Below are 71403 nucleotides of genomic sequence, written 5' to 3' on the forward strand. Positions count from 1 at the left end.
ATTATTTAGATTTATGTTTTGAATTATAAATTATTGAATCACGATTTCTTAGTTAATTAGATATTTATATTGTTAAGGAAATAAATAATAATAATGATATTGGAAGAATAAGGAAAGAAAAGATGATAATATGTTATATTGAGGATATGCCATAAATATCTGATAATTGTATGTCTTTAGAAATTATAATTATATGTGATTTATATGATTTATAGATTTTTGTACCATTTAGGAGTCTTACAAAAGAATTTAGATGTTTATCATTTGCAAAAGCCCATGATTTAAATAATTATTTTTTTATGTTATAAGCATCTATTGATTTATGTTATCTAATTCGTATAAAAATATCTATTCAACCATTATATTTGAAATGCATTAAAAAATAATTATTATTAGTTTTGAAATGGTGTATTAGTTTTAAAATGATATGCAAAAATAAGATTTGCTAAAACTATTAATTTTGTAAGAAAGTAATTGATATGTTATCTTTTATGATAATTGTCTAGTTAGTCATGACAAAGGAGATATATATTATCTACACGAAAGGAGTTAAACATAATTGTGAGCCAACGAAGAATTTGTGCTCCTCCCGTGTGTACGTACACAAGCTTTTCCCAGCTCGCTATTGGTTACATAACACATTAATATCTATTTTTTAATAAATTATACATATCTTTAGGGGTTGATCTATGTTTTGATAGGATACACCTTCCATATCAACCATTAAATTATTATATCACAAGTCTCAGAAAAAATAGAAAATAGAAAATTGATCGGTCTATATTTAACCGCCGCATTGTAAGGACGCCACATGGTGAGCTTGGAAGATTAAGTTTCGAAGTTGAATTCCCATCCAAACTGTACTGTGAGAAAGTAAGTTGGTCGGATATGCATGCATATCTCATGTAATGTAAAATTAGTATATCCAACCATGTTACCGAATCCTACCTCGCATGACATAATCTGCTCATCTCGATCTGTGGGACGCGGAGCCTCAATTGTTTTCGGAAGTGCCATGTCCACATGCAAAACGGCAAGGAGAAGTCGAGGTTTGAGGCTCGAGATGCGCAGCATGTGGAGGTTCGAGGTCGCCCTCTCAGGCAATGGAAAGAGATAAGGTTGTCTGTACGATGCACCGGCTCTCTTCGCAGTCCTCGTAACTTGTTTCCGCTTGTTTCACGTTTCATATAGGAGAAGACGTAATCTTTGCTACACAAAAAGTTTCACGTTTCATGCATGGGAGAGGAAGATTTTAGATTATATGTTTTGCTGTAGTAAGGGGGCTGAGAACATTTCAGATGGTACATTAAAGGTGTTAATTTTGGCATGTGATAATTCAAGATGGAGATCATTCTAGTTCAAGACGAAGTTGATTTGGCACTACAAGAGGCTGAGAACATTTCAGATGGTACGTCAAAGGAAGATTTTACGGGTATGAATAAGAAGCCCCGATCAAGCATTATTCTAAATCTCTCTGACGAGGTTTTACGGGAGGTAGCTACGGAGACTACGACTAAGAATATGTGGGACAAGCTTAAAGCCTTGTATATGAAGAGGACAGTGGAGAATCGTCTCTAGTTGAAGCAGAGTTTGTATATATGCTTCGGATGACTGAAGGTACATCTATACTCTCATATCTTGATAAATTTGATTCCTTGGTTATGGATTTGGAGAATATATATGCAAAAATTGATGATGAGGATAAGGCCTTGTTACTTTTGTGTTCTCTTCCCCAATCTTTTAAACATTTCTGTGATACTATGATTTATGGAAAAGAAACAATTTCGTATCAGGAAATTAAATCTGCACTAAAATCTAAGGAGTAGATAGACAGGATATCATTGAGGAAAGTAGAGGGAATCAGACTGAGGGTCTGGTTGTCAGGGGTAGAATGGATAAAAGAGAATTTGATAGTAGTAGATCTAAATCTATATCTAAATCCAGACATAAAAAATTTGGAATGTAGATATTGTCATAAAATAGGACATATTAAGGCTGATTGCTTTAAATTGAAAAATAAATTAAAGCAAAAAGAAAAAATTGTTGAGAAAACTACTGAGTCCGCTGAAACTAGTGTAGCAGCTGATGAGAATGTTGAAAATATTTTCTCTACTATTGATGACAGGACGAGGTCTAAAAATGAGTGGATTTTAGATTCGGGTTATTCTTATCACATGTGTCCTCATAGATATTTGTTTTCTACGTATGAATCTTGTAATGGTGGAATTGTTTTGATGGGCAATAATGCCACGTATGATGTTGTTGGTAGAGGCACAATCCGAATTAAAATGCATGATGATATTATGAGAATACTCACTAATGTTAGATATGTTCATGATTTAAAAACGAATCTCATCTCTTTAGACACCCTAGAGGCTCTTGGGTGTAAATACGCAGCTGAAGGTGGAGTTATGAAAATTTCTAGAAGTGCCCTTGTTGTTATGAAAGTTTGTAGGTCTAGTAGCTTATATATTTTGCAAGGAACTACTATCACAGGCTCAATTGCAGTCTCATCATTATTATTGTCTGATTCTGATATCACCAAGGCATATACGTTTGGATCATATGGAGTGAAAATGGTTTGAGCTAATATTGAGCAAAAGGAGTCTTTTTTGCGGACAGAGTACTGGGCCACTGGATTTTTGTGAACACTATATTTTTAGAAAGCAAAAAAGAGTCAGCTTCAATTCTTTGGCAGTTCACAAAACGAAAGGTACTCTTGACTATATTCATTCAGACCTTTGGGGTCCTACTCGTGTTCAGTCTAAGGGTGGTGCTAGGTATATGTTGACTTTCATTGACGATTATTCCAGGAAAGTTTGGGTTTATTTTCTAAAGCATAAAAATGATGTTTTTCTAACCTGAATTTTGTGAAAGTGACTTTGATGAATTCTGCAAAAATGAAGGAATTGTTCGGCATCGCATTGTTAGGATGACGCCTCGGCAAAATAGTGTGGCTGAACGTATGAACAGAACACTCTTGGAGAGAGCAAGGTGTATGATCTCAAATGCAGGGTTGACAAAAGGACTTTTGGGCATAGGCGATTAATATGGCCTGATACGTTGTCAACCGCGCTCCGTCTGCAGCACTTAACTTTAAAACTCCAAAGGAAGTTTGGTTAGGTACTCTTGCTGATTACTCTGATTTAAAGATTTTTGGGTGTCCAGCATACATGCTTGTAAATGAAGGAAAATTAGAGCCTCGAGCGAAAAAGTATATTTTCCTAGGGTATGCTTCTGGGGTGAAAGGATATAGATTATGGTGTTCTGATCTCAAATCCCCAAAATTTATAATCAATAGAGATGTTACTTTTGATGAATTGTCTATGTTATCTTCCAAAGAGGAATCTACTAGTTGTACAAATTTATAGTGCGTAGAAGCAGGTGGAGCTTGAGATTGGTAGTTCAGATTCTTTTAAGTTGAACTCTTCTACTCAAAGAATGCCAGTAGATGGTCCCGAATCTACTAACAAAGATGATCTAGAGGAAGAGCAATATTCCATAGCCAAGAATAGACCACAGAGAGATATTCGACCACCACAAAGATATGCAAATTTGGTTGCATATGCTTTGTCTGTTGCAGAAGAAACAAGTGAAGTTGGTGAGCCTACTACCTACTCAGATGTAGTTTCTTGTGATAATTCTGCTAAGTGGTTGATTGCGATGAATGAAGAAATAGAATCTCTCCATCAGAATAGAACTTGAGATCTTATGAAACCGCCTTCGGATAAGAAAATTGTTGGATGCAAATGGGATACTATTGCTGAGGGAAATGTCCTTATTCAGAAAATTCATACGAAGGACAATCCAATTGATATGCTTATGAAGCCTCTTCCGGTTTACAAGTTAAGCAGTGCTTGGACTTGGTTGGTATTCATGGTATTCATTATTGGTGATTACCCATTGGGGCTTTTATGAAGAAGGTGGAGTATATTTTGTTGGGACATGCCAAAATAGAGATTTATTAGTTTGGCAAGTCCCATATTCCTACATCGGAAAAACCAGGCTTATTATCTCCTATTGGAACTATAAATAAGGGTCTGGGCTTTGAAATCAGATGCATCACAAGAAAAACCTAAGTGTTTGCTTTGGAATTAAGTCCACACTTAGTTAAATAGTTTTGGGCTTATAGTTTAAATTTTTCTTGTTTAATAAATTCGGATGTTTTATGACTTAGGAACATCTTCCTAATTATTTATAATAATTTTTCTTTTATAATAATGATTTGCTCATCTTTCATCCACGAAGTCATCATCCACGAATGTAGGTCAATTGATCCACATCTTCCTAAGGTATTTATAATAATTCCATCATTGCAAAGGAGGTGACGGCGAAAAGACTCATCGTCACTCCACATCTTTCACTTGAGCCTTCTGTATTGAACTCAAAGAGTGCAGCACAAAGCTAAACACAGGTAGGGGAAGCTTCTTGTCCAAGAGCAGCCGAACCCTTGGAGATCTTCTCGGAGGAGGCAAGGTAGGAATGCACGAAGTCGTCGAACCCGCCGTTGCTCTCGCCGGCGTCGTATTCCTCCGGGGGTCCGGCCAATGGCGGCACCTCCGCGGCGTCTCCACCATCGAGGTAACGCACCACCTCCCTCGTGCCTGGCCTGGCCACTGCTGAGGGGTGGGAGCACCAAAGCCCCACCTTTATAGCCACCACCGCCTCTTCGCGGTCGTAGTCGTCGCCCAGCCGGTGGTCCACCACGTCCGCCCACCGCCCCGCAGTCCACCGCTCCCATACCCAGTCCACCAGCACCAGCTCCTCCAGCAACGCCTTCGGCTCGACAGGCCGCCGCCCGCACACCACCTCAAGCACCAGGGCGCCGAATGCGTACACGTCGGAGCTGGTGGTGGCTTTGCCGGTGCGGGTGAGCTCGGGCGCGAGGTAGCCCAGGGTGCCCACCGCGCGGGTGGTGCTGGGGTTAGCGCCGTGGTCGTGGAGCTTGGCCAGCCCGAAGTCGCCAAGGCGGGGGTTGAACTCGGCGTCGAGGAGGACGTTGCTGGCCTTGACGTCTCGGTGGATCACGACGTGCTCCCACTCCTCGTGAAGGTAGAGGAGCGCGGAGGCGACGCCGCGGAGGATCCTGAAGCGCTGTGGCCACGAAAGGACCGGCCTTAGCCGCTGGCCGAGAGAGTCGTCGCGAAACAGGAACTTGTCGAGGCTGCCGTTGGGCATGTAATCGTACACCAAGAACAGGTCTCCGTGGCGGCGGCACCAGCCCCGGAGCTGGACCAGGTTCCGGTGGCGGAGCCGCCCCACGCTGGCTATCTCCGCCAAGAACTCGCGGATCCCCTGCCTTGACTCGTGGGACACTCGCTTCACCGCCACCTCCACCCGCGAGCCCGGAAGGGTCCCCTTGTAGACCTTTCCGAACCCGCCGAAGCCCAGGAGCTGTTGGTCTCGAAACCCCTCGGTGGCTCGCTTCAGCTCCTCGTAGGAGAAGCGATGCGGGCCGCAGGCGAGCTCCCACGCCTCGATCACATCGGCATTCTTGATCCAGTAGAAGAGGTAGGCTGTGGCGGCGGCGGCAGCGATCAGTAGAACAAAGGTCGTGACAGAGATAACGACAGTCAAGGTGACATTTTTCTTCTTCGGTTGAGGCAGCGACGGCAGGGAGGAGAGTTCGAGGGATCGACAGGCGCCCTTCATTTTAAAACTCCATCCGAAGAGGTAATGGGTGCTCGCGAGCAGTCCAGTTGACGCCGAGAAGCCCACGAACATGTCGTCGAGGAGGACGGGGGACAAATCCACCTGAAACGATAGCAGCGGAGTACTCGGCTTCGTGGAGAAAGGGGAAAGGGTGACGTTGAGGACCTTCTCGGCTCCGTCGTAGTCTACCCAAGCCTGGATTGTGTAACCACCCTTGAGATTGAGGTCCTTCTTGACGCCATCGTCGCCATAATAAGCGGCGGAAGCTGTCGGGTTAGAGACCAAGCTGTTAACGTCGACGCCGACGTGGTTATCGTTGACGTCGTCGAACTCGAAGTCCTGGACGGTGTCGAACTCCACGGCGAATAAGTGGTTGGTGGCGTTTCCGACGTCGGAAGCATTCATGAGGCCGAGATACTGGCTGGGCAGGGCCCCCGGGAGCTCTTTGGTCGGCGCAATGGTGAAGGCGAGGCCATGGCCACCGAGCTTGGTGTACTCGGGCACGATGGCGAACGCGAAGGTGGTGGAGAAGGAAAAGGCTACGCCAGTCGTCTCGTTCGTCAGCCGCAGGATCCCTCTGTTCTCGATCTCCGCCACGCCGTTCAAGCTCATGTTGCTTCCGCCGCCATCTGCATCGCCGGAGAAGCCTATGTAGACAAATTCGTCTTGCTGGGCGGCAGCCGAGAGGAAAAGAGAGAGGAGAAGAGTGAAAAAGATTGGACTTTTAGGCATCGCAGAGAGAGAGAGAGAGAGAGAGAGGATCTGGAAAGCTCCTGTGAGGAGCTTATGTAGCGACTTGGAAGGAGGAGCCACTGTCGTGATGTGGAGATGATGGTGCCCTGTAGTGTAGCCACTGTCGTGTTGTAGAGATGACTTTTCGACTGTTGGATTATCACAGGATATTAGAGCAACGGCCAAGATCACAGGAACGACACGAACCGGACGATGCCAAGGAATATTTCTGCAGTCAAAAGCTGTAGAACAGTGTCGGGGCTCACGTGATCCCTTTTGATGCCCGCTCTCTTACTCATCGAGTCCGAATTCACCGACAGCGGGACGGTCGACTCCCGAGTGTTGGGAAAAAAAAATATGGAAAGCAAAATATTCTTTTCCGTATATAAAATAAGTTTCTCATCAAAATATCAACTTAATATCTAAATAAAAATATCAATTAATATAATATAAATAATAGAGTAAAAAATAAATCACATAGTGAGATCAAATCTTTTAACGTGAAAAACCTAATGTGAGAAAAATCATAGGACCGTAGTCTATCTCAAACTTTCACTATCAATAGTAATGATAATAGGTTTACAATAGGCCTTCTCTAGAATAACTAGAGGATCATAATAACATCAAGATCATAGATCTTAGCTCAAGAATAGCATATCTTCATCATGGTGGATCTTCTCGTAAGAGAATTTTAAGTCTAACAAAGTGGATATAGCAAGAAAGTACCTTAAAGAGGGTAAACTGTAGATCAACACTGTTAGGATTGTAGAGTTTGCTGCAAGGATTCTCCACATAAAATTTGGGCCAAAACTGACAAGGTTTGGCCACTGATCGTCAAGCAAAAAACTCAAAAACCTAATCTTTCTCTCTCTTACCGTGTGCTGTCGTCATTCACACCACGTTAAAACTTTTCTCTCTCGTGTTTTGCCCTATCTCACATCTTTCTCTTTTAATTACTGATTTGGGCTCAATAGGCCCAATTGTCCAAGCCCATATATGGGTTGGATCCAACAATTCTCTCCCTCCAGCTCATATGGTGGGTTGTACCAAGCCTGCTCTTCGTCTACATGCTTCAAGTTTTTCCTTAGGCAAAGACTTTGTCAATATATCTGACCCATTCTCATTAGTATGTACTTTTTCCAACTGTAATTCTTTCATCTTAAGCACATCACGAATCCAGTGATATCTCATATCAATATGCTTGGATCTAGAATGGTATGTTGAATTCTTGGAGAGGTGAATGGCACTCTGACTGTCACAGTAAACAGTATATCCTCCTTGTTTCAAACCCAATTCCTGTAGAAAATTTTTCATCTATAAAGCTTCCTTGTAGGCTTCAATAATTGCTATGTATTCTGCTTCTATGGTTGATAGAGCAACACAATTCTATAACTTTAATTGCCAAGAGACTGCTCCCCCTGCAAATGCCATCAAGAATCCCGAAGTGGACTTTCTAGAATCAGTATCACATGCCATGTCTCCATCTGTGTACTCTTCTAACACAAGTTCATCATTACAAAAACATAAACATAACCTGGAAGTACCTCTTAGATATCTTAATATCCATTTTACTACTGCCCAATGTTCCTTTCTAGGATTAGAGAGAAATCGGCTGACAACTCCAACTACATGAGTTATATTTGGCCTAGTACAAACCATAGCATATATCAAACTACCTACTGTAGATGAGTAAGGCACTCTGGACATTTTTTCTTTTTCTTTCTCACTTGTAGGATATTGTTTCGAACTAAGCTTGAAATGACCTACAAGTGGAGAACAAATTGTTTTGGCTTTACTCATGTTGAATCTTTCAAGAACCTTTTCAATGTAAGTCTCTTGAGATAGTCAAATCTTCCTTTTCTTCCTATCACGAAGAATGTTCATGTCAAGTATTTGTTTCACCGATCCCAAGTCTTTTATGGCAAAAGACTTACTTAGCTCTCTTTTAAGCTTTCTAATTTTTCCAACATTATAGCCAACAATTAGCATATCATCAACATATAGCAGTAAAATAATAAAATCATCATCTGAAAATTTCTTCATAAACACACAATGATCAGATGTAGTTCTATCATACCCTTAGCTCATCATAAAGAAATTAAACTTCTTATACCACTTTCTAGGTGCCTGTTTGAGTCTATATAAGCTTTTCTTAAGCTTACACACCATATTTTCTTTTCCCTTGACTTTGAAACCTTATGGTTGCTCCATGTAAATTTCTTCTTCTAAGTCACCATGAAGAAATGCTATTTTTACATCAAGTTGCTCAACTTCTAAATTCAAGCGGGTAGCCAAACCAAGAATAACTCGGATAGAGGACATTTTCATAATTGGAGAAAATATTTCTTCAAAGTCAATACCTTTCTTCTGACTGAATCCTTTCACAACTAGTCGTGCATTGTATCTTTGTTATGAGCTATTGTTTTCGGTCTTCAATTTGTAAACCCACTTATTCTTGAGAGCTTTCTTTTCTTTAGGCAATTTTACTAAATCATAAGTGTGATTCTCAAGCAAGGATCTCATCTCTTCTTACATGGTTTTAACCCACTTATTCTTATTCTCATATAGAATAGCTTCTTTGTAAGTTTCTGGCTCTCCCCCGTTAGTAAGCATAACATACTCATGTGGAGGATATCTGGTAGATGGTTGTCGCTCTCTAGTGGATCTTCTCAATGGAATCTCAACTAGTGGTGGAGGTGTCTGTTCAATTGGTTCAGCATCATCAACTGTAGGTGTATCATCACTCGTATTCTCACCACAATCTTCTTGTTCATCTCCCCCATAATCATCATGAACTACAGGTAAAGGAATTGGACCCAAACTGCAAGGAATATAAATAGAGGTTTCTGGCTTCTCAATATTATCACCATCATCAAACAATTGGCCTTCAAGAAACACAACATCTCTACTTCTAATAATCTTCTTGTTCACTAGATCTCATAATCTGTACTCAAACTCTTCATGACCATATCCCAAGAAGATACATGCTTTTGCTTTACTATCAAGCTTGGACCTCTCATCTTTGGGAATATGAACAAATGCTTTACATCCAAAGATTCTTAAGTGATTATAAGATATATCTTTTCCTCTTCATACTCTCTCTCGAACATCACCTTTCAGAGGAACTAATGGAGAAAGATTTATTAGATCAACTGTAGTTCTCATAGCCTCCCCCCCAAAATGACTTTGGTAACTTGGCGTGGGAAAACATACACCTAATCCTTTCTTCAATGGTTTTATTCATCCTTTCTGCCACACCATTCTGTTGAGGAGTTTTAGGAACTATTTTCTCAAGCCTGATACCATGGAACTTGCAATAATTCTCAAAAGGACCTCTGTACTCGTCACCATTATATGATCGAATACACTTTAGTTTTCTGCCAGTTTCTCTTTCAACACTGACATGAAACTCCTTGAAAACATCGAGTACCTGGTCTTTAGATTTCAAAGCAAAAGCCCACACTTTTCTAGAATGGTCATCAATAAAAGTAACAAAATAAAGAGCACCTCCAAGAGTTCTAGTTTGCATAGTACAAACATTAGTATGAACTAAATCAATAATATCTGATTTTCTAGATGATGGATATGTCTGAAATGCAACTCTATGTGTTTTTCCAACTAAGCAATGATCACAAGATTTAAGAGATGTATCTTGCAACTCTAGTAAGAACTGCTTTCTAGCAAGATTTTGAAGTCCCTTCTCGCTGATATGTCCAAGCTTCTTATGCCAAAGATCTATACTTTCACCTTTTTGAATTGCATTAATCTCTCCTTTGTGTAGCTTAGCTTCCATGACATAAAAAGAGTTAAGTTTCTTTCCTCTTGCCACAATATGAGAACCTTTAGTGAGTTTTCATTTACTTTCACCAAAATAGTGTGCAAAGCCCTCATCATCAAGTCTACCTGTAGATATCAAGTTAAAACGAATATCTGGAACATGCCTTATATCTTTGAGTATCAATTTGCTCACAATACTGGTCTCCAAGCAAATATCTCCAATACCCATAATCTTAGATGTACCACTGTTTCCCATTCTAACATTACCAAAATCACTAGCAGTGTAAGATCTAAAGAAATCACCATTAGAAGTAACATGAAATGAAGCATTAGAGTCAATTATCCAATTACTGTCCTGAGCTATAAGACTAACACAACATTCATCACAAACAATAGTGATATTACCTACGGTAGTAACTGTATTGGTCTCTTTCTCATTTTTCTTCATTTCATTCTGTTCTCGCTTCCAAAACCTACACTCTTTCTTCACGTGACCTGGCCTGTTATAGTGAAAACATTTGATATCTCTTCTAGACTTAGATCTTCCTCTATATCCATGTGGGTTTCTGCTATAACAAATGCACTAGAAAAAGATTCATCATATTCTTTCCTTCTGGCATCTTCATTTAGCAAATTGTATTTAACCATATCTATAGTTAGAGTTCCCTTTGGCGTCGAGTTGCAAATAGTCACCACATATGTTTCCCAACTTTCTGGTAAAGAGCTGAGAAGTAATAATCATTGCATCTCATCATCTATATTCATTTTCATAGTAACCAACTTGTTTGTAAGACTCTGAAGTAGGCTTATGTGCTCAACAATATTACCACCATTTTTATACTTCAAATTTACAAGTCTTCTGAGGAGAGAAATTCTATTTCCTATTATCTTTTTCGCAAAGAGGTTTTCTAACCTTTGCCAAACAACATCAGCTCTGGTTTCATCTGAAATATGCTCATGCAAGTTTATATCTATCCATCTTCTAATATAGGCAATAGTTTTTCTATGTTGAACTTCTCATTCTTCATCGTCCATAGTAGAAGGTTTATCTTTAACCTTGATGGGCTTATACAAATCTTTGCAATAAAGCAAATCTTCCATCAAACGCCTCCAAGTGGAATAATTTGATGAGTTCAATTTAATCATATCATTTGACTCCATTTCAATCACATAAGAAAAACTAGCACCAAATAACATGTTACTCTGATATCACTTGTTGGGAAAAAACCTATTAAAACGGAATATTCTTTTCCCTCTTTGTGTATCAAAATGGGTTCCTCATCAAAATACCAACTTGATATTCAAATGAAAATATCAATCAACACAACATAAACAATAGAGTAAAAAATCAATCACACAGTGAGACCAAATCTTTTAACGTGAAAAACCCAATGTGGGAAAAATCACGGGACCGTAATCCACCTCAAATTTCCACTATCAATAGTAATGATAACAGGTTAACTAGATGATCACAATAACATCAAGATCATAGATCTTGGCTCAAGAATTGCATATCTTCATCACATAGGGTGGATCTCCTCGTAAGAGAATTCTATATCTCACAAAGTGGATATAGCAATAAAGTACCTTAGAGAGGGTAAACTGTGGATCAACACCGTTAGAATTGTAGAGTTTACTGCAAGGATTCTCCACATAAAATTTGAACCAAAACTGATAATATTTGACCACCGATCGTCAAACAGAAAATCTAGAAACCTTTTTTTTTTTTTCTCACTCTTCTTCTCTCTCGTGCCGTGTGCTGTCGTCGTTCACACCACGTACGAAAAAACTTTTCTCTCATGTGTTTTGCCCTATCTCATATCTTTCTCTTGGGCCGGAGTTGCGGGAATCAATTCCTCAGGTGGTGGGCCACGAATAAGTTGGAAGGGCATCAAAAGGTCAACGTCTGGGCTAACTGGTCAGAAGTCATCATCCATATATCCGTTGACCACAGAATACTGCCACAGTCTCCACGTTGATGCGTGTTTTCATGTTCATTAAGCTTGCTCAGTTGACCTATGTTCTTATATGGCTAATGTATAGCTTGCCATCCGTGTGTTAGACAAGGATATGCATAGATATAATGATCCAGCTTAAGGCTTATAGGGAGGATTATGGACTTTGCCCTCTCAGTGATTGCTTGAGCCATCAGCTCATCTTCCGATTGTTCGTGCCCTGATGCTGGCTGTAGCTATCATGCAAGTACATGTTGCACATGTTTCACAAGATTGTGGTGGCAATCCCAATTCCAAGACACATGCAAACGGATTACGTTGATCAGACTGCTGAAAACTATGACACCACTTCACCAATCGACCTAAATGCTTGTGGCAGCAAAGTTTGACTTCCTGTCACCGAGTTTTCTTTAGCATATCGGGAACAGAATTCATGAACACAAAGCAAGAGAACTTTTACGCCATTAGTATGGCACAGAATGTGCTGCTGCTAATCCATCGCATGCATCAAACACTCGAACAGATGCTGCAGGCTTAACCATAGAAGGATCCAGTTTTGATGGCATCCGCATTGGCGTCGCCGAGTGCAGCCTCGCTCAAGTACTTGTCCGCCAACTGCACCCTCTTCACGTTCTCCTGCTCCCTCACCAGCATGTTCCCATACTCCGTCAGCTTGTCGAGCGTCATCTTGGGTTGCTCAAACGTCGGCGGCCCTTCGAGCGAATTGACGAGCTTCTTACCCACCTTCTCGACTCCAATCTCCGCCACCCATTTCCTCACCTCGTCATCGTAGACCCTGGCTCTGAGGGCACCGAAGAAATCTGCATGTTTCGAGCACAACACAGATAGTCAGATGTCTTGTCTTTTGTTGACAGTCGTCCAAATCTGCATGAAGGCTTACCGATCGACTGGCCTGGGAAGGCATCAACGAGCTTGACGATGTCCTCCATGGGGACGTTGTCGGTCCTGAAGATACCTAAGCAGACACCGATCCGGTCCTCCCTGGTCGGTGCCCAGTAGAACTTCTCCATGCGACCGTCGCGAATGAGAGGAGCATACAGCGTGGAGAAGTCATTGCCGGTGACTATGATCGGGACGCGGGCGTTCTCCTGCTTGTTGTACATCCCCGGGAGCTGCACGTTGGTCGGGTTGTCGGCGATGTTCATCAGGGTGGCGTTCACCATCTGGTTGTTGACGGTGTACTGGGTGGTGCCGCCCAGCCTCCCGGCACCTGCGTCGAGATCGTTGATGAAGAGGCAGCACATCTTTCCCTTCTTGATGATGTCTGCCGCCTCTCGATACCGTTGCCTGATCAACTTTGCCGGCTCTCCCGCGTTCCCACTCTCCAGTTCTCCGGCACTCATCACGATAGGACTGCAAGCAAACGTCGAAAGGGTAGTAAGAGATGTGAAGAGGTAGAACATAAGCAAGCAGGAAACACTTACTTGATCCCCATCTTGGCAAAGACGAGCTCGCACTGGAACGATTTCCCCTGACCTTTGCCACCCCATATACCCAAAATGAGCGGAACCTGTTCGACGTTAAACCAGTCATCATCTCATGGCAGGAAAGAAGCATCAAAGAGAGGACGAGCTGGAATGCTGGACTGCTGACCTTGATGTTAGGCAAGTTCATGAAGTTCTTGGCGATGTGCACGACAAGCTTGTCCATGAAAGCTGGTGCGATGTAGTATCCGTCCATGGTGTTGTCGAAGTTGTACCTGTCACATATCATCACCACGTACAGTCAAGATTATTAGCTGTCCTAAGAACAGAATACGTTGGTGTTTTGGTTCTTCTTACTGGCGGAGACCCTGGCTGATGTACTCGTAAGAGCTCATAACGGGGATGTGGGTTCCGTCGCCCATGGGAGCTTGGAAGAGAGTGTCGACCAGCCCCTTCCCTCTTGTGATATCCTGCTGGTCATCGGATACATCGGACGCGAGGCCTGCCCATCTGTCGCTGCTCGTCTGCTTCGACTCGTCGAGATCGGCAGCCAAGACCTTGAAGCTAGCAGTCGAGACCCGTCCATGGCTCAGGCCGGAGTTTGCTTTCTTCAGAGCGCTCCCGAAGAAAGCCGAGCTGGGGACAGAAGCACCTGAGCTTGACCCATGCAGGCTTAACTACACGTAACAAAAGTGCGAGCATCAAACAAGAAGAACTCTACTCCTTCATAAACAAAGCAAGATGTGAAGCCTAGTGCTGTTTGGTACCGGCACTCGGTTGACAGCCCCAACGGTGGAGACGGCGGCGGCCATCTGACAACCAAAGGATCAAACGGTGAGGGAGAGCTGTTCGGGATGCACCAAGGATGTTGGAAACGGGAGCTTATATAAGGCAGGAGATGGAAGAAGCGATGTTTCCCGTGCTTGGTATCTTGTGGTTTTGGTTCACAGGCTTGGACGGCCACAAACTCGGGATTGGTGTGGATTAACGTGGCGCCATGGCGGCCGGCTGATGGATCTCGGAGAAGCTGTGCCCTCGATGTCGTTTCTTCCCTTCCATTCCTTGTCCTTGTCTACGTTTCCTCACCATCAGTTCCTGAAGAAAGACTCGCGCGTTCTCAGTGTCGGAATCATCCTGTTCACTTGTGCCAAGTTACCAGCTCTTTCTCTTTTGTTTGTTTCGCTCTCTGGTTGTTTCCGGGCCGTTCTAAGAAGGACTCGGCGTCCTTTTGCATTAATCTCTGAGATCATTTCACAGGCATGCACGCATTGATCATAAAACCATATGCCTTCGAAGCAACTTCTTCAGCGCGGCTCTTTGCATCATCGATCTGTTGATTCCATTGCTTTGCTCTTAATAGTTACAGATGACCAACTTTATCTGTGAATTCATCTTTTTCTTTCACGTTCATAAAAGGTTGGAAAATGAGAAGCATAACAACACCTCCTGTAGCAGTTGACACCTTCAGGTTGGAAAAGGTTCTACAAAAAGAACCAAGTAGTTTCTTAGCAGAGCCTATAGGAAAGTAGTACATGCTAGATGGCAGGATCAATATCCTAAATGAATCATAATAGGGAAGCTTCTCTTTTTTTTAGGTTTTCTCAAGAAGCACCTCATTTCCAGAATTCTCAAATACAGTTTTCTTTTCTAATACCTAAAATATCCTCACTCACCAAATCTTTTTTTCATTTTTTTTTCTTCTTATGGATTAGTCCACAGGGTAAACTAGTCTAATTACAATATTTATATACTGCATTACAGTGTTTTCAATAATATCTAAAAGTATTTTAACATTGTATTACAGTGTTTTTCTAGTATTATTGAAAATACTGTAATGTAATGTAAAAACACTATAAAATATAATATTTTATAAAATTGTATAAAAATATTATGTTATAATATTTTTATATTATTTTTTTATATTACTGAAAACACAATAATAACACAATATTTTCTTCTTTTTTCTTTCTTATGGACTAGTCCATAGGAAAAACTAGTCTAATTACAATATTTATATACTGCATTACAGTGTTTTCAATAATATCAGAAAAGTATTTTAACATTGTATTACAGCATTTTTATTTCATGTTACAATATTTTTTAGAATTATTGAAAATAAAAATATTATGTTATAGTATTTTTTTTAACTCTGTTACAATGTTTTTCTAGTATTATTGAAAATACTGTAATGTAATGTAACAACACTATAAATATAATATTTTTTATAAAATTTGTATAAAAATATTATGTTATAATATTTTTACATTATATTTTTTATATTACTAATAATATCTTTTTTTTCTTATGGACTAGTCCATAGGAAAAACTAGTCAAAATACAGTATTTATACACCACATTATAGTATTTTTAATAATATCATAAAAAGTACTTTCACATTGTATTACAGTATTTTTTGTTGAAAACAAAAATACTATGTTATAATATTTATAACTATGTTACAATGTTTTTCCAGTATTATTCAAAATACTGTAATGTCATGTAAAAACACTATAAATATAATATTTTTATATTATATTTTCAGATCTTTGAGCCAAAAAACACAAAAGTTTTTTCTGAGATATAAGAAGAAAATTCTTTAGAAAACAACCCATGGTTTCCAAGCACAGTGATCAATACATCTGCATGCTGGAAGGAAGACGTTTGTTTATGTGCAGGAGGTCTGAATCCGAGATTGCTCACCTGTTCCGGTTTCTGCAATACAGGAAGATGAGCAATAAACAAGAAGCATACAGTCAAAATAGTTTCAAGAATAAGCTTCAAAATACCTCATCTAATATCTCTAAAAACCCACAAAACACTGCATCTCGTAAGCTGTTATCGAATTTATTTAGTTTCAATTAATTCATGAAACCCGTCGGAATTAACTGAGGCGTGCATCTTCTATATGCATATCATCAGCTCCAAGTCAATCACCAAGAACAGAAAGAAATATTGACGATTAGAGGAGGGTGAGGTCAATTATATGCATGTTTTATTGTGTTATGGTATGTATGTCACAGTGATATATTCATAATAATTATAGTATTTTTTATAATATATTCATATCATTTATTATTTCATTAAACTAGTTTTATCAATGGTGTCATCTTAGCACTATAAACTTTTTATGTAATTATTTTAAGGATCCTAAAATGCAAAAAGAACGATTAGAATTACCAAACTGATTTGTAGAGGATTAGAGGAATAATTAATCACAATATTTCGATACAATTGTTCTTCTTTTCTCTTCAGATGCGAGATCTAATATAGAAAATGGATTTACCGGTACAGGATACGCTTGCCGTCGATCTGGTCGTCGTGCGTAGAAGACACCTGCAAAAGGATTTTGATTGGGAGTCGCATCTCATCTCATTGAAGCTAAGGGAAAGGGAATGTATCTGATCAACGCTGCTGCATATGAGATGTCAATGGTCATGTATTATATGCCAGCGACCGGGTCGGAGTGCCGGCCTTCAATCATAATTAACGGTGACCTACAATGCCACGTTTTGCTTTAAGATTCAAAGAGATTGCCGGCGTCGGCTCTTAAATTAACTCATTGTGGGCCAAGAAAGAAAAGCCCACATAGGCCCAACCCTAAGAATAGATTTCAGTGGGAAAAGAAGATTTACTCCAGTGAGTGGGGGTTATCCAAGTGAACCACATACTTGTTATTTTTCTCCTTATTTTTTGGATCCTATAGTTTGTTGGATTAGTGTCAGGCTTAAGTTGTTAAGCAAGAGCTCAGTGTATATTAAACTTTAACATACCCTCTCATCACTGACAAATTAGATGTAGTTTGACATGTGAATTAAATATAAGTGAGAGAAAGATATTGTATAACTATCAATTAATCATGGATAAAATGGATATTATATAATTATTAAACGATGAGTTAAATATAGAATTCAGACGATGAGTTATACCATTATAAATATTTTGATTTGATTCGTCACAAATCCCAAAAGTATTGAGTGGTTGAGAAAGGGCTCAATTAATTACTTAATTTTCTTCTGGATGAAAAATTGATAAAATTTGGTATCAATCATGAATGAAATAAACAAAGCTAATAATGACACATCAGAGTCAACTTTGCATCGATTAGCAGCCATTTATTTCCACTGCAAATTTATGGCTATGATTTCTTGATCCATTGGAAGGAGGAGACACCAAGTCCACTAAGGTTCTTCAAATGTATATCCCAACTACTGCTTGACCTTTTCCAAACAAAGCATTTCCTTGTCATAGAACTTAACTACATAAATTGTTGTGGCTCAATTGTCTCTTCGGAACTGTTCTCTCTCTCTCTCTCTCTATCCCTCTTCTCTACACTTTTTATAATTTTCTTGTAAAATGACTTACATGTCTTCTTCTTAGATTAGCTTAACACAATTCTTTGCTTTCATAAATTGTATTAGTTCGCTTGATTGTTAATTCAAATTACGAAGATAATCCGATATAGAATTACGCAACACTTTAATAATTAATTTAACAATATAAATCTTGAGGAGGAACTATATGGATAGAAAAATTCTCCGAGGGGGTATCCAATGTTTGTGCCTCCATAAATGACAAAAAAATAAATTTTAAATAATCTCTTGTTGGATAAAAAGAATTTTTTATTAAAATTTGATGTGGCTACCTAACATATATAGACATCCAAACATGGAGTCTTAATTGGAGGGTGAATGAATATTGACTTTGTACAACAATCAAAATGTGAAACAAAATATTGTGAGAATGAGACATGAGTCTCTATTCACACACTTAATTCTAGTCTCGAGTCTTTTTGACTCGACGTAATAGCTTTGTTTTCCACAAAAGTAGATCTGCTGCTGCTGCCAGCCATAAAAATTGAGAGGCTCACAATGGAGTGGTTGTGCTTTTAAAAAGAATAACAATAAAGAAGACGACAACAATCGTATATTATTCAACACAGTTGCTTTCAACGGTTTCGGTGGGCAGTAACTGCTGCTGATCGACTCCATCCACATACACACTTGCTTTCTCCACCCTCCCCCACCCACACTCGCTGCAAAGAGATTGGCAGAGTAAAGTAGGTAGGAAGGACGAGGAGAAAGCGACGCTAATGCTGTCTTCTCTCCTCGACTTCGTCTCTCCCGTGATATCATGCGTCGCTCAGCTTGATATCACAATGACTTCAGGTATTTCTCGCTAACTGTATATGATTAAGAGATGATTGTTTTTTATCATATTCAACGTATTATGAACATTTCGAATTATAATGATCCGATTCGATATATGTTCGACGCATATTTTATCGATTGTAAAAGAAATTATTTAATATAAATATGGATTATTAAGAAAAGTATATATATATATATATATATATATATATATATATATATATATATATACATAGGTACGACTCCACCAAGATCCAGTTGAAGAGCGGTGAGATCGAAGTGAAAGGACAAGTGCGACGCTGGGAACCAACCCCAATCCATTCTTTCTTTATTCGCACCTCCATGCCTCGTTCTTCATGCGCGTGGGGGGATTGGGATCGAAGAACGAACCCCGATCGACGTTTCCTGTCACATCCCGAATTTATAAAAAGAATAATAAATCAAAAATTTATTATCCATAATTTATATAATAAACTCCCTCTTTTTCTTTTCATTCGTCTTTGATTTCAAATCATTGTCTTTACAGTAGTAGATATTCTATTATACTACATTCTATTATATAGAAAAATGACATCTTCTTCACAGAGTCACAAGTCTCTTTCACCCAAGCTTCAGATCTATTACATAATAGTAGATTACTTTGAAAATAAATATAAAATAAAAACACATCAGCAACCACACATGCTGGTTGGAACCTCAGAAAAATCATAAAAATAATCTTCAATATTCATGAAATATAAACAAATATCAATAATTCAATATGAAAATATATCTATTCATCATAAAACTTATGCATCAGAAAAATGATGATAATTTCTTGCATAATAAACAAAATCATGCATCAGCCACATGCAACACATACATAATAACAAAGGCGTACATCACCCAATGGTGCGCTCTCCCAACAGCGGATGGAGAGGCATATTCCACGGGATGGATTCCTCCCAACAGCGGATGGAGGAACCGTCTAACCATCACGTCTGACGGCCCGCTAATCCCCGAAGGGAATCGCCATACCTGCCCTTGGTAGGGATACATAAACATTCATGATCATTCATTTACACTCATTCAATCACTCATGCATACATCAAGAAATCAATATGATTAAATATTATGAGAGACTATACTTGATGTAAATCTACTAGACTATGTTCATTGGTGGCTCCGCACTATGATGGGCCCGTAGCTCCTTTCACAAGTTGCACTCCCAATGTGAACTACTAGTCTAGTCACATCTACTACATGATACTTATCATATCAATATCATAAACATAGAAAACCAATAATCATTTTCAAATGACATCTTCAGATAAAACCTTTAAATTCATCATATCATAAAAGTATTAAATATCAATATCTCAATAGTCCTCAATCAATCAAAACCCTAATTGGAATAGCTCAATTGACTTAAACCAAACTCAATTCGATTATGATCTAACGGAACCAATACCAAATCCTTATGGAACCAGTCTGGAATCACCCTAAACCGGTCTAATTTAGATTTGATTGATCTCGATTAGGTCAAATATGTTTGAACTAGTTAAGTTAGTTTGGAATCACCCTAAATTAGCTTTAACTGATCAAACTTGTTTGATTTCGTCAATTAATGAGCTCAAACCAATAGAGAAGGAGATTGGACTATGTCGTATAGTACTAACCCAAACCGAACCAACCCACCTGAGTCTTGGGCGGGTCATATACATTGCATATACCTGTTCCAAATACTAGGTTGAGTTGAGGTACGACAGGCTGGAGCGACGATATGTCTAATACCAATCGTGTAACTGGGTAGGCTTAACTTCATGGACTAGACTAAGCCTCACTTATAAGTTGGGCTGGGCCTTACCATTGAACTAGGTCCTGCTTGGCTCACGAATTGATCATAGACATATGAGTTGGGGTCGTATCTGACCACTTAGACTGAGTTGTACCTAGCCACATAAGCTGGCTCTTGCTTAGCCACATGGTTGGGTCGTACCTTACCATATGAGTTGGGTTATACATGACCACATGGACTGGATTGTATCTAGCCACATGAGCTGGTCCATGCTTAACCACATGGTTGTGTCGTACCTTACTGCATGGGCTGGGTCATACATGGCCATATGGATTAGATCGTACCTAGCCACATGGGTTGGGTCATGCTTGACCACATGAGCTAGGTTGTACTTAGTCACATAAGCTAGGTTACACATGATCACATGGTCTGAGTCAATTCGATCTTTAAATTGACTCCTCTTATCAATTTGACTCAAGTCAGACCCCAATTAGACTCCTCTTATCAAATTAGATTTTAATATTTAAAATTATTAAAGAATTATTTAAATATATTAATTAAATCTTTAAATTCATGATCTAAAATTTAAAACTAATTACATTACAGAAATTCATACATAATTCTTGAAATATAGATATAACTAATTAAATAAATTAGAACTATTATACTAAATAAAAATTTTAATAATTAAATTAATATTAAAATTCACTTAAGCTTAAAAGATCAATACAAATCAAATAATCAGTCTAACATCATAAATCAATTATTATTATTCAAAAATCATGAAATTTCGAAATTAAAACATCATTATTCATTATAAAATTGTAACAATCTCAATGTCAAGATTTCAAAACACAAATCAAAGCTAATTAAAAAGAAAGGATCCTATCTCTTTTTGATTATCCCTTCCTTGATATCATCTCCCTAGAGATCTCCCCGAAAGGTAAGTAATAATTTAATTTTTATTTTTAATTTATTTTACATTCGCTTTCACACATAAAAAGTAATATAATATTTATTTATAATAGTTCACACATAAAAATGGAAGGTAAACTATTTACTTCCTAAATATCAAATCACTCGTTAGGAAATAAATCGATTAATAAGTTAATTGATTAGTAGAATTCCTAACTTATCCAAATGATTAAGGAAACCAAATTTAATCATTTCCTTAACTATAATACACAAATATAGAGATTAATAATAAAGTAATATATTATTTATAGTAATTAATTTATGTTAAAGGAAAAATTATCGGTGATTACATTTACTTCTGTGACCGAACTGATGCAATAATTGATCTACTCCCGAGTGGTCGGCATGATGTGGGGAAGACACCGAGGCAGGAGAGCCACCCAACGCTCACCAACTCCCTCCCCCACAAATGGGTGATCTTTTCTCTGTTCATGTCACATCGTTCGTGAGTCTATAAGACGACCAGTCTGGTGCCCGTCTCTGCGTGTCTTACGCAAGAAGAATCTAGTCTCCTTCGACAAGAAAGAGAAGACAACCATGGCGGGTGTGCAGAACGGCAATTGCAGCAGCTTCGCCGACAGATGGTCTCTGGTTGGAGCCACGGCTTTGGTCACCGGAGGCACAAAAGGAATCGGGTACTCCCTCCTTCCTATCTCAGCCTTCGTATTCTCTGTCTCCAACCCAAGATGAGCCTCGATGACATTCTTCTTCTTCTCCCAGGTTCTGCATAGTCGAGGAATTGGCTGGATTTGGGGCAGCCGTGCACACCTGCTCCAGGAACGAAGCGGAGCTGAACAAGTGCTTGCAGGAATGGAAGAAGAAGAATTTTAAGGTCACGGGCACCGTCTGCGACGTCTCCTCTCCGGCCGACAGAGAGAGGTTGATCGAGGAGGTGAAGACCGTCTTCGATGGCAAGCTGAACATCCTCGTAAGCCCGCGACCACATCTTCTGTTCGACGAAATGACGATGCGGAAGGATTGATTTACCGAGTCCTCGTTTGTGCAGGTTAATAATGCGGGAACGGGGTATCCGAAGCCGGTCACGCAGTGCACGCCCGGAGACTACAAGTTCATGACCACCACCAACGTGGAGTCAGCCTTCGCTATGTGCCAATTGGCTCACCCGCTCCTCAAGGCGTCGGGAAGAGGCAGCATCGTGTTCAATTCCTCCATCTCCGGCATCATGGCTTTGGAGTTTCTATCCATCTATGGGATCACCAAAGGTAATACATAGTAGCGGTGGACGTGAGATGTATGTGGATTTGTCTCTATGGCCGTCGTCCTCAGCTTCTGCTTGGGCTTCTTCCAGGAGCACTGAACCAGCTCGCCAGGAGCCTCGCGTGTGAGTGGGCCAAGGACAACATCCGCGTCAACAGCGTCGCCCCCGGTGCCGTCGACACCCCGCTCATGAAGCCCGTAAGCCCTCCCTCGATTCTTAGCCGCACACTAGTTGCAGTTCCCCATCCGAAACAGCTATCGATTTCTTCTTCTCCTTCTTCTGCAACAGGCGTTCGAGAACAAGGAGTTCGTGACAAGGGAGTCGCACAACGTGCCGCTCGGTCGCCTTGGCGTGCCGGAGGACGTGGCACCGGTGGTGGCCTTCCTCTGCCTCCCCGCCGCTTCCTACATCACCGGCCAAGTCGTCGTCATCGATGGAGGTCGCACTGTGAATGGTTACTACTAGAAATGCCCAAACAGTGTGTGGAGTTAATTACATGTTTGCTGAGTTCAACCACGGACTATAATAAGCAGATCACATCGTCTTGCAACTTCCATTTATCTATGCAGACTCCATGGTTTTGTAACCTTATGTTCTTGATTCCATTTCCTGTGTTCTAATTACAAAATGATGGTGTCATTTGCTGGTCTCTCATTCGAATGTTGTCTTAATCAGATAGGCATTGTGGTGGTGAGTTCTTTTTCGTTTTCTATCAAAAGAAAGATGAGAGGTGTGAGATCCACCTGCCTAATTATATAATAGTAGAATGGATTTGCTCCACCGACCAGTATCTAATCCTATAATGATGGAGTGAATTCCATCTTCTCTGAGTCTCAACACTCCAAGTTTCCAATAAGAATCTTAATTTGGAATCATTATAATCATCGAGTCAGAAATGAATCATCCTAAACCTAGTGGATTGATATCCGAATTAAATATGATTTAAAATTCATGTATAAATCATCATTTTCAAATGGATAACTAATGTTTGTCCCAAAAACTTGGGACTATTAGAAGTGGATCTCTGAATGGAGAGAGGAAAGATCTTGTAGATGAATCGAATCACCCTCATGTCATGTCATGTCATGTCATCATCTCCCACTCACCAACTTGATGAGCAAGTCAAACACAGATCAATCCAACAAAATTGATGGGATGTTAAAACATTATCTAAAAGAATAAGTCACGCTTCAAAACATTGGGTATGATTGTAGGTTGGTGAACCAACTTACATCCATGCTCATGGCGTTAGGTATACTATCACTTTTGTCTGGGGACAATGATAGAAGCAATATCATCATTAATTTATTTTCTAAATAAGAGATTTAAATAGGTTGGTCCATGATTGCACGATTGATTAATCGTAATAATTGATGTAATAGTTTCTTTTATTTTTTTTTAAAGATACTTTGATCCATATCGCAGTAGCTTATCAACAACACATTGTACGTATTCTTATAATTGAAAAAAAGCATACATTACTACTATATATTCTTATATATATATATATCCACTTTCAAACATGATTAATATTATTGTTTTTGTTTTAAAAATATAAATATGTGAAATATGAAAAACTTAATTTTTTAGTCCTCGATATGTGGTATATGTTTAATTTGACATATACCTCGATATGGATGCTATGTTCTTATTATATGATGCGATGAGTCCCATCTTCCCTTATTCTATTGTGATGACTGACAGTGAAATCGATCAAGACAATGTGCCATACATCCACCATCAATCAATTGATTCCGGGAACTAATGAGATCTTATTAATACAAATCTAAGTCGATTTTTTTGTATGTAAATTTCTTAAGCTTGAACTCATTAAAATTTTTGGGTCAAACATTAGCCCCTCCTAATTTTGACCAAACTTCGAAATATGAATATGTCGCGTTCAAACTTGGATCCACGGCGGTGATGCGTCCTCACCAACCCTAACAACGATGCGTCCACAGCAGTGCTCCAGATTTGTTCGGTGGGCGGTCGCAGCTTTCGGTGGCTTTCCTCCAACCACCGAGAGCAACACCAGCCAATGTCCGACACTTGCAGCAAAGCGATTGCCTCTGATCTCTTCATCGCAGGAGTCTTAATCCTCGATCTACCGACCGATGCATTTTGCATTTGCTTGATCGATTAGTTCTCGAGGCGCCGACAAAGTCTTCTAAGCCCTAATTATTGAGCCTTACCAAACGACACAATAAGAAGACGAAGCGCCATGGAATCCCTACCGACTCCCCCTCCCCAATCCTTTTCTCTCTGACCGTTCTCTCCCCCTTCTTCCTGACTTCTTGTGTATAAGAACGTTCTCGTTCGTCTCTCCGTGGAAAAGTAGTGCTAAGAAAACCATGGCGGACGGGGAGAACGCAGCGGGTAGATGGTCTCTTCTCGGAGCAACAGCCTTGGTCACCGGCGGCACCAAAGGAATCGGGTACTAACTACTATTGCTATTACCGCTGCTGCACAAAGAGCGTGCATAGAATCTGCTATGTTCTTTGCTGCATGGTTGACCTAAAGATGCACATCGTTGACCTTTCAGGCATGGCATAGTGGAAGAATTAGCGAGGCTCGGAGCAGCCGTCCATACCTGCTCTCGGAATGAAGCCGACCTCAACAAATGCTTGCAGAAATGGGAGGCGGAGGGGTTCAAGGTCACGGGATCCATCTGCGATGTCTCATCTCCAGATGAGAGAGAGAAGCTCATGGAGAAAGTTAGGTCCACCTTCGACGGAAGGCTCAATATATTGGTGAGTGTGCCGATTTCCTTTCGTTTAATTCTGCACATAGATCTGATATAGAGATGGATTCAACAGATATCTGTGTCTCCTCTTCCGACTCACCAAAGCTGGTTTCTGGTTCTCCCATGTTCACAGGTCTGCAACGCTGGAACAGGCATCCTGAAGCCGGCTACTCTTCAGACCCCGGAGGACTACAGATACGTGATGAGCATCAACTTGGATTCTGCTTTCCATCTGAGCCAGCTCGCCTACCCTCATCTCAAGGCTTCAGGAAGAGCCAGCATCGTGTTCATCTCTTCTGTCGTAGGCTTCATGGCCGTGGACTATTTGTCCGTTTACGGAGCCTCCAAAGGTAGGTACTTCAAGATATGTGTGCGCTATCAGGTTCTTTGTGAGCTCTTCAAGATGTGCATCACCTTCTTCTCCAGGAGCACTGAACCAGCTCACCAGGAGCCTTGCCTGTGAGTGGGCAGGGGACAACATCCGAACAAACTGTGTTGCGCCTGGAACCATCAGAACCCCACTCACCGAACAAGTAATGCCTTCCCCTCTGTTTTATCTCAATTCCTCTCTCGACCCATCTTGATCTGTCTGCTTCTTTGCGTTGCTTTGATACCTGAGACAAGAAGCGAGTAGAACACAGAGTAGCAGTTCGATTCGAAGGTTGTGTGACACAATACAGTTCTTTGGATGAAAACAGGGACTTCAGAACGATGATTTCGTGACGAAGGAGACGCATCGGATCCCGCTCGGGCGTGTGGGAGAGCCAGAGGAGGTAGCTGCTCTGGTGGGCTTCCTGTGCCTCCCTGCTTCCCGCTACATCAATGGCCAAGTTATTTGTGCTGACGGCGGCCGAACTGTGAACGGCAACATATGATCGACCCACAGTTGCTGCTGCTGCTGCTTTCTCCTCTCTGAGAGTTCATGCTGAGATGTGGTTGTCATGGTTGTCGTAATAAATTTACTGGCTGCATTGATGTTTGCACAACATTTAGTCTGACAAAAAACAGACCCTATAATGCATGTGACTGCTAAGCTCCAATAATATGAGGATTTTGATGCCATTTGTCATAATTTGACACATTAGTTTATTTAACTCAAATTAGTTCAATAAACTCTTATATGGAAATCTATATGAGTAATATTCTTTTTCTAAAATGCTTGAGCTCAAATAAGAGGGATTTACAATGAAAAAGAAAAAAATGAAGGTTAAAGGAATTAATATGAGAAATAAAATATTTCAGGGACCAATATGCAATTATGCATCTCCTTTTCCGTTTCGATCGGTTTGTCGTGCGCTCGCTTGCCACTATCTCCCTATCTGTCTCTCGACTCAATAGCTGCTACGGTGGACCAATCGTTTGTCGATCCATGGCCGGAATCGCAACCACTCCGCTACGGTTCCTGGCCGTTACCCCGCGTATCTCGGCGACACTCTCACGCCGGCGTATCGCAACGACTCCGCGCTTCTTCTCCCTTCCTTCCGCTACTACGACACCCCCTCCGCTCAAGGTACGCCCCTCATCTGAACCCTGGGTTTTGGAACCCTAATTTACCCTCCGTTTCCCTGTCCGGAACTCTAGATGTCGACCCGGAGGCTCCCGTTGGGCTGCTCCGCCGCGAGACCCGACACGGCGACGGAGGAGAAGCCCGTCTCCGATGAAAGGATGCTGGTTAGATCTTGTCTGTTTCTCCTCGTCGGAGATGTTCTGGCCTCTGTTGTAATGATTTGAGTTTGGGCGCAGGTCTTTGTTCCGCCGCACCCGTTGATCAAGCACTGGATCTCTGTCCTCAGGAACGAGCAGACGCCTTGCGCCATCTTCAGTGAGTAGCTCCGGACGCCTTTTCTTAATCCTGTTGAATTGGTTGTAGCAACTTCTTTGGAATGATAGCCAAAGTGTCCTTCAATCATGCGCGTGCATTTTGTTTTTGGTTGTTGATCCTAATAAGGTACTTGCCCAATGCCTGATTGTGTTTTTATTATTTATAACCCCATCCATATTAAAAATTTTAAATATTCTTAAGTTATCTCTCTGTAAATAAACATATATATCCTCAATTTATAACTTAATTCTAATAAAATTTTTTTTCAATCCTTATATCCCTTTTCTTCCCCCTTTTTCCATTCTTTTTTTTCCTTCTTCTCCTCCTCCTCTGCGTCGGATGAGGTCGGCGACAATGACGTCCGCAGCCAGCAAAGCCGGCGGCGACCGAGGGGGGAGTGTCGGTGGCAACGAGCGTAGGCTAGGAGTGACGAGCAGTGGGGAGAGTCTACAGGGTGCACAGGCAGGCTGGAGGCGATGATCGACGACAAGAAGCAGTGGGGAGGTAGGCTGGGGGTGGTGATCAGTGACAGCGGGCTGTGGGGAGAGTTGGCGGCAGTGACCGATGGGGAGAGTCGGCGGCCGGAGGGTGCAGGTAGGGGCTGTGGGGAAGGAAAAAGAGAAGGGTAAACGCGGAATTAGAGGGATTGTGAATAGTAAAATATTATTCTACTAATTTTTTAAGAGATTGTGAATATTAAAAAGGAGCTCTAAATAGTAAGCTCCTTCACTCAATAGTTCAATAGTCAGAACCTTCTTTTGTTTTCCTTTTTAATTAAAGCTTCTGAATAATGATACTACATTGCCTGATATTATATATAACATGCTATATCCAGAGGACAATATGACAATACCTTCATTTACTTTATTGGAGCCTTAACTGCAACTGCTGATGTTTCTAGTGGCATTATATCGCATTCAAAGACTTAACTCAGAGGCTTTGATGAACGAAAACCTTTTTTGAAGACACTTTATTCAGATTCTTTTATTCATTCAAGGTCAATTCAAGAACTGCTAATTGTACCTTGGTAAATGTTATTTTTCCAGAGAGCGCCATGGCAGAACTTGGGAGATTGCTCATATATGAAGCATCCAGAGACTGGTTGGTAAGTCTTTACTGCTGCTGGCTACTTGTTATATAGCTACAGCCAATGATTTGCAGATAATCTTTAATCTATTGACTGGTATTATTTGCATAACTAGTGATGTCTCAAAGAATTACCTAACGAAAATCACAAAATAAACAAAGACATGGTTGGTCTGTCACAATTTAGCATCTGGCTGGTGAATTTAATAGAAAAAAATTAACATGCTCATGGCGCTACATTTTCTTATTGTAATCTTTGTACAAGGTACAAGCCTCAAATACATAAGAATTGTTTTCTTGTCCCTAGCAAGATTCCTTGCTGGATTGGTCTTCTGTCAATGTCATCTTGTGAATCTAAAAGCATCTTTCACAATGTAAATTTTTCAGGAACTTTATTTGTTGATCTTATCATGTTTCTTCCATTTCTATCTTAACAACTATCAACCAACACCCGTTGTCATGCCAAGCCATGTGCTTGAAGATATCTGATGCATATCTTTACATGTTGCATCTGTGCTAGTACTTATTGTAACTGCATAGCTAGTTCATGGCATTGTCCATGAGGAGCTTGTTGGGGCTTTTTGCTGTAGCCTAATGATATCGTATCTATCTATGCATATACATAAAAGAGTGCATAACCATCTTCCTATTTTAGGTTCATAAGCTCAACTGGAATTATTTCTAGTGTTTTCATTAATAAATGCTTCTTATTACCACATGTGAAAGTCTAAGGTCTGATACTCTAGATTAGTTCAGATGAGCCAGCTCAAAAAAAAAAAAAAGGTCTCTGCTCATTTAATTTTGGAGTTTAAGTATTCATGATGTCTAAAATGTAGCTGCACTAGTGTTGATAATCAATATGTTTTTTGTTGGTTACACTCAACCAGTTGAGCAATTACATAAATTTGGTAAATCTGTTTTTTTAACAAAATGTTATGCCATTTGCAAGCTATTATGTCAGCCTCCAATCTTCTGTCCATTATTAGCCTTAGCTATAGTCCTTTTTACTTGCAGCCTACTATCAGCGGGGAGATACAGTCACCAATGGGTGTTGCTACTGTTGAGTTTATCGATCCACGTGAACCTGTGATGGTCTGTAAACTTTTTTGATAACTATGCAGATGCTTTACTTTAGTAAATAACATGATCTAGTTTAATTTACTTACTTTTCTAATGGTTTGGTGGCTTGAAAAGTTAATCTGCTCTATGTTAACTTATGAATGGTTTTTATCACTTATCAGATTGTACCTATCTTGAGAGCTGGTCTTGCTCTAGCAGAGCATGCCCCCTCAGTTTTGCCAGCATCAGTAACGTACCACCTTGGTGAGGAGAAATTACTGAATATCTGAAAGTTGCTAATTATGATGCTTGCTTAATCATTTAAAGGTCCAGATACTAGGCAACAACACAATGTTGTTTATCAATGTGTAACAATTTGGCCTCTTGTCTTGCTTATTTAGTCTCGAATAGACTTCCTTCATTTGGCTGTTGTTACTATGCTTTGGTTGTATGATAACTTTTCTTGTTACTGTACATGAAGGCATGCACAGGGATGAGACCACTCTAGAACCATCAGTATATCTCAACAAGTAAGAGCATGTTGTCTTTACATTTTTAGTTGAAGAAAAGACATCTTTTGCATGTTATCTAGTATGATATTTTTCTTACTCTCCTCTTTTTGGGATGTTACCTTTGTCTTGCTTCTACAAGCTATTTTATCATCGTGTGCTTCAATGTGGTGGTCTTCTAGGTTCTGTTCATCTCCAAGTATGATAGTTAACATGAAAATCTCTTAGTTAACTCTCGTAAGTGCACTCGTCATGCAAGGACAATGATATGAAAATTCTGAACATGTAATTCTTAACTTCTGGACTGATTGAGTCTTGGAGTCGTTGGTATTAATTACTTGTAAGTATCCATTATTAGGTCTAGTTCTTATGTTATACATGGACTTTAACATATGCTCTTTTTGTAGCATTTGTTGTTTCAGGTCAGATACAGATGATCTTGAAACTTGATGTTGTAGAGCAGAAGTGTGTGGGTCTTTAGTACAAAATTAGTTCCCAACAATGATGAATATAGAGCCCAAAGTTTGCTTAAATTTTCTATCTAAATCTGATTTGATGAAGAATATAACTCAAAGGCACTAACAGCATGATGGCATATGATTTGATGAATACTTGCTTAAAATAGGAACTAAAAACTAGAAAAAGAAACCTTTTAAAATATGAAAGAATACATGTATATGCACACACAATTTAGACGCTTGATCTGAACTTATGAAGGCTTATCATCAACCACCTTAAACCTCATGTTCCTGCATCACTTGTCTGCCATTGTCATGTATTCTTTCAAATAGTGGTAGGAAGCAGACCAAGATTATGACATGCCTTGCGTCCTCACATCCCCATATTGCTTCTTAAATTGTCATTTAGAAATCTCATATAAAAAGCACTCAATAAATCTACAACTTAGCAATAGAAACGTATAGCTGACAGGTATACATGAGGGGCAACTAGTATATTACTTGAAGACTTAGGTGATGTTACTCGACATTTTGAGTGTGAGCAAAGGAGGATAAACCTGCAAATGTGATCTTTGTTATTGTACACTAAAAATAGATTGATTATATGTTGTTCGCTATTATTACAGTGTGTCGTGACCGGTACTGGTCTGACAAAAGACCCATATTGAACCATATGATTCAGTACCGATCAATATTTTATCATTTTGTTGATTTTTTCAGCTGGTACCGAGCGAGCTCGATATACTGTCTGGTTCATATATAACATACTGTTGTGGTAGATTATCAAAATTGATGCTTGACCAAGATCTAAAACCTTGATTTGTTTAATGTCCATTTTTCCTTATGTAACTTCTCAAGGAAAAGGAAACGAGAAAAATCTGCTTGTTTGCTTTTTCCCTTGTAAAGGAACCCAGAGTTTTCACATTGCTCATTTTTTTGTTAGAAGATTTCTCGTGGAAGTTGCTAGTAGTCATTTTAGGCATCCCTAATTACACAACTGAGGGAACTGTCAATTGTCTAGCCATCAGCATATAGGTTAGATAGACATGTTATAATCAGCTGAGAAATAAATCAAGTGGAAGTTAAAAGTTTGTTTTGTATTTTGTTGCAGCTTACCGGATAAGTTCCCTGAGGGGTCACGAATACTTATAGTGGATCCTATGCTCGCAACAGGTATCTTTCTTTCTTGGTGAAGCAATTATTTTTTTTGTTATATATCTCCATCACATAATTTAATGTAGCTCTACATGTTTCTGTGTTTAGTTTTTAGGTTAATAAAAAAGCAGGCACCATATTTTCCTTGTTGTTCCTCTTTAATTTAGTTCATATGATTTATTAGTCAAACCGTTGCTTTCTACAGTGTCCATCTTAATTGACAGCTTAATACATCATTGAAAACATTCCAAGTCATCTACCAAGCAAGAAAAATCATACATCCTAAAGCACAGTCTGATTCTAAACTTGTAATAATTTATCAACTGTTCTGTATCAGTTGGCACCCTAATATTCCTGCCTAGCATCAAATGCATTCTCAAAGAAAATAAAACTCCATAGGTATAAAGTTATTCAAGCAGACTCATGACACTGTTATTGGTGGAGTTCCAAAGCTAGGTGGTAAGTGGTCTTGTCCTCGAAGAAAAGCAGAATAGGGACCTCTTTTGGAAGGCTCTTTATGGTACAATTCCACGATGTTGTTCTCTGCTATCTAACATTTTCTATGTAGTTAACAAATGTGGTCTATCATTCTGTTCCACAACTAATTGTGCCTTTGAAGTTTACTTTCAAAAAGAGGGAGAAAATTGATTTTCAACTTGACCAGTGAGCTCTGCTGCTGGCCTCCAGCATACCATGTACGTGTGGCCAACTGTTATTTGTCAATGTTAGCATGTTGTAGGGAAAATAATACCTGACTAAAATTTTTCCTGGCTTTAATACCTTCTTTTACTCAAGGCAGACTTTTTCTTGAGTGTAACTATGCCCTTCAAAAGTGCTTAGCAGTTGTGCCTGTGGCCTGATTTATGGCATAACTCTGTAATCCAGGTGGTACAATAGTTGCAGCCATCGACTTGTTGAAAGATCGTGGAGTTGACAACAAGCAAATAAAAATCGTAAGTGCCTAAAGCACAATCAGTTTTATTCCATTTTCATATTCGGTTCTCGTGTCATTGACTCATACATGCTCTTTATTAGATATCTGCTGTTGTTGCACCTCCAGCACTGCAGAAACTTAGCAAGAAATTTCCAGGGTAAGTAGATATAAGTGCTATAGAACGTAATTCTCTATTACATATTAGTTCACTTACAAGTGTCTTTTTTCCCAGGCTTCATGTATATGCTGGAATGATAGATTCAGTTGTAAATGAGAAAGGGTAAGTAAATCTTCTGATCACTATGTGCTTATTACTATTCCCACACCAAAGGGAAAAGCACCTAAAAGGATGTACCAGAACGTGTCTATACGGTTCTTTGCTAGCATCAAATAAGCATGCACTCCATTTCTCAAGTTCGAGTGCTATGAGTTTTAATTTACTGTGTTTTATCACCAGGTTCATTATCCCTGGATTGGGAGATGCCGGTGACCGCAGCTTTGGTACCTGAAAGTTTGCACGCCACGATTCCTCTATCCTTTTAGGAAATGGCAATGGTTCCCGATGAGATTTTTGAGGATTTCGGGATTGGGAGATGCCAGTGACTGCAGCTCTGGTACCTGAAACTTTGCATGGCACGATTCCGCTATCCTATTGGTAAACGTCTGATATTTACATCATTTTCAGGATTTCTGAATATTTTAGATCTTCTGTTTTCGCCAATACTTTACATGTTACCTCCGAGGGCAGAATGCTTAAGGTTTAGATCAGTTTTGTTTCCGGGAATGCATAGAAGTAAAATAGTTTGAGAAATTTTGGCAATTGAAATTTTAGTGGTTCTTTCAGCATATTTATAATCATAAAATACTGGTCCCTTTGAATTGTAATGTAGGAATACTTGTGAGTGGTAACTTTGTACAGGAAAGCTGTCACATGTTGGGCCTTTTGAATTGTGATGTAGGAAGGAATACATGAAGGCGGTACATTTTTCTGGACATAATAAAGAACAGATAATGAATGATGCATTCTAATTTTGATAGTATTCATCCTGAATAAGAAAATAAATCATCGAAACATTTAAAGATACTTACTCATCATTGCAGTCTATAATTATAGCTCACTATAATTGCACGAAATTAGGTGATCTGAAGCTTGCATGAAGCATTGTTGCAACACAATGCAAACAATTAATATGGGACTTGTCAAAATATTTATGCCTAATAACAGACAAATGCTAAATTATAGTTACCTAGCAGTCCAATGCTGAGTGCCCAAAGCACTGTAAGGAGGCTACAGGAGGTCAGTCAAAGGATGCAACTAGCTGCAATGGAAATTAGGACACAAGTGAGATTTATGGATCAAGTGTTTTGTCATCGAATTAGATGTTAGGAGTTTCAGGATTTCCTAGCTGAGAATGTCAACACAGAAACCCAACGAGGCTTTCCACATATATATTAATCGCTCTTGTTGTAGATGGTTGCATATAAATGTCATTAGCTAGTTGGGTTTATAAGTAAATCAAACGAGGCTCTTGCCATGTATGGCATCATATATGCCTCTTGCATGAGGGTGCCTTTGTTGCACGTACTAGTTAGTCATTGTCAACGTGATACTTTTAACATTGAAGAGAAGCTTGGTCTCCTTCAAGAACATTGTATAATCAATATCAAAATTTTCAACATGTCGTGGTATTTGCAGCTAATTGTTTAGATAATTGATGTCCATGGCATGACATGTGTCAGTAATGCACTGAGATAGTAGATGACAATCAGCACACACAGATCTAAACAAGCTTTGTGCCAAATCCACATGATCAGCAACCCTCGAGCATGGATTCACGCACTTAAGTTCATGATTAGCATCCTACAAAGATACCTTCATATATATATATATATATATATATATATATATATATATATATATATATATATATATATATATATATATATATATATATATATATATATATATAACCTGAGAAAACAATGCCCAGTCCATGTCCAACCATTTGTGCTATTCAATCTCTTTCTTTGTCAACCCTACATTCCTTCTCGTCATATACTACTTGCTCTACTCTTGCTTATGTAGTCCTTCTCTTTATTTGTTGGCTCAGATATATTTAGAGGTGATCATGACTTGAATATTCCCAGCATGAAAGCTGCTCATTAGAGTTGACTAGGTCTCGAGACTCTTCCTTGGTCTCGAGACTCTTTCAAACATGACCAGATATCTCTTCAACTATTATCACCCAAGATTTGTTGGTGCATAAAGGTATTCTGGTCAATTGTCATAAATTCTTGAATGGATCACGATGAATTACGGGCTTTTATCGCTGGCTAATCCTATCCGATGCCAATTCCAAACATCATTGTCAATCTAGAAGCCTAATTTTATGATTCATGAAGGATGTTAATTATATTATGTTAATGGACACACAAAAAATATTCAAGATAGCTCTCGAAAATAATAAAAAAAGGCTATAGAGCTCAATTATTTGAGCCCAGTAACATGAATTTTTTTCCCATTGTTCGAGTTAATATCAAATGCAAAACTATATTCAAACTAATATCAATCAGATATCTTCTTGTTACTTCTAATATAGAATTTTTAAACTCATGCTTCTCCCACTCCTCACGCTAGTAATTTAGATACACTCACTTCATGCAACTAGTGTTTTTTAAAAAATCTCTTTTACATGTAAACCCTATTTTGATCCTCGATTGCCACCACCCCTACTTGTCCCCGATGCAAACATTGTTTTTCTAGTAATTAATTATACACATCTATCTTAGTAGTTTATATCTTATCTAATTGTCACCACCTTTTGGAATATTCTTTCTAATTGCTTGATATATTCACATTATTATTTTCTTATACTTAAGCGACAATTGGTGATTAGGCATCGGGCTATTTTCTTATTAACTATTCAATGAAAATTGTGTTGAATCTCAATGATAATAAAATCAATTGGTGAATTAATGATCTAATCCATTTGTTGAGATAAGTGATGCAGGACTAACTATGATAGTAAAAAAGATAAAACAATTAAAGAAGAATTGAAGTTGGGTTGGAGTTAATGATTATGCATCAGGCTGGATGAATCAGGGGATAAATCGAAGGATCGAACGATACAGTTCGCCGAAAGCTCGCCGAAAGATCGTCGGAAGTTCACCGAGAGTTCGGTTGAACAATTGACGTGCCAGACAACTTAGATTACTTGTATCGTAATTATTTTAGACTTAACTATCGTAGTTAGGACTTTAATTTGAGTTAGTTATGGGAGAAATCATACTAACTCAATTAGGAGCCAACTGGGGACTTAACAGGGTTAAATTGGGCCGATCGGATGACCCATTCAACCACTTGAAGCCACCTCAGGTGATGGCACCACCCAGACTGGGCGGTGGTACCGTCGACAGTTAATGCTGCCAGGCATTAGTACCACCTTGTCAGGTGATGGTATAGCTAGAGCCCGATCTTCGAGGCTTTGTCAGGCGATCGTACCGCCCAGATTGGGCAGTGGTACCACCCAGTATCAGTCTGCAGGTAGTGGTATCGCCTAATAATGGCGATGGTACCGCTAGTACCTCGAAAACCAAGGATGAGACACTTTTTAGCTCCATTTTTTAAGTCATTAGGGCCTGTAAATACCTCACTCTTTCCTGCATGAAAATACACAAAAAGTGTGAACAAATGTCTTGAGATTTTAATTGTAAAAGTGTTGAAAAAGTGACGAATGTCCTCCTTCTTTAGCTTTGTGATTAATCTAATAGAGGTGTGAGGCTTATAAAAGGTTATCTCCTAAACTTGTAAAAAGGAGAAAGTGTTGTAAGAGGGTAGTTGGTCTTCACCCATTGAAGGAAGACCGTTAGTGAACGCCAGTGGCTTCAACGGAGGAGGAATCGGGAGTGGATGTAGGTCACTACGACCGAATCACTATAAATTTGGTGTGCGCTCTCTTTTTGCTCTCATTATTGTTGTTCTCTGTTTTTAATTGCTTATTACGTTTACTTCAAGTGAAATATACTTTCGATATCAATTCCGATACAGGTTTAATTGAATCAAGTTTTTCAAAATCATTGAAGTTTTCCGAATCGATAAAATTTATCGAAAACACTAATTCACCTTTTCTCTTAGTGTTAACTTGATCCTAACAAATTGTTATTTCTCAATGACGAAAAAATATCCATGTAGCTAACCTGAAATAATTAGGAAACTATAATATGTAGTTTAGCGAGAAAGCAGAAAAAGAAAAATAATTTACCTGTAGGTGGAATAAAAAATAATAAAAATAAAATTCATAAAGAAAGATTTCATCCACTTGTACTGATAATAATGACAGTCATCTGCTTACAAAAGTGATCATTCAAATAGGACGATCAAGGGAAACCAAAAATCATGTTGACATTTGTTCTTAATTTCTCTCGGTGTTGGGCAGTGGTGGTGGCCTGCCACCTGTTGTTAGCGATGTGGAAGGAGATGTTATTGTGCTCTAGAGAGGGAGCGGAGGGGGATTGTTGGAAGAGGTGTTTTAAAGCTGAGAGATGGATACAGACTTTGCAGTTAGTTCAGTTGGAAATGAAATCAACTCCAGCTAAGCCCCTCTACTATCTGTATGGTCTTTAGAGGTGACAGGCATGTGGTGAAAAATGGACACCGATTTTTTAGTCACTTGAGGTGGAAGAGGAAACAACTACTGGTAAGCTCAAATAACCAATATGGTCTTTAATCTTTTTATCACCTAGCCATTCTTAAAAGAATACTAGAAACCACTCAAAACAAAAGGAACTTCATAATCAATGCACTTCCAGATGAAAAAACCAAACATCCAAGGATAGGTTATCAAGTGATGCTAAGAACTCATCTGTTAATGTATGTATCCAAATAAATAAATAACTTGCTGCATGAGATGTTCTCATATGCTCTAAGTCTATAACTGGGCTCTAATTAAGCATTTAATACTTATTTTCCAGTCAACATATAATAGATTACAAAAAATAATGTCAACTAGTCATGGTGTTTAAGCAATCTTAAACAATATGACAGAGACCTTACCTTTCATCTAAGAATGGGATGCTTAGACCTGTGAGAAAGGCAACAACAACGGCAAGAGGCTTCGAAAGAAACCCCATGGCTGCATTAGGAGTAAAAGAAGCAAAAAAGGGGTATTAGAAACATCGGAGCAAACAATAATAGCTGCACTATTATTAAGAATATAACCTAATCATGAGAAACGATTGAGTTCCCTTACCCGGAAGGAACATGATCAGAATGAAGTAATTGGTCCTGTAGCTGCAAAAAGAATCGCCCGGAAGAGAGATATCAGTATGGCATCCTTCAAAATCAAGACAAGACAGATTCCAAACACTCGAGAATCCCACGAATCAGGTACGTTGAGTCTACCCACCAAAAAGGGCACAAATAATAGTCATCGAGAAGGGACTTATCCACCCTACTTGATGACTATTTGAGCACAAGAGATTTCGCCGGACTCACAAGCGAACAACAATACCCTCACTAGAATTTAACAGCCGTAAGAACTAACATCAAAGTGAAGTAGGTTCGGGATGGTGATCTTACTAGTAGAGGTTGCACTTGAATCGACTATTCCATTTGGAGTAGGATCGATCCGGGGAAGGTGAATCGGATGAAGAACTCTGAGTTGTGGAGGACATCGATCGGGTACACAACGATCACGTTTCCCCAATCCATGGCGGTCTTCTCTAACCGTGCTCTACTGATCGAAACACTAGAAATTGAGCCGAGACCTGAAATCAATTAGCCGCCGGGGAGGAAATGCTCTCAAGGCGACAGCGAGATTGGACGAAACGGCTAAAAATAGAGATCATACTTTCTCTTATCGGAGAATAAAGAAAGGGAGGAAAAGCAATGTTTTCGTGTTATATATATATATATATATATATATATATATATATATATATATATATATATATATATATATATATATATATATATATATATATATATATATATATATATATATATATATATATATATAAGGCTTATAAAAGTGATAATCTTCCACTCCCAAGGAAGCCAATTAGGGTTACAGTTAGGGTTTGTTGAAGTGGTAGGAGAAGGTTGAGGTGGGTTAAGCATAAGGTCACAACAAGTAGTGTGGTGCCTCACTTTACCACATCTAAAGTAAATGTTAAGAATATTTTTAAAGGTAGAGATGGGAGGATCCAAATTTGATGCAAATACACTAAGGAATGATCGTTAAGAGATCGATGACACAATTATGAGCAACTTCGCCCGAGTTTGAGCAAAAGTAATTTGATAGATTTTGAGAAAGGTTCTTATTTTTGTAGCAATATTTAAAACGATGTTAGGTCTTAAAAATTGTAAGGAATGATTGAATTTGGGCCCAAATTGTGATAGACTTGGTTCTTACTAAGTGAGGTTGAAAACAAGGATTTCATACGAAAAGGACAATAGGGTCCTAAAAAAAATCAAATGTTGTTAAGTAAAACGAAATTTATTTTTTTTATAAGAACTAAATTAAAAATAAAAAAAAAAATTAAAAACTAGTCACTACATCCGGACAACCGAAGGCAAGATTCCATATATTATGGATAATAGATTTTATGATTTTAAATAAAGAATACTAGTCATAGGTGTCCTATAAATCAATCACGTGAATAATGATACATATGATATGACATGCACTTATTTTACTTATTATTATTCTGGTATTTTATCACTGTATATTTTTTAATACATAAGTATATTATAATATCCATGAATCTATGCAATGAGAATCGGATCATGACGAGATCATGATAATGAGATCGATTCACCTCTAAACATAGACATTAAATAATTCTGGTCATAGGTTACTCGAGAGAGACATCGAGATAATTGAACATACTTGTGTGTTGTATACCCGTCCATATGATGAATGTGGTTAGTCTTATAGCTGCTCATGTGGAGACACTAAGGCTATAATGTAGGTGCTCATTAGAGAATAAGTTCACTAATTAATCCGCTCATGGAATGTTGGATGATTGATGATACTTCATTGTCAAACAGCGATTCTATCGTCCGAATGGTATACCTGGTCCTTAGACTTGAGACACCAAGGATATCCTATATGAGTACACCATTCTTTGATTCCAAACTTATATAGACTTGGAAGTTCCAGAACTAGTACATCTAGTCATTGAGAGTGGCAGCCAATCTTACGAGGGCTATTGAGTGTCAATAGAGGATCATCCGCTCTCGGTATCATGAGAGAAATATCCCATGTATTCTTGCTCAAACGAATCCTTGGCCAAGGTCATTCGAATTGAGAGAGAAAGAGTTCTCCGGGAGAATCTGATTAGAGCGAGACTCGAGGAGAAACTGTATGGGTTTGACAACACTATACTTGATATGTAGTCTCTAGGATATTAGATGGATAAAGACTAGGTATATGGTAATTGATAACAAATACGTCCAAAGGATTGGATTCCCCTATATCATTTGGGGACTATAGCGTAGTGGCCTAATACGTTTGTAGTCGATGAGTTGAGTGAATTATTATAGAGATAATAATTTACTAAGCTCGAAGGAGTTTAGATAGGTATGATTCATGACCAACTCGATATTGGGCCTAGAGGGTTATACACATATGATAGGTGTTGCGATGAGTAAAGGTTCAGATTTGAGATATCCGATCTCCCTAGTGTTGAATCTCGGATTTTGATGATGAAATCAATTGATAAAGCTATGATATAATGTGCGTTTGAATGATGCAGTACTAACCTCGATCAAGGAAATGAAATTCGATTAAAGTAGGAAGAATCAGACGTTGGGCCAGAGTAGAACATGTTAGAAGATTGGACGTCGGGCTAGAGGACTGGTCGACATGCCGAAAGGACTTTGTGCCATGAGTTCGGTCATCGGGTCGAAGGACCGGACATTGTGCCAAGGAGATCGGAAGTTACGGGAGTCAACATATTGATTGGGCAATACGTCGAAAGAAAGGACGATGTGCTAAAAGATCGGACGAAGCGTCGAATTAACAAATAACATGCAAGACAGCATATGATTCATGCTTGTAATCATGTGTGTTTAGATCGAGTTAGTTTATGCCTAATTGAGTCAATTTTGGGGTGAAACAATACTAACTCAATTAGGGCTCATTGGGCCTAAGTTGGAGTTATTTTGGGCCAAGTGGAAGGCCTATACAATGACCCTTAGTTGGCTTAAACAGTAGCACCGCTTGAGGCTTGACCTCCCAAGCTATCTAGGCGGTGGTATCACCTAGACACAGTCTCTCAGACTGTGTCAGGCAGTGGTATTGCCCAATGTCAGACTAACAGACGGTGGTACTGTCAGTTATCAGTTTGGTAAATGATGGTACCGCCTAGCACAAGTGGTGGTACCGCTAGTACCCCCAAATCCCGATGATTTAAATTTTAACTCTACTTTTTGAAGTCATTTGGGTCTATAAATACCTTAGTTATTCCTGCTTGGAATAAGCAAGAATTAGAGTAAAAAGAGGGAAAGAATCATTGAGAAAAAATATTGTGTAAATCTCTCTAGTTAGTGAGTTTCTTCCTCTAGAGTTAGAAGTTTTTTAAGGGAGGAGTGAGGTCTAAAGGAGATGTGTAAAAGTTCTCTTCTAAGCCTATAAAAAGAAGAAAGAGTTGTAAGGGTAATTGATCTTCGTTCGTTCAAAGAAGATCGATAGTAAAAGCCGATGTATGAACAACCGAACCACTAAAAAATATAGTTTGTATTTATTTTATGCTTTTCATTTACATTGCAAACTGTTTTACTTGCTCATTACATTCTTACGAATGTTTTTAAGTTAATCATATTTCCGATATGGGCTTTATCGAATAAAAGTTTTGAATCGATGTAATTTTTACGAAAGTACTAATTCACCACTCCCCCCCTCCCCTCCTCCTCTTAGTGCTGAAACAGTCCTAACAGTTGGTATCAGAGCCATGTTTTTTTCTCGATTGGTTTAACATCCAAGAAAATGACTTTTATCGGTAATCTAGAGGGTTACTCTATCACTCGTCCTCCTATGTTCAATAGGATGAACTACATAATTTTTCTATAAGCTTTGATTTATGAAATATTATTGAACTTGGTTTTCAAACATCCTCTAAACCTATGAACGAATGAAATGATTTTAAAAAAAAATCTTCATTAAATGCTAAATCTATGAATGTTTTATTTTGTACTTTGGATAAAAATGAGTTTAACCGTATTTCGATTTGTGAAACTGCACATGACATTTTGCATATTCTTGAAATTACACATGAAGGCATAAGTAGAGTTAAAGATTCTAAAATTAATCTTTTGATGTATGATTTTGAATTATTTTGAATGAAACCAAACGAAATTATTAGAGACATGTACACCCATTTTACGGATGTCATCGATGGTTTGAAAGCACTTGATAAATATTTTTTAAATATTAAATTTATTAATAAAATTTTATGATCTTTTTCTAAAAACTGAGATTCAAAAGTAATTGCTATTCAAAAAATAAAGGGCTTGAATTGTTTTCCTCTTGAAGAACTTATAGGGTCATTAATGACTTATGAAATTACGTGCAAGACATATGATGAACTTGAGAATAATCTTCCAAAGAATATAAAAAATATGACACTTAGAACAAACGAAGACTAATCGAGCGAAAGCTAAAGTGATGGCGATGACTTTGAACTCCTAACAATAAAGTTTAAAAATTTTATAAAATAATAACTAAAGAATAAAAATAAACTAAAAAAGAAGAGACCGCTAAAGAAAAAAAAATATTCAAGACGACATGAGATGAATCGAGTGCATCCGAAGACGAGGAGCAAATCGATGAAGACAAAGTGGCAAACTTCACTTTGATAGCTCTTGATGATAAGATAAATGACTCACCCAAAATATCTTTACCTTACATTAAATGATTTATATAATAAATTTAAATTAGTTGGTAAAAATTATAAATTACTAAAAAAAGATCATGCTTCTCTTTCTAATAAATTTAAAAAATTAAAAAATAAACATGATAATTACATATTAACTCCTTATATTAAATATGAAGAATTAGATTCATACAAAAAGAAAATTTTACCATTGCAACAAACATTAGAAAATTTTAAAATTGGTAGTAAATCTTTAAGCATGATTCTTGCCAATAAGAGTCATATTCGTAGAAAAGAAGGAATTGGCTTTGTGAGTAACACTCAACAAAAAGCCAACCACTTTTGTTAAATGACCCACATTATATGTTTTCCTTGAAAATAAATATAATTTTTGTGGTAGACATGAACATTTTGCTTATAAATATTTATTTAAAAAGTATGGCTTGCATAAATTAGTTTAGGTTCCTAAATAAATCATAAATGACTTAATGCCAAAAATCAAGATAGATAGATCTAACCATGAGAGACCTAAAGTTAAATGGATACCTAGAACCTATTAGGATCTAGTCGGCACTAAGAGATATAGTGAATTAGTGCAGTGGATAAAAACGTCGATTTTGAATATCTTCGTTCGATGAAAATATATCAGAAAAGAGTTTAACTTCAAAGCGTACATAAGCGTAGTGAATGTAAAAATTCAGTTTGCAATATAAGAAAATAGCATGAAGGAAATGCAAATCAGATTTTTATAATGGTTCGATCATCATGACCTACATCCACTCTTGATTCCTCTTCCATCGAGGCCACCGACATCCACTAGCGGTCTTCTTTTAATATGCGAAGACCAACCTCCTTCTTACAACTCTATTCTCCATTTGACAAGCTCAAGAGAGAACCTTTACAAGTTTCACACCTCTCTTAGAATGGACTATAAACTCTAAGAGATGGAGAGGATCACTCAACACTTTTCAAGCTTTTTCAACTCTTTTTCATCAAGGATTCTTTCCCCCTTTCTATCCAATTCTTGTTACTTCATGCAGAAATAGCTGGAGTATTTATAGACCCCAAATGACTTCAAAATTAGAGCAAAAAAATGTCTCATCCCGGGTTTCTCGAGTCCTAGCGGTACCATCGCCTGCAGCACTGACACTAGAAGATACCATCGCTCAGTCTGATGGTACTACTACCTGACACAGTTTGGGAGACTATGTTTGGGCGATACTGTAGCATCCCTCATTTTTTAAAATTTTATTAGGGCCTATTTGTAATGTAGGGACCTAAATATAAATATTAGAAATATGATATGATTTATGAAAGATTCATATTATGTTTTAAACTAAAAAAAGAAAAAATGGCAGACATATGTCACTAGCTAACCTAAGGTTGGTGCCACCTATGTTTGTTCTAAGGATGACACCTAAGCCTCTTTCATGCATGCTCGCCACCTTGCAATCCTTATATTAGCTAAATCTAATGCATTAGATGAGAAATTAATAGAAGAAAACTTAAGAGCTTTGCTTTGCTTGAGGTTTTGAATCAATTCTCCATATTTGGGAATCAAACTTTTCTAAGGCAAGTATTATAATTCCTTCCTATAGAACCTTGATATCTGATTTCTTCTTAATTCCGAAAACTTTGGAAGATTTTGGCTTCATACCTACCGTTTGGGATTAAAACTGTGAATCTGAAATTTTTTAAGATTTGACTTTCTGTATTGTTATATCCATAACTTTCTCCGCGGATCTTAGATTTAGGAGAAACTAGATTCATTTGAAAATAGACTCATAGCTCATTCTTTTGATACCAAGATTGATAAATTTAGATTCTATTTACCTATCAAAACTGTTATTTCAATTGACCCTATGAAATCTGTAAAATAAAGATTATCGATTTTGACCTTTCAGTACTATCTTGCTTATAACTCTCTATTGAAAACTCTGATTTATTTGAAACATAATTTATTAGAAACTAGACTCATAGACCTTTCTGTGAATATCTGATTTGAAAGATTTGGAGCATAAATGCCTATTGATTCATCTATTCTAATCAACTCTATGAATTCTGCAAAACAGAGATAATATTCTATGACCTTTGGTTACTAAATTGTTTATAACTCCTTGTTGGAATATCTAATTCATACAAAACTTGATTTATCAAAATTTAAATTGATACATCGTTTGAATGACACATAATTTGTGTAAATTGGAGCATAATTGGTTATCCAAACAATTCATGCAATGTGCCTCTCAAATTCTATCAGAATCAAGCTTTGATCGATTTCGCTTATTGTTGTTTCGTCTCTTTGGAAATTGATTTCAGCTAAAATTCTTACTTCAGTTGAGCTTTACATTATTTCTTTAAATTTCTGTATACTCTTGTCCTACAAGTATTTTCATACCTGAATCTGTTATATAAACTTTATGTTTGTATCACAATGTTTCTTATAGACATATGCATTCTATTATTCTGCATATGTTTCCGATATGTCCCAATTTATTGTTCACAATACCCTTTTGTACTCTGGTGTTTATGGGATTATTTGGACCTTTGCTAGAAATAGTAAAATGATTGTTTGGACCTTTGCCAGAAATGATAAAGGGTATATGCTTAGAGCCCACGATGCTCTGTCGGCCCCCTCTGGCTTCATCCAGACGTGGATGGTGTTAGGAAAGGGTTCAACACTATGAGGGGGGGGGTGAATTAGTGTAGCGGAAAGATAACAACAGTTTAAAAACTTTCGTACGATAAAACCGTTTCTGACGTAAAACCGTTTTCAGAAACTTAACTTGAAAGTGAGTTCGTAAAGGAGTGCAGCAAAAGTAATGAGGAAGTAAAGCACATATAGAGGTTTGCAGTAAGGTAAATAGCAGAAAGTAAATGCAAACCGAGATTTATAGTGGTTCGGTCAATCTTGACCTACATCCACTTTTGGCTTCCTCCTCCGACAAGGTCACCGACGTCCACTATAGACCTTCCTTCAATAGGCGAAGGCCAATCACCTTTTACACCCCTCTTCTCCTTTTACCGGGTTTAGGATATAACCTTTACAAGCACTCACACTCCTCTCTTACAGATTTCTAACACTTAGAGTAGAGGAGGGAAATCTAAAGAGATTACAGTAGCGTTTCTTTACTTTGAAACTCTTGGTGCTTGTGTGCTTTAACCAGGGATGAGAGGGGTATTTATAGGCTTCAAGTTGATTCAAACTTGGAGCCTAAAACTTTCCCATCTCGGGTTCCCCGGGCACGGGCGGTACCACCGCCTAGTGTCAGTCTGACGCTGACATTGCCCTGGGCGGTACCACCGCCTAGGTCTGGCGGTACCACCACCTGGGGGTAGTGCTAGGCAGTACCATTGCCCATACTGGCGGTACCATTGCTTGACACCCTGCTAGGGGTGATACAACCACCCATACTGGCGGTACCATCGCCTGACACCCTACTAGGGGCGGTACAACCACCCATACTAGTGGTACCATCGCCTGACATAGTCTCGAAGACTGTGCCATGATGGTGAGACTCTTTGGACATTGTTTGGGCTTTTTATTGAGCCCAATACAGTTCTTACATGGGCCTAGCTGTCCCTTAATTGGGTTGGCCCAAATCCAAGCACAATTACGTGCTAACTACGATTCTTAAGACATATTCTAAGCTAAACAAGTCCGTAAGTCTTGGTTCTTCCAGCGATCTTCCGGCGAACTTCCGACGATCTCTCGGCAATGTTCCAGCGAACTCCCGGCAAGCTCCTAGACTTCACGACGATCTTCTTGGCGAGTTTAGATGAGCTTCTTGGCAAGCTCTGCGACTTCTCGATTGGTTCCACCAAAACTTCCGACGAACTCTCGAACTCCCAACGATGTCGCATCCTTGACTCCGGGCTTCATTTTGCTTCATGTCTTGCTATCATAGTTAATCCTGCATATATAAAACATACTTTGATCTAGACAATTAATACTAAGCAATAATCATGTTGTCCGACATGTCATTGGTCCCTCGACGCTTTGTTCGATTCTTCGGCGCATCGTCCTCTCCTACGGCCTATTGCCCAATTGGTCAGTTGACTCCGCAACTCTAATATCCTTGGCTCAATGTTCGCTCTTCTTGGCTCGATGCCCGAATCCATGGCCCGAAGCCTTCTGTCTGTTGGGAAATCATTGGGGGGCGACATCATATGCGCAGCGGAAGAACAAAAAAACAAAATCCCCGATTCCCAAAAAGATGTTCGTCGTCGTGCGAAGATTGGTGCGCAAAAATCCGTAAAACACAAAACTGCGTATAGAGATTGTGTTACCTAGGGAGATCATATATCCCTGTTTCCTTGCAGATCCTTAGGAGAGGGTGAAGGAGGTCAAGCGTCCTCCTCTCTAGCGGTGATCCACACAGCAGGGTTGCGACGACGCTCCTCAAAACTTCAGGCCTACTCTGAGGTGGAGAGGGAGAGGAGAATAGGAAAGGCAAGCAAAGACTCTAGCCTATGAGGCTGTGATTCCCTCCTATTTATAGAGATCCCGTGTCAAACCCTAATGGGTCCTTCCCTAGTGGGTATTGGATCTGCATCCAATAAGACAAGGGCTCCGTCGGATATCTCATATCTGAACCTCTACTCATCGCAATGCCTACCATATGTGTGTGACCCTCTAGGCCCAATATCGAACTGGCCGTGAGTCATACCTGTCAGAACTCCTTCTGACTGAGTGAATTATTATCTCTGTGATAATTCACTTGACTCATCGACTACGGACGTACTAGGCCACTACGCCGTAGTCCCCAGACGATACAGGGGAATCCAATCCATTGGACCTGTCTGTCCTCAGTTACCATGTACCTATAGTCCCTCATCCATCTAATATCCCAGAGACCGTATATCGAGTATGGTGTTGTCAAACCCATACGGTTTCTACTCGAGTCTCGCTCTAATCGGATTCTCCCGGAGAACTCTTTCTCTCTCAACCCGAATGACCCTGGCCAGGGATTTGTCTGAGCAAGAACACATAGGATATTCCTCTCATGACGCCGAGAGTGGATGATCCTCTATTGACACTCAATAGCCCTCGTAAGGTCGACTACCACTCCCAATGACCAGCTGTACTAGATCTGGGGACAGCCAAACCTATAAGTCTGGTATCAAAGAGTGGAGCACTCATACAGGACATCCTTGGTATCTCAAGTCTAAGGACCAAATACACCACTAGGACTACGGAATCGCTGTCTGAAAATAAGGCATCATCAACCATCCAGCATTCCGTAAGCGGATCAATCAGTGAACTCATTCTCCAATGAGCACCTGTACTGTATCCCTAGTGTCCCTACACGAGCAGCTATGAGACCAGCTGCATCCATTATATGGACGGGTATACAGCACACCAGTCTATCCGGTTATCACGATGTCCCTCTCGAGTAACCTATGACCGAGATTATTTAGGATATGTGTTTAAAGGTGAATCGATCTCATTATCGTGATCTCATCACGATCCGATTCCTATTGCACAAATCCAAGGACATCACAATATATATATGCATTTATGCAATAGTTATAAAGTGATATACGCCAAAATATAATAAGCAAAAAGATTCTGTATCAAGTCACACGTGCCATCACTCACGTGATTGGCTTGCTGGGCACCTATGACTAGCAATCTCCCACTTGACCTAGAGCCAATCACCTATGTGTCTGATCCCCATCAGACTCCTGTGACGCTCAAAGACAATCTGAGACAACGACTTTGTCAGTGGATCTGCAATGTTATCTTCGGATGGAACTCTTTCCACTACTACATCTCCTCGGGTTATGATCTCTCTTATAAGCTGGAACCTCCTCAGAACACTTCTGATGAGACCCGGGTTCCCTTATTTGAGTAATCACCCCATAGTTGTCGCAATATAAGGAAGTCGACTTGTCGCTATCTGTATCGACTCCCAAATCTGTGATGAATTTCTTCACCCAGACTCCCTCCTTTGCTGCATCTAATGCAGCAATGTACTCCGCCTCTGTGGTCGAGTCAGCAGTGGTATCTTGCTTGGAACTCTTCCAGCACACTGCTCCTCCATTCAAGGTGTACACATACCCTGAATTCGACTCGCTATCATCGACATCAGACTGAAAACTTGAGTCAGTGAAGCCTTCAACCTTAAGGCTATTACCTCCATATACTAGCAAAATATCCTTAGTCCTTCTCAAGTACTTAAGGATACACTTTACTGCTTTCCAGTGCTCCAAGCCTGGATCCGCCTGATACCTGCTCGTGACACTCAGAGCATACGCTATATCAGGCCTAGTACATAGCATGGCATACATGATAGACCCTATTGCTGAGGCATAAGGTATCATATTCATGTTTGCCCTTTCTTCTGGTGTTTTCCATGTCAAACCTTTTGACAATGGTTTCTATGTACCTGGACTGGGACAAGCCAAGCATCCTCTTGGATCTATCTCTATAGATTCTAATCCCCAAGATATAGGATGCTTCCCCTAAGTCCTTTATGGAGAAGTGTCTAGATAACCAAGTCTTTACTGTGGATATCATTCCTACGTCATTCCCAATGATGAGGATGTCATCCACATATAACACCAAAAAGGTGATAGCGCTCCCACTTACCTTCCTGTACACACAAGGCTCATCTTCGTTCTTAACGAAGTCATAAGATCTGATTGACTCATCAAATCTTATATTCCAACTTCGGGAAGCTTGCTTTAGTCCATAAATGGATTTAAGCAACCTACACACCTTATCTGGGCAGTTCTTGGACACGAATCCCTCAGGTTGCATCATATACACCTCCTCCTCGAGGTTCCCATTGAGGAATGCGATTTTCACATCCATCTGCCAGATCTCATAATCATAGTGTGCTGCAATAGCCAATAGAATTCTGATGGATTTTAGCATTGCTACGGGTGAGAAAGTTTCGTCGTAGTCAACACCTTGCCTTTGACGATACCCCTTAGCCACTAGCCTTGCTTTATAGGTCTCTACCTTTCCATCTACTCCGATCTTTTTCTTAAAGATCCACTTGCAACCGATGGGTACAATACCTTCGGGCGCATCAACTAGGTTCCAAACCTTATTGGAGTACATAGAATCCATCTCAGAATTCATGGCTTCTTGCCACTTCCCGGAGTCTATACTCATAATAGCCTCCTCGTAGGTCTGAGGATCAATATCCTCAGCATCCTCTCCTCTAATATATCCCACATATCTCTCAGGAGGATGAGATACTCTATCAGACCTGCGTAAAGTTGATACTTGTGTATTAGGTACCTGAACAGACTCGGGCTGTAGAGTGGTGCTTGAGCTTGGTTCTCTAACTTCGCTCAACTCTATCATTCTCCCACTATCTCCGCCAAGAATGTGTTCCTTCTCAAGGAACACTGCTCTCTTAGCTACAAAGACCTTTTTGTCCTCGAGATGATAGAAATAATACCTACAAGTTTCCTTGGGGTATCCCACAAATATGCATCGCTCTGTCCTTGATTCTAACTTATCGGGGTTGTGTCTTTTAACGTGGGCAGGGTAGCCCCAAATCTTAACAACCTTAAGATCAGACTTCTTCCCTTTCCATATCTCATATGGTGTAAACACTACCGACTTAGTTGAAACTCTGTTCAGAAGGTAAGCTGCGGTCTCTAGGGCATATCCCTAGAAGTAGGTCAGCGAAACTCATCATGGACCGTACCATATCTAATAACGTACGATTTCTCCTTTCAGAGACACCATTGAGCTGAGGTGTGTAAGGAGGTGTCCATTGGGATAATATCCCATGGTCCTTGAGGAACTGAGTAAACTCTGTACTTAAGTACTCACCTCCTCGATCTGATCGAAGAGTTTTGATACTCTTTCCAGTCTGGTTCTCCACCTCATTCTTATACTCTCTGAATTTCTCAAAGGCCTCGGACTTGTACTTCATTAAGTACACATATCCATACCTTGAGAAATCATCAGTAAATGTAATGAAGTAGGAGTAACCTCCAATGGCATGAGTTGACATGGATCCACATACATCACTATGTATGAGTTCCAACAACTCAGTGGCTCTCTCTCCAGTTCCACTAAATGGAGAGTTGGTCAATTTTTCACGAATGCAAGGCTCACAAGTTGCATAAGACACATAGTCGAATGGATCTAGATATCCATTATTTAGCAACTTTTGAATCATTCTTTCATGGATGTGACCTAGCCTACAATGCCACAAGTATGCACTGTTCACCTCATCTCGTTTCCTCTTAGACACATTTACATTCATGATATGTGGAGTAGTGTCTAACATAAATGAACCATTATGCAATGTTCCTTTCGTGATGATCTTATCATCTAATAATATCGAACAACCATTGTTCTCAAAAACAAATTTATATCCACTAACTGTTAAACATGAAATGGAGATAATGTTTTTGATAATAGAAGGAACAAAATAACATGCATCTAATGCAATAAAAGCTCCACTAGGCAGATGTAGGGCGACCTCGCCAACAGCTAATACAGCAACTTTTGCTCCATTACCCATCTTGAGGTCCATCTCGCCTCTCTCTAGTCTCCTAGGCCTTGCCAGAACCTACAACGAATTGCATATATGATAAGCACTACCGGTATCCAATACCCATGTGTTATCATAAGAGTCTGACAAATGGAGACTGATCATGAATGTACCTGAAGCTTCATCAAGCTTTTGTTTCGCGCTTTCTGCAAGGTACTCTTTGCAGTTTCTCTTCCAATGCCCATCTTTACCACAGTGGAAGCACTGGCCTTTGTCCTTTGCTGGGTCTTTCTTAGCAACCTTTGCTTTACCTTGTTTGCCCTTGCCCTTTCCCTTCTTAAGGGACCTTTCTGCTTTCCTTTTCTTTCTGGTCTCACCAGTGTAGAGAACTGGCTTCTCTTTCTTAATAGTACTCTCTGCCTCCCTCAATATATTGAGGAGTTCTGGGAGAGTCACCTCAAGCTTGTTCATATTAAAATTTATTATGAACTGTGAAAAGGAATCTGGTAGGGACTGAAGCACAATGTCCACACACAAGTTATCCTCTAGGACCATTCCTAGACCTGTGAGTTTCTCTATCCACTCAATCATCTTTAGGACATGGTTCTGAACCGGTGTCCCCTCAGTCATCCTAGCGCGGAAAAGGCTCTTGGATATCTCATATCTTTGAGTCCTTCCCTGTTCCTCAAACAATTTGCGGACATGTAGGAGAATGGATCTGGCATCCATCTTTTCATGTTGTCTCTGTAACTCTGGAGTCATAGAGCCCAACATATAGCACTGAGCAAGAGTGGAGTCATCAATGTACTTCACGTAGCGAGCGATCTCATCCTCGCTTGCCCCTTCTTCGGGCGTAGGCATCACTGTATCAAGGACGTATACGATTTTCTCCGCTGTGAGAACAATTCTCAAGTTACGGAGTCAATCCGTATAATTTAGACCAGTGAGGCAGTTGACATCAAGTATGCCACGTAAGGGATTTGAAAGCGACATTTTCTGAAAATAAAGATGTAGCAGAAATGAATAACATGCAGATTTTGCAAGAAATAAACTATCAAGATATGAACTTCTATCTTAATATGCTCCCACTATTTTACTATCGAGTCACGCGACACCCTCAGCACGTGAAACGGAAGTCTCCGGCAGACTTCTAGTGGGGATCAGGATCCAATCAGCGTCTTAGTATAACCTCGAGAGACTCGACCAATCACACTAAGCCTAAAAGGTAGGCAACTCTTGCCGATCACAACTCCTTGTGATTCCCGTCATGTTCGGCCTCCGAATCACCATGGCCTCGAGGGACTCGACTAACCATGATGCTCGGTTAAGTCAACACCTTCGTTACAAGATGAGTCTGATTTGATGATATACCCTTGAGGGACTCGAAGCATACCATGCCCTCAGGTCACCGGTGACATCTCTATGTCGTAAGCAAGATAGCGAATCGCGATATAGGTGAGTCTCGAGGGACTCGACCAACTCAACCTACACCGGGAATCGGTTCCTACTCATAACGATGAAAGGCCACGTGGGTCAATCTAATTGCCTCACGTTTACCGACTTAATATTATCGAGAGATGTTTCTATGATTTGGTCTCCTAATATGACATGTCACACATATACATATTTAATATATATCTACATCGCATGCAAATATATATACATATCTAGTATGTGTATAAGCAATCACACCAGATGATCATGGACCACAACCTAATATGATTAGGCCCGAGCCAGTAGGCCTAATCACTCACATCAAGATCTATGTGTGCAACGGTGCATCTCCATGCCCTGTGATCGTCCATCTCGTCCTCGTCGGTTCCGTCGACATCTTGATGCATCTCCATGCATCACGATCGTCCGTCTCGGGGGTCCCGCTATCGCATCCACGCTCCCGCTGCGCCTCCTCGTGTGATTACAACTTAATCATAGGCACGCAGGCCTGACAATAAACGAGAAACATAATGGAGGTTCGCAGACCTCAATAATAATAATCACAAGTACACACATCACACGGTCCATTATCATCCGTCCACACATCATACATCACATGTATAAATAATCATCATCATGTAGGACTACTAGATAATAATAAAAATAATAATCAACTAAACCTTTTAATTAATTAATATTTTCTGAAATCAGGGACATGTAGGGAATTTCTCATTCCTAAGGGTATTTTCGTAATTTGGATAAAAGATAGAAACTGGAATTTCTCAAATTCACAGGGGCAAAACTGTCCTTTTTGCCCAAAACCCTAATTCCCTCTTTCTGCTGCCGCCGCCGCCGCCGCCGCCACCCTGCCGGCGGCGGTCTGTGCGGCGGGGCGAGGGCACTGCCCTCGCCTGCAGGCGGCACGCCCGCTGGCGGCGATGCCGCTGCGGGTGGGCGCCCCCTTCGGGCGCCGTTGCCTCCGCAGGCGGTGCTGTACCGCCGGGCGGCCGCCCCTGTGGGGGGGGGTTTCGCCCGCGGGAGCAGCGGCGGCAGGCGTCGCGCGTCGCTGCCCTGCGGCGGCAGGCGCCGCTTCCTTTCGGCGGCAGGCGCCGCTGCCCTGCGGCGCCTCTGCCCGTGGGTTGCCCCGCCGGCAGCAAGCCTGCTGCAAGCAGGCCGCCGGCCGGCTGCTGCAGACGCAGCCCCTGCGCTGCCCGCCTTCGGCTGCGCTGCACGCACACAGATCGAGGGCAGCAATTGTTGCTGCCCTTTCTCGCTTTTGCGTCAACGATTTTGACGTCAAAATTCTTCCTAAACACAATACACGCAGTTCAAAACCAATCATTCGCACGAACAATCTGGCTCTGATACCATTGTTGGGAAATCATTGGGGGGCGACATCATATGCGCAGCGGAAGAACAAGAAAACAAAATCCCCGATTCCCAAAAAGATGTTCGTCGTCGTGTGAAGATTGGTGTGCAAAAATCCGCAAAACACAAAACTGCGTATAGAGATTGTGTTACCTAGGGAGATCGTATATCCCTGTTTCCTTGCAGATCCTTAGGAGAGGGTGAAGGAGGTCAAGCGTCCGCCTCTCTAGCGGTGATCCACACAGCAGGGTTGCGACGACGCTCCTCAAAACTCCAGGCCTACTCTGAGGTGGAGAGGGAGAGGAGAATAGGAAAGGCAAGCAAAGACTCTAGCCTATGAGGCTGTGAATCCCTCATATTTATAGAGATCCCGTGTCAAACCCTAATGGGTCCTTCCCTAGTGGATATTGGATCTGCATCCAATAAGACAAGGGCTCCGTCGGATATCTCATATCCGAACCTCTACTCATCGCAATGCCTACCATATGTGTGTGACCCTCTAGGCCCAATATCGAACTGGCCGTGAGTCATACCTGTCAGAACTCCTTCTGACTGAGTGAATTATTATCTCTGTAATAATTCACTTGACTCATCGACTACGGACGTACTAGGCCACTACGCCGTAGTCCCCAGACGTTACAGGGGAATCCAATCCATTAGACCTGTCTGTCCTCAGTTACCATGTACCTATAGTCCCTCATCCATCTAATATCCCAGAGACCGTATATCGAGCATGGTGTTGTCAGACCCATACGGTTTCTACTCGAGTCTCGCTCTAATCGGATTCTCCCGGAGAACTCTTTCTCTCTCAACCCGAATGACCCTGGCCAGGGATTTGTCTGAGCAAGAACACATAGGATATTCCTCTCATGACGCCGAGAGTGGATGATCCTCTATTGACACTCAATAGCCCTCGTAAGGTCGACTACCACTCCCAATGACCAGCTGTACTAGATCTTGGGACAGCCAAACATATAAGTCTGGTATCAAAGAGTGGAGCACTCATACAGGACATCCTTGGTGTCTCAAGTTTAAGGACCAGATACACCACTAGGACTACGGAATCGCTGTCTGACAATAAGGCATCATCAACCATCCAGCATTCCGTAAGCGGATCAATCAGTGAACTCATTCTCCAATGAGCACCTGTACTGTATCCCTAGTGTCCCTACACGAGCAGCTATGAGACCAGCTGCATCCATCATATGGACGGGTATACAGCACACCAGTCTATCCGGTTATCACGATGTCCCTCTCGAGTAACCTATGACCGGGATTATTTAGGATATATGTTTAAAGGTGAATCGATCTCATTATCGTGATCTCATCACGATCCGATTCCCATTGCACAAATCCAAGGACATCACAATATATATATACATTTATGCAATAGTTATAAAGTGATATACGCCAAAATATAATAAGCAAAAAGATTCTGTATCAAGTCACACGTGCCATCACTCACGTGATTGGCTTGCTGGGCACCTATGACTAGCACTGTCGATACGTCGACCAATCCACCAGTCCGACGTCCAATCTTCTGACATGTTCCTCCGGCCCAACATGATTTTTCCTGTTTTAATTGTCTCATCTTGATTGAACCATCCTACGTCACTCAAAACGCTAATTAAAACATGAATACTTATCGATTGGTTTTATCATCAAAATTCGAGATTCAACAGATGGATGATGCTCCCAAATGTGGGAGATTATGTTTGGGATCCTACTTCACATTCTATCTATTTGATATGATATCCAGAGCTTTGGTTATATGCTTTTATATGTGCTTTGGATAAGAATGAAATGTGTGCAACATCAAATGCGACATTTGAGCTTTTGTTTCATATTTGTTCATTAATATGCTCCGAAATGCTTCATATGCCATTGATATGTTTCGAAGCATTTCATCCGTCATTGATATATTATGAAATGTTTCATTTGTTATTGATATGCTCCGATTTCATACATCCTTGATATGCCCCGAAACATTTCATACGTCCTTGATATGCTCCAAAATGCTTCATATGCCATTAATATGTTTCGAAGCATTTCATCCACCATTGATATGTTCTGAAATATTTCATTTGTTATTGATATGCTCCGAAACATTTCATACATCCTTGATATGCTCCGAAATGCTTCATATGCTATTGATATGTTTCGAAGCATTTCATCCGCATTGATATGTTCTGAAATATTTCATTTGTTATTGATATACTCTGAAACATTTCATACATCCTTGATATGCTCCGAAATGCTTCATACACCATTGATATGTTCCAAAGCATTTCATCCGTCATTGATATGTTCCGAAATATTTTATTTGTTATTGATATGCTCCGAAATATTTCATACATCCTTGATATGCTCCGAAATGCTTCATATGCCATTGATATACTCCATAATATTTTATATGTCATCGATATGCTCTGAAATGCTTCCTATGCTATTGATATACTCCGAAATGCTTCATATGTCATTGATATGCTCTATAACATTTTATATATCATTGATATGCTCTGAAATGCTTCCTATGCCATTAATATATTCTGAAATGTTTAATCTTCCATTGATATGTTCTGAAGCATTTAATCTTCCATTGATATGTTCTGAAATGTTTTATTACATCAATGATTTGTCCAATTAGTCTTTACTCCCTTGTTATAAACAAAATATGCTTTGAATGAAATGACATTGTAATTTTGTATTTATTGAGTGGCTATCTATGAACTCTTGTATCCTTGTCTTGTATTTGATACCTTATTTGCTTTGAAACTATCTTTTTTCGCCATTGATATGTTAGTCGCTTGCTGAGCTCTATGTGCTCACCTCATTGCTATATAATTTTTTCAAGATAGTTTATCGTTCACTAGAATATCTAAATTGAGCTACGATAGTGGAAAGCTAGAAGACTTTAGGTAAATCTTTAGTGGATGATATGTTTTTGTTGTATAAGTACACTAGGTGTCTAATGGAATGTTGATGGTAAATATGAACTTATAAGTTTTGTAAAAGTTTAAAGAACCTCTCATGTTTAGGATTTTGGAGTGTTAAGTAAATTTGTGTAATGATATGAATATGTGGTAAACATTGGCTTTTGTGATTGTATAAAATACCACACTTGTGGATTTATGAGGTGGTTATTGTCTTGGTGAGTTGGTTTTAGATTTTATGATTCATCGAGCAATGTATTATATGATTTTAAACTGCATAGGTCTTATGAATTATGGAATATACAGAAATGACTTAGAATGTTTTCTTAGTGTCCTTAAATGTGTGTTTGGATCCTGGAATGGATTGTTGATCTGAATTATAATATTGATCTAAATTCGGGGGGCGTGACAAGTATCATCGCCTGACACAGTCTTGAAGACTATGTCTGGGCGATACCACCACTTAACACAATCTTGAATATTGTGTCTAAGCGGTACCACCGCCAAGTCTGGGTGGTACCACCGCCAAACTCTGCTACAAGACCTTGAATAAGCCAAATAATAGGCCCAATTCAACGTTGATTTAGACCCAATTGACCCATAATTGAGTTGGCATTGTTTCACCCCAATACCGACTCAATTAGACAAATTATTACAAGCATGAATCCTATGTTGTCTAGCAAGTTATTGGTTCATTTGGCGCTTCGTCTGATCGTTCGGCGCATCATCCTCTCCTTCGACATATTGCCCAATCGGCATGTTGTCTTCCTGCAACATTCGATCTCCTTAGCGCAATGTTCGATCTTCTTGGCCCGATGCTCGAACTCATGGCACAAAGCCTTCTATCGATACGTTGATCGATCCTCCGGCCCGATATCCAATCTTCTGACATGTTCACTCCGGCCCAGCATCTGATTCCTTTTGCTTTAATCAATTTGCCTCTTTTTGATCGATGCTAGTCCTGCATCACTTAAACACATATTAGATGATAAACACATCAATTGATTTTATCATTAAAATCTTAGATTCAACAAAACCAACCCACATTTCTTGTAGAAATATCTACAATCGAAAGGTAGGAGCAAAAAAAAAATTTTGAAAGTGGATACTCAAGGTTTATGACAGAAGGTCCAACACACTTCATAAAACTTACTAGCCAAAATAAAATGATTTTAATTGAAGATGCTTTATGTTCAATGAAATCATGCTTGATGATTTTATATTATGCATGAGAATTTGAAGTAATAATGATTTAAAATCTTATGTTTTGGAATTATGTGTTATACTTTTGATCTTGATGATTTTTGTGATAAATCTTATTTTTCGATTTTAAACATAATGCATGGTTTTGACATAAAAAACTTGGGCATGCTTGTATGAAATCAATCGCATAAATTAAAATAATTAAAAAGAGGAAAGTATTTTTTTTAAAAAAATTCTCAATCTTTATCTTATCGAGTTTTTCAATAAGAGATTGATGAATTTATTTATGATATTTTTGAATCTCTTGAACTATGAAAGTGATTTTGATTATGTGAATTTGAATGAGTTTTATCAAAATCATTATCTTGATTTTTTAAGATTTATAACTTGAGATTTATTCTATATGAATAGATCTTTTAATCTCCTATGTTTCCTTTTTGCTATTTACTAAAGAAGAGTTTTATCTAAATAAATGATAATTTTTCTCTTGATTCCTCAAAATTATAATTTAAAATCTTTTATGAATCAAGATATTTTATTATGTGTTCTCAGATCATTCATTCTTATTATTTAAGAGGGGATTTTTTTTATATGAATCATGACTTTCTTATGAATTCTAGGAATTATAACTTGAGATTTTTTTTTAATATATGAATAATGATCTTGATAACTTGAGATTTCTTATACATGAATCAAGATCTTTTATTCTCCTATGTTATGTTTTGATATTTACTAAAGAGAATATTTTTTTTCGAAATTCATAACTTAAGATTTCCCTTACTATTCAATCTCCTAAGATTTTTTTATTTTTTTTAAATAGATCAAAATGAATCATGTCTTTTGGTATTTACATGTTCTTTGATATTTTATCTTCCTTAACATAATTTTCATTATATACAATTCTTTTGTATTTATGGTTGTATACATTACATGATGCTCAGAGCATTGATGTAAGAAGAAAAATTTATACCATTGTATTCTTCCTTTCTTTTTAAGAATGACAAAGGGGGAGAAAGATTTGCTAGCTTATATAATTCAAGAAGAAAAAACTTATAAACTTATAAAAATTCCGAGCTTACAAAGAAAGGACAAACTTGTTAGCTTGCTCATCTAAAAAGAATAGTAAAGTTTGCTAGCTTGCACAATTCAAGAAGAAGTAAAAACTTGTAAACTTGTAAAAATTTTTAGCTTGCAAGGAAAGGAAAAACTTGCTAGCTTGCTCATCTCAAAAGAAAAGAAAAGTTTGTTAGCTTGCACATTTCAAGAAGATGCAAAAAATATGCTATCTTGCACATCTCAAAAGATGCAAAAATTTTGCTAACTTTCATATCTAAAAAACTTACTAGCTTGCATGTTCAAAACTTGCTACCTTACTAGCTTGCATATTTCAAAAAATTGCTAGTTGTACTTTTTTTTGATAAAAAGGGGGAGAAGTTATGATGATGATATGAAATTATGCATAAAAATACTCATGATATTATGATGATGCATATAATGAGAAGTTATGATGATCATGCATAGGAGGATGTAATGTGCTTTAATATTTTGATACCATGATGATTTGAAATATTTATGATTTGGAATAATGAAATTCAACCTTATTTCATAAAAATACTCATGAAATTCAACCTTATTTCATATGACATATTGATAGGGGGAGTTTAGTTTAAACTCCACAATCAATTGGTTATCATCATCAAAATGGGGGAGATTGTTGAATCTCTGATTTTGATGATGAAATCAATTGATAAAGTTATGATCTAATATGCGTTTGAGTGACATAGGACTAACCTCGATCAAGGAAAAATAATTTGATTAAAGCATGAAAAATTAGACGTTGGGCCAGAGTAGAATATGTTAGAAGATTGGACATTGGGCTAAGGACTGGTCGACGTGCCGGAAGGACTTCGTGCCATGAGTTCGGGCATCGGGTCAAATGATCGAATGTTGCGGTAAGGAGATCATAAGTTTTGAGAGTCAACATGTCGATTGGGCAATACGTCGAAAGAGAGGACGATGCGCTGAATGATCAATCGAAGCACCAAATGAACTAATGACATGCCGGACAACATAGGATCCATGCTTGTAATCATATGTTTAGATCGAGTTAGTTTAAGTCTAATTGAGTTAGTTTTGGGATAAAACAATATTATCTCAATTTGGGGCCCATTGGACCTGGGTTGAGGTTGTTTTGAGCCAAGTGGAAGGCCCATACAATGACCCTTAGTTGGCCCAGGCGATGGCACCGCCAGAATTGGCGATGGCATTGCTTGAGGCTCGACCTCCCAGGTTGTCTGGGTAGTGGTTCTGCTCAAGCACAATCTCCTAGACTATGTTAGATGATGATATCGCCAAATTGGGTGGTGATACCACCTAATATAGGACTGACAGGCGGTAGTACTACTAGTTGTCAGTTTGGCATACGGTAGTATCGCTAGTACCCCAAAATCGTGGGGATTTGAATTTTGGTTCTACTTTTTTAAGTCATTTGGGGTCTAGAAATACCCCACCTATTCATTCTTAGAATAAGCAAAAATTGCTAGTCATAGGTGCCTAGCAAGCCAATCACGTGAGTGATGGCACGTGTGACTTGATACATAATCTTTTTGCTTATTATATTTTGGCGTATATCACTTTATAACAATTGCATATGTGCATATATATATTGTGATGTCCTTGGATTTGTGCAATGGGAATCGGATCGTGATGAGATCACGATAATGAGATCGATTCACCTTTAAACACATATCCTAAATAATCCCGGTCATAGGTTACTCGAGAAGGACATCATGATAACTGGATAGACTGGTGTGCTGTATATCCGTCCATATGATGGATGCAGCTGGTCTCATAGCTGCTCGTGTAGGGACATTAGGGATACAGTACAGGTGCTCATTGGAGAATGAGTTCACTGATTGATCCGCTTACGGAATGCTGGATGGTTGATGATGCCTTATTGTCAGACAGCGATTCCGTAGTCCTAGTGGTGTATCTGGTCCTTAGACTTGAGACACCAAGGATGTCCTGTATGAGTGCTCCACTCTTTGATACCAGACTTATAGGTTTGGCTGTCCCCAGATCTAGTACAGCTGGTCATTGGGAGTGGTAGTCGACCTTACGAGGGCTATTGAGTGTCAATAGAGGATCATCCACTCTCGGCGTCATGAGAGGAATATCCTATGTGTTCTTGCTCAGACAAATCCCTGGCCAGGGTCATTCGGGTTGAGAGAGAAAGAGTTCTCCGGGAGAATCCGATTAGAGCGAGACTCAAGTAGAAACCGTATGGGTCTGACAACACCATGCTCGATATACGGTCTCTTGGATATTAGATGGATGAGGGACTATAGGTACATGGTAACTGAGGACAGACAGGTCCAATGGATTGGATTCCCCTGTATCGTCTGGGGACTACGACGTAGTGGCCTAGTACGTCCGTAGTCGATGAGTCGAGTGAATTATTACAGAGATAATAATTCACTCAGTTAGAAGGAGTTCTGACAGGTATGACTCACGGCCAGCTCGATATTGGGCCTAGAGGGTCACACACATATGGTAGGCATTGCGATGAGTAGAGGTTCGGATATGAGATATCCGACGGAGCCCTTGTTTTATTGGATGCAGATCCAATACCCACTAGGGAAAGACCCATTAGGGTTTGACACGGGATCTCTATAAATAGGAGGGATTCACAGCCTCATAGGCTAGAGTCTTTGCTTGCCTTTCCTATTCTCCTCTCCCTCTCCACCTCAGAGTAGGCCTGGAGTTTTGAGGAGCGTCGTCGCAACCCTGCTGTGTGGATCACCGCTAGAGAGGAGGACGCTTGACCTCCTTCACCCTCTCCTAAGGATCTGCAAGGAAACAGGGATATACGATCTCCCTAGGTAACACAATCTCTATACGCAGTTTTGTGTTTTGCGGATTTTTGCGCACCAATCTTCGCACGACGACGAACATCTTTTTGGGAATCGGGGATTTTTGTTTTCTTATTCTTCCGCTGCGCATATGATGTCGCCCCCAATGATTTCCCAACAGTGGTATCAGAGCCAGGTTGTTCGTGCGAATGATTGGTTTTGAACTGCGTGTATTGTGTTTAGGAAGAATTTTGACGTCAAAATCGTTGACGCAAAAGCGAGGAAGGGCAGCAACAGTTGCTGCCCTCGATCTGCATGCCTGCAGCCACATGCAGCGGCAGCCGTAGCCGCAGCCAAGCAGCACAGCGCCGGCGCATGCGCAAGCGCTGTGCCTGCAGCAGCCGGCCGGCAGTCTGCTTGCTGCCGGCGGGGCTGGCAACCCACGGGCAGAGGCGCCTGCCGCCGAAAGGAAGCGGCGCCTGCCGCCGCAGGGTACCGACGCGCGACGCCTGCCGCCGCTGCTCCCGCGGGCGAAACCCCCCCACAGGGGCGGCCGCCCGGCGGTATAGCATCGCCTGCGGAGGCAGCGGCGCCCGAAGGGGGCGCCCACCCGCAGCGGCATCGCCGCCAGCGGGCGTGCCGCCTGCAGGCGAGGGCAGTGCCCTCGCCCCGCCGCACAGGCCGCCGCCGGCAGGGTGGCGGCGGCGGCAGCAGCGAAAAGGGGAAAGGGTATTAGGGTTTTGGGCAAAAGACAGTTTTGCCCCTTTGAATTTGAGAAATTCCAGTTTTTGTCTTTTATCAAAATTACGAAAATACCCTTAGGAATTGAGAAATTCCCTATATATCCTTGATTTCAGAAAATATTAATTAATTAAAAGGTTTAGTTGATTATTATTTTTATTATTATCTAGTAGTCCTACATGATGATGATTATTTATACATGTGATGTATGATGTGTGGACGGATGATCATGGACCGTGATTTTTGTTTTCTTATTCTTCCGCTGCGCATATGATGTCGCCCCCAATGATTTCCCAACAGTGGTATCAGAGCCAGGTTTTTCGTGCGAATGATTGGTTTTGAACTGCGTGTATTGTGTTTAGGAAGAATTTTGACGTCAAAATCGTTGACGCAAAAGCGAGGAAGGGCAACAACAGTTGCTGCCCTCGATCTGCATGCCTGCAGCCACATGCAGCGGCAGCCGCAGCCAGGCAGCACAGCGCCGGCGCATGCGCAAGCGCTGTGCTTGCAGCAGCCGGCCGGCGGTCTGCTTGCAGCAGGCTTGCTGCCGGCGGGGCTGGCAACCCACGGGCAGAGGCGCCGCAGGGCAGCGGCGCCTACCGCCGAAAGGAAGCGACGCCTGCCGCCGCAGGGCAGCGACGCGCGACGCCTGCCGCCGCTGCTCCCGCGGGCGAAACCCCCCCACAGGGGCGGCCGCCCGGCGGTATAGCACCGCCTGCGGAGGCAGCGACGCCCGAAGGGGGCGCCCACCCGCAGCGGGCGTGCCGCCTGCAGGCGAGGGCAGTGCCCTCGCCCCGCCGCACAGACCGCCGCCGGCAGGGTGGCGGCGGCAGCAGCGAAAAGGGGAAAGGGTATTAGGGTTTTGGGCAAAAGACAGTTTTGCCCCTTTGAATTTGAGAAATTCCAATTTCTGTCTTTTGTCAAAATTACGAAAATACCCTTAGGAATTGAGAAATTCCCTATATATCCCTGATTTCAGAAAATATTAATTAATTAAAAGGTTTAGTTGATTATTATTTTTATTATTATCTAGTAGTCCTACATGATGATGATTATTTATACATGTGATGTATGATGTGTGGACGAATGATCATGGACCGTGTGATGTGTGTACTTGTGATTATTATTATTGAGGTCTGCGAACCTCCATTATATTTCTCGTTTATTGTCGGGCCTGCGTGCCTATGATTAAGTTGTAATCACATAAGGAGGCGCAGCGGGAGCGTGGATGCGACAGCGGGACCCACGAGACGGACGATCGTGATGCATGGAGATGCATCAAGATGTCGACGGAACCGACGAGGACGAGATGGACGATCACAAGGCATGGAGATGCACCGTTGCACACATAGATCTTGATGTGAGTGATTAGGCCTACTGGCTCGGGCCTAATCATATTAGGTTGTGGTCCATGATCATCTGGTGTGATTGCTTATACACATACTAGATATGTATATATATTTGCATGCGATGTAGATATATATTAAATATGTATATGTGTGACATGTCATATTAGGAGACCAAATTTTAGAAACATCTCTCGATAATATTAAGTCGGTAAACGTGAGGCAATTAGATTGACCCACGTGGCCTTCCATCGTTATGAGTAGGAACCGATTCCCGGTGTAGGTTGAGTTGGTCGAGTCCCTCGAGACTCACCTATATCGCGATTCGCTATCTTGCTTACGATATAGAGATGTCACCGGTGATCTGAGGGCATGGTATGCTTGGTCGAGTCCCTCGAGGGTATATCATCAAATCAGACTCATCTTGTAACGAAGGTGTTGACTTAACCGAGCATCATGGTTGGTCGAGTCCCTCGAGGCCATGGTGATTCGGAGGCCGAACAGGACGGGAATCACAAGGAGTTGTGATCGGCAAGAGTTGCCTACCTTTTAGGCTTAGTGTGATTGGTCGAGTCCCTCGAGGTTACACTAAGACGCTGATTGGATCCTGATCCCCATTAGAAGTCTGCCGGAGACTTCCGTTTCACATGCTGAGGGTATCGCGTGACTCGTTAGTAAAATAGTGGGAGCATATTAAGATAGAAGAGTTTATTTCTTGCAAAATCTGCATGTTATTCATTTCTGCTACATCTTTATTTTCAAAAAATGTCATTTTCAAATCCCTTACGTGGCATACTTGATGTCAACCGCCTCACTGGTCCAAATTATACGGATTAGCTCCATAACTTGAGAATTGTTCTCACAGCGGAGAAAATCGTATACGTCCTTGATACAGTGATGCCTACGCCCGAAGAAGGGGCAAGCGAGGATGAGATCGCTCGCTACGTGAAGTACATTGATGACTCCACTCTTGCTCAGTGCTATATGTTGGGCTCTATGACTCTAGAGTTACAGAGACAACATGAAAAGATGGATGCCAGATCCATTCTCCTACATGTTCGCAAATTGTTTGAGGAACAGGGAAGGACTCAACGATATGAGATATCCAAGAGCCTTTTCCGCGCTAGGATGACTGAGGGGACACCGGTTCAGAACCATGTCCTAAAGATGATTGAGTGGATAGAGAAACTCACAGGTCTAGGAATGGTCCTAGAGGATAACTTGTGTGTGGACATTGTGCTTCAGTCCCTACCAGATTCCTTTTCACAGTTCAAAATGAATTTTAATATGAACAAGCTTGAGGTGACTCTCCCAGAGCTCCTCAATATGTTGAGGGAGGCAGAGAGTACTATTAAGAAAGAGAAGCCAGTTCTCTACACTGGTGAGACCAGAAAGAAAAGGAAAGCAGAAAGGTCCCTTAAGAAGGGAAAGGGCAAGGGCAAACAAGGTAAAGCAAAGGTTGCTAAGAAAGACCCAACAAAGGACAAAGGCCAGTGCTTCCACTGTGGTAAAGATGGGCATTGGAAGAGAAACTGCAAAGAGTACCTTGCAGAAAGGGCGAAACAAAAGATTGATGAAGCTTCAGGTACATTCATGATCAGTCTCCATTTGTCATACTCTAATGATAACACATGGGTATTGGATACCGGTAGTGCTTATCATATATGCAATTCATTGCAGGTTCTGGCAAGGCCTAGGAGACTAGAGAGAGGCGAGATGGACCTCAAGATGGGTAATGGAGCAAAAGTTGCTGTATTAGCTGTTGGCGAGGTCGCCCTACATCTGCCTAGTGGAGCTTTTATTGCATTAGATGCATGTTATTTTGTTCCTTCTATTATCAAAAACATTATCTCCATTTCATGTTTAACAGTTAGTGGATATAAATTTGTTTTTTAGAACAATGGTTGTTCGATATTATTAGATGATAAGATCATCACGAAAGGAACATTGCATAATGGTTTATTTATGTTAGACACTACTCCACATATCATGAATGTAAATGTGTCCAAAAGGAAACGAGATGAGTTGAACAGTGCATACCTGTGGCATTGTAGGCTAGGTCACATCTATGGAAGAAGGATTCAAAAGTTGCTAAATGATGGATATCTAGATCCATTCGACTATGTGTCATATGCAACTTGTGAGCCTTGCATTCGTGGAAAACTAACCAAATCTCCATTTAGTAGAACTGGAGAGAGAGCTACTGAGTTGTTGGAACTCATACATAGTGATGTATGTGGACTCATGTCAACTCATGCCATTAGAGGTTACTCCTACTTCATTACATTTACTGATGATTTCTCAAGGTATGGATATGTGTACTTAATGAAGTACAAGTCCGAGGCCTTTGAGAAATTCAGAGAGTATAAGAATGAGGTGGAGAACCAGACTGGAAAGAGTATCAAAACTCTTCGATTAGATCGAGGAGGTGAATACTTAAGTACTGAGTTTACTCAGTTCCTCAAGGACCATGGGATATTATCCCAATGGACACCTCCTTACACACCTCAGCTCAATGGTGTCTCTGAAAGGAGAAATCGTACGTTATTAGATATGGTACGGTCCATGATGAGTTTCGCTGACCTACCCATCTTATTATAGGGATATGCCCTAGAGACAGCAGCTTACCTTCTGAACAGAGTTCCAACTAAGTCGGTAGTGTCTACACCATATGAGATATGGAAAGGGAAGAAGCATGATCTTAAGGTTGTTAAGATTTGGGGCTGCCCTGCCCACTTTAAAAGACACAACCCCGATAAGTTAGAATCAAGGATAGAGCGATGCATATTTGTGGGATACCCCAAGGAAACTTGTGGGTATTACTTCTATCATCTCGAGGACCAAAAGGTCTTTGTAGCTAAGAGAGCAGTGTTCCTTGAGAAGGAACACATTCTTGGCGGAGACAGTGGGAGAATGATAGAGTTGAGCGAAGTTAGAGAACCAAGCTCAAGCACCACTCTACAGCCCGAGTCTGTTCAGGTACCTAATACACAAATTTTCAACTTTACGCAGGTCTGATAGAGTATCTCATCCTCCTGAGAGATATGTGGGACATATTAGAGGAGAGGATGTTGAGGATATTGATCCTCAGACCGACAAGGAGACTATTATGAGTATAGACTCCGGGAAGTGGCAAGAAGCCATGAATTCTGAGATGGATTCTATGTACTCCAATAAGGTTTGGAACCTAGTTGATGCGCCCGAAGGTATTGTACCCATCGGTTGCAAGTGGATCTTTAAGAAAAAGATCGGAGTAGATGGAAAGGTAGAGTCCTATAAAGCAAGGCTAGTGGCTAAGGGGTATCGTCAAAGGCAAGGTGTTGACTACGATGAAACCTTCTCACCCGTAGCAATGCTAATATCCATCAGAATTCTATTGGCTATTGCAGCACACTATGATGATGAGATCTGGCAGATGGATGTGAAAACCGCATTCCTCAATGGGAATCTCGAGGAGGAGGTGTATATGATGCAACCTGAGGGATTCGTGTCCAAGAACTGCCCAGATAAAGTGTGTAGGTTGCTTAAATCTATTTATGGACTAAAGCAAGCTTCCCGAAGTTGGAACATAAGATTTGATGAGTCAATCAGATCTTATGACTTCGTTAAGAACAAAGATGAGCCTTGTGTGTACAGGAAGGTAAGTGGGAGTGCTATCACCTTTTTGGTGTTATATATGGATGACATCCTCATCATTGGGAATGACGTAGGAATGCTATCCATAGTAAAGACTTGGTTATCTAGACACTTCTCCATAAAGGACTTAGGGGAAGCATCCTATATCTTGGGGATTAGAATCTATAGAGATAGATCCAAGCGGATGCTTGGCTTGTCCCAGTCCAGGTACATAGAAACCATTGTCAAAAGGTTTGGCATGGAAAATTTCAAAGGGCAAACATGAATATGATACCTTATGCCTCAGCAATGGGGTCTATCATGTATGTCATGCTATGTACTAGGCCTGATATAGCGCATGCTCTGAGTGTCACGAGCAGGTATCAGGCGGATCCAGGCTTGGAGCACTGGAAAGCAGTAAAGTGTATCCTTAAGCACTTGAGAAGGACTAAGGATCTTTTACTAGTATATGGAGGTAATAGCCTTAAGGTTGAAGGCTTCACTGACTCAAGTTTTCAGTCTGATGTCGATGATAACAAGTCGAATTCAGGGTATGTGTACACCTTGAATGAAGGAGCAGTGTGCTGGAAGAGTTCCAAGTAAGATATCACTGCTGACTCGACCATAGAGGCGGAGTACATTGCTGCATTAGATGCAGCAAAGGAGGGAGTCTGGATGAAGAAGTTCATCACAGATTTGGAAGTCGTGCCGAGTAACGAGGAGCCGACTTCCTTATATTGCGACAACTACGGGGCGATTACTCAAATAAGGGAACCCGGGTCTCATCAGAAGTGTTCTGAGGAGGTTTCAACTTATCAGAGAGATCGTAACCCGAGGAGATGTAGTAGTGGAAAGAGTTCCATCCGAAGATAACATTGCAGATCCACTAACAAAGCCATTGTCTCAGATTGTCTATGAGCGTCACAGGAGTCTGATGGGGATCAGACACGTAGGTGATTGGCTTTAGGTCAAGTGGGAGATTGCTAGTCATAGGTGCCCAGCAAGCCAATCACATGAGTGATGGCACGTGTGACTTGATAAATAATCTTTTTGCTTATTATATTTTGGCGTATATCACTTTATAACAATTGCATATGTGCATATATATATTGTGATGTCCTTGGATTTGTGCAATGGGAATCGGATCGTGATGAGATCACGATAATGAGATCGATTCACCTTTAAACACATATCCTAAATAATCCTGGTCAGAGGTTACTCGAGAAGGACATCGTGATAACCGGATAGACTGGTGTGCTGTATACCCGTCCATATGATGGATGCAGCTGGTCTCATAGCTGCTCGTGTAGGGACACTAGGGATACAGTACAGGTGCTCATTGGAGAATGAGTTCACTGATTGATCCGCTTATGGAATGCTGGATGGTTGATGATGCCTTATTATCAGACAGCAATTCCGTAGTCCTAGTGGTGTATCTGGTCCTTAGACTTGAGACACCAAGGATGTCCTGTATGAGTGCTCCACTCTTTGATACCAGACTTATAGGTTTGGCTGTCCCCAGATCTAGTACAACTGGTCATTGGGAGTGGTAGTCGACCTTACGAGGGCTATTGAGTGTCAATAGAGGATCATCCACTCTCGGCGTCATGAGAGGAATATCCTATGTGTTCTTGCTCAGACAAATCCCTGGCCAGGGTCATTCGGGTTGAGAGAGAAAGAGTTCTCCGGGAGAATCCGATTAGAGCGAGACTCAAGTAGAAACCGTATGGGTCTGACAACACCATGCTCGATATACGGTCTCTTGGATATTAGATGGATGAGGGACTATAGGTACATGGTAACTGAGGACAGACAGGTCCAATGGATTGGATTCCCCTGTATCGTCTGGGGACTACGACGTAGTGGCCTAGTACGTCCGTAGTCGATGAGTCGAGTGAATTATTACAGAGATAATAATTCACTCAGTTAGAAGGAGTTCTGACAGGTATGACTCACGGCCAGCTCGATATTGGGCCTAGAGGGTCACACACATATGGTAGGCATTGCGATGAGTAGAGGTTCGGATATGAGATATCCGACGGAGCCCTTGTTTTATTGGATGCAGATCCAATACCCACTAGGGAAGGACCCATTAGGGTTTGACACGGGATCTCTATAAATAGGAGGGATTCACAGCCTCATAGGCTAGAGTCTTTGCTTGCCTTTCCTATTCTCCTCTCCCTCTCCACCTCAGAGTAGGCCTGGAGTTTTGAGGAGCATCGTCGCAACCCTGCTGTGTGGATCACCGTTAGAGAGGAGGACACTTGACCTCTTTCACCCTCTCCTAAGGATCTGCAAGGAAACAGGGATATACGATCTCCCTAGGTAACACAATCTCTATACGCAGTTTTGTGTTTTGCGGATTTTTGCGCACCAATCTTCGCACGACGACGAACATCTTTTTGGGAATCGGGGATTTTTGTTTTCTTGTTCTTCCGCTGCGCATATGATGTCGCCCCCAATGATTTCCCAATAAAAATTAGAGTGGAAAGGGAGAAAGAATCCTTGAGAAAAAATATTATGTAAATTTCTCTAATTAGTGAGTCTCTTCCTCCTAGAGTTAGAAGTTTTCTAAGGAATGATTGAGGTGTAAAATAGAGGTGTAAATGTTCTCTCCTAAGCTTGTGAAAAGGAGAAAGAGTTGTAAGGGTAGTTGATCTTCACTTGATGAAAGAAGACCAGTAGTAAAAGTCGACAGCCTCGATAAAGAGGAATCAAGTGTGGACGTAGGTCGGGACGATCGACCACTCTAAAATCTAGTTTGCATTTACTTTATGATTTTCATTTAAATTACAAATTGCTTTACTTGCTTATTACATTCTTACGAATGTTTTCAAGTTAATCATCTTTCTGATATGGGCTTTACCAAATGAAAGTTTTAAATCGATGTAATTTTTTATGAAAGCACTAATTCACTCCCCCCCCTCCCCCTAGTGTCGAAACGGTCCTAATACCTAGGTAATTATCTTATTCGTAGTTTTCAGTTTCGTAGGTTTTTGCACACTAATATTTGCACGACGATGAACACTTTTTTGGGAAATCTAGGATTTTTATTTTCTATTTTTTTGCTACGCATGTAATGTCGCCCCTAGATTTCCCTATAGTGGTATCAGAGTTAGGTTGTTCATGCGAAAGACTGGTTTTGAACTATGTGTATTGTATTTTAGAAAAGCTTTTGACGTCAAAATTATTGATGCAAAAAGCCAGAGAGGGCAGCAGCTGTTGCTACCCTCGTAGGTTGGTCAAAGGCTGTTTGCAGCCTTGGTCGAGAGCTCCTAAGGGAGCTCTCAGCCTGGCCACTTGCGTTCAGGTGGCCGATGGCCTACAACTAGCCACTTGCGGCCGATGGCCTACGAGCTATAGGTAGGTAACCGTATTGGCTGCGCCCACGCATGCTCATCCACGGGCATGAGTTGCCTGCAGGCACTCGCTTGCAGGGGTGGTGCCTGTAGGTGTTGTGCCCATGGGGGCAGCATCGCCCGTAGGTAGAAGCGCCCGCGAGCAATGGCATGAGAACATAGAGATGTTATTGGTGACCTGAGAACATGGTATGCTTTGTCGAGTCCCTTGAGTCCATATCATCAAATCAAACTCATCTTGTAACGATGATGATGACTTAACCAAACATCATGGTTGGTCAAGTCCCTTGAGGCCATGGTAGTTCGGAGGCCGAACAGGATGAGAATCACAATGAGTTGTGATCGACAAGAGTTGCCTACCTTTTTGAGCTTAGTGTGATTGGTCGAGTCTCTTAAGGTTACATTAAGATATCGACTGGATCCTGATTCCCACTAAAAGTCTACTGGAGACTTTCATTTCATGTGCTAAGGGTGTCACATGATTCATTAGAAAAATAGTGGGAGCACGTCAAGATAGAAGTTCATATCTTGATTATTTATTTTTCTATAAAATCTGTATGTTATTTATTTCTACTACATTCTTATTTTCAGAAAAAAATATTGCTTTCAAATCCCTTACGTGGTATACTTAATGTCAACCACCTCACCGGTCTAAATTATATGGATTGGCTTCGCAACCTGAGAGTTATTCTCATGACGGAGAAAATCGCGTACGTCCTTGATACAATGATACCTCTGCCCAAGGAAGGGGTAAGCGAAGATGA

General features: G+C 40.3%; 5 protein-coding genes and 1 long non-coding RNA gene across 8 annotated transcripts; 3 read left to right on the forward strand and 3 right to left on the reverse strand.

The window, feature by feature from the left end:
- Window positions 1-4283: 4283 nt before the first annotated feature.
- On the reverse strand, window positions 4284-6547 carry LOC135594881 (L-type lectin-domain containing receptor kinase S.4-like). The gene has a single exon (XM_065085390.1). The coding sequence runs from the start codon at window positions 6382-6384 to the stop codon at window positions 4405-4407; it is 1980 nt and encodes a 659-aa protein (XP_064941462.1). The 5' UTR covers window positions 6385-6547; the 3' UTR covers window positions 4284-4404.
- Window positions 6548-12407: 5860 nt separating this feature from the next.
- Window positions 12408-14437, reverse strand: LOC135594882 (ribulose bisphosphate carboxylase/oxygenase activase, chloroplastic-like). Its single transcript, XM_065085391.1, has 6 exons — window positions 14329-14437; window positions 13919-14238; window positions 13731-13836; window positions 13562-13647; window positions 13018-13490; window positions 12408-12937 (listed from the first exon to the last, which is right to left on the reverse strand). The coding sequence occupies exons 1-6, from the start codon at window positions 14371-14373 to the stop codon at window positions 12651-12653; spliced, it is 1317 nt and encodes a 438-aa protein (XP_064941463.1). The 5' UTR covers window positions 14374-14437; the 3' UTR covers window positions 12408-12650.
- A 7498-nt stretch (window positions 14438-21935) lies between these two features.
- Window positions 21936-23333, forward strand: LOC135595217 (noroxomaritidine/norcraugsodine reductase-like). Its single transcript, XM_065085845.1, has 5 exons — window positions 21936-22095; window positions 22181-22388; window positions 22467-22683; window positions 22770-22876; window positions 22968-23333. The coding sequence occupies exons 1-5, from the start codon at window positions 21998-22000 to the stop codon at window positions 23142-23144; spliced, it is 807 nt and encodes a 268-aa protein (XP_064941917.1). The 5' UTR covers window positions 21936-21997; the 3' UTR covers window positions 23145-23333.
- Window positions 23334-24608: 1275 nt separating this feature from the next.
- On the forward strand, window positions 24609-26484 carry LOC135595218 (tropinone reductase homolog At5g06060-like). The gene is made up of 5 exons (XM_065085846.1): window positions 24609-25113; window positions 25222-25429; window positions 25556-25772; window positions 25849-25955; window positions 26121-26484. The coding sequence occupies exons 1-5, from the start codon at window positions 25031-25033 to the stop codon at window positions 26295-26297; spliced, it is 792 nt and encodes a 263-aa protein (XP_064941918.1). The 5' UTR covers window positions 24609-25030; the 3' UTR covers window positions 26298-26484.
- Window positions 26485-26593: 109 nt separating this feature from the next.
- Window positions 26594-33461, forward strand: LOC103999637 (uracil phosphoribosyltransferase). Of its 2 annotated transcripts, XM_065085843.1 has the most exons (12): window positions 26608-26932; window positions 27004-27093; window positions 27166-27244; window positions 28291-28349; window positions 29345-29422; window positions 29572-29653; window positions 29871-29919; window positions 31468-31529; window positions 32397-32464; window positions 32547-32602; window positions 32678-32725; window positions 32903-33461. In XM_065085843.1, the coding sequence occupies exons 1-12, from the start codon at window positions 26681-26683 to the stop codon at window positions 32952-32954; spliced, it is 975 nt and encodes a 324-aa protein (XP_064941915.1). In that variant the 5' UTR covers window positions 26608-26680; the 3' UTR covers window positions 32955-33461. The 2 variants fall into 2 exon arrangements, with proteins under 2 accessions (XP_064941916.1, XP_064941915.1); XM_065085844.1 differs by lacking the exon at window positions 29345-29422 and having other exon boundaries at window positions 26594-26932; window positions 32903-33100.
- A 165-nt stretch (window positions 33462-33626) lies between these two features.
- LOC135595219 (uncharacterized) lies at window positions 33627-38165 on the reverse strand. Of its 2 annotated transcripts, XR_010480308.1 has the most exons (4): window positions 38024-38165; window positions 37695-37735; window positions 37499-37577; window positions 33627-33764 (listed from the first exon to the last, which is right to left on the reverse strand). It is a non-coding gene; the product is annotated as an uncharacterized LOC135595219 (long non-coding RNA). The 2 variants fall into 2 exon arrangements; XR_010480307.1 differs by lacking the exon at window positions 33627-33764 and having other exon boundaries at window positions 37364-37577.
- Between the last annotated feature and the right edge of the window lie 33238 nt (window positions 38166-71403).

The sequence above is a fragment of the Musa acuminata genome, chromosome BXJ1-10 (genome assembly GCF_036884655.1).
Source record: "Musa acuminata AAA Group cultivar baxijiao chromosome BXJ1-10, Cavendish_Baxijiao_AAA, whole genome shotgun sequence".
Lineage (NCBI taxonomy): Eukaryota > Viridiplantae > Streptophyta > Magnoliopsida > Zingiberales > Musaceae > Musa > Musa acuminata.

Excerpts from the sequence above, each read along its gene's own strand:
- LOC135595217 (XM_065085845.1), top strand. The coding sequence starts at position 21,998 with ATGGCGGGTGTGCAGAACGGCAATTGCAGCAGCTTCGCCGACAGATGG. Across the intron at positions 22,389-22,466 it reads ATGGCAAGCTGAACATCCTC|GTTAATAATGCGGGAACGGG; the intron begins GTAAGCCCGCGA and ends TCGTTTGTGCAG. Across the intron at positions 22,877-22,967 it reads ACACCCCGCTCATGAAGCCC|GCGTTCGAGAACAAGGAGTT; the intron begins GTAAGCCCTCCC and ends CTTCTGCAACAG.
- LOC135594881 (XM_065085390.1), bottom strand. The coding sequence starts at position 6,384 with ATGCCTAAAAGTCCAATCTTTTTCACTCTTCTCCTCTCTCTTTTCCTC.
- LOC135595218 (XM_065085846.1), top strand. The coding sequence starts at position 25,031 with ATGGCGGACGGGGAGAACGCAGCGGGTAGATGGTCTCTTCTCGGAGCA. Across the intron at positions 25,114-25,221 it reads GGCGGCACCAAAGGAATCGG|GCATGGCATAGTGGAAGAAT; the intron begins GTACTAACTACT and ends TTGACCTTTCAG. Across the intron at positions 25,773-25,848 it reads CGTTTACGGAGCCTCCAAAG|GAGCACTGAACCAGCTCACC; the intron begins GTAGGTACTTCA and ends CTTCTTCTCCAG.
- LOC135594882 (XM_065085391.1), bottom strand. The coding sequence starts at position 14,373 with ATGGCCGCCGCCGTCTCCACCGTTGGGGCTGTCAACCGAGTGCCG. Across the intron at positions 14,239-14,328 it reads GGGCTGTCAACCGAGTGCCG|TTAAGCCTGCATGGGTCAAG; the intron begins GTACCAAACAGC and ends TGTTACGTGTAG. Across the intron at positions 13,837-13,918 it reads ATCAGCCAGGGTCTCCGCCA|GTACAACTTCGACAACACCA; the intron begins GTAAGAAGAACC and ends GATATGTGACAG.
- LOC103999637 (XM_065085843.1), top strand. The coding sequence starts at position 26,681 with ATGCATCTCCTTTTCCGTTTCGATCGGTTTGTCGTGCGCTCGCTTGCC. Across the intron at positions 27,094-27,165 it reads TCTCCGATGAAAGGATGCTG|GTCTTTGTTCCGCCGCACCC; the intron begins GTTAGATCTTGT and ends GTTTGGGCGCAG. Across the intron at positions 32,465-32,546 it reads ACAACAAGCAAATAAAAATC|ATATCTGCTGTTGTTGCACC; the intron begins GTAAGTGCCTAA and ends GCTCTTTATTAG.